Here is a 72,089-nt window from a genome sequence, read left to right on the forward strand (position 1 = left end):
CAGACTTCTGGTTGCCAAGAAAGAGGGAAGGAGGAGGAGGGGTAGACTAGGAGTTTGAGGTTAGCAAATCAAACCATTACATACCGAATGAATAAACAAGGTCTTACTGTATAGCAGAGGAAGTTATATTCAATATCCTGAGATAAGCCATAATAGAAAAGAATATAAAAATGAATATATATATATATATATATATATAACTGAGTCACTTTGCTATATAGAGAAAATCAATACAATATTGTAAACCAACTATAATTCAATAAAAATAAAAAAATGAATACTTACATAAATACAGTCTAATACATATCTCAGAAATTCACAGAAAGACAATTTAAAATAGCATTTGACAAGTAAAGCTACATTCTTCATTTTTCTATTAAAAGATATACTCTCCACTATGGTGCTTTTGCCATGAGTATTTCATTTTTAGCAGAAAAACTTCTGACTTTGAGGAGGAATGAATTCTGGTGTCAAGCTATAAGCTCTCCCAAGATGGTGAAGTGTGTTCATAGCATATATTTTTGTAGGACCCTCCTCAAGGCCCCCATAACCTCTTTATTCCTCAGGCTGTAGATGAGGGGGTTCAGGGCTGGGGTGACCATCGTGTAGAAGACAGAGATGATGTTGTCCTGCTTGGGGCTGTGCAGGGAACTGGGCAGAACATACATGAATGTGGCAGCTCCATAGAACATCCCGACCACAGTTAGGTGGGAAGAGCAGGTGACCAGGGCTTTCTGCCTCCCTTCATTTGAGGGCATGTGGAGCACAGTAAGTAGGATTAGTGTGTAGGAGGCAAGAATAGCAACAAGAGGTGGAATCAGGAAGGTCACACCAGTCACATACAACATGAGTTCATATCTAGAGGCATCTTCACAGGCCAACTTCAATAGAGGTGGAATCTCACAGAGTAGGTGGTTGATTTTCCGGGACCTGCAGAAAGGGAAGTGCATGGTATACAGGGTATGACATAACGCATTCAAGGAGGCCAGGACCCAGGGTGTGGCCATCATGAGCCAGTAGACCCTTGGCCTCATGAGGACCATGTAGTTCAGAGGATGACAAATGGCCACATACCTGTCATAGGCCATGAAGGCCAGTAGGAGGTCCTCTGCACCACCCACGGTCAGTGCCAGGAACATTTGAAGGGCACAGCCCCCAAAGGAGATGGTGTTTTCACTGAGCAGAAAATCTATGATGGCCTTAGGAGTGACAACAGATGTGAAGAGGAGGTCCATGAGAGAGAGCTGCCTGAGCAGGAGGTACATGGGCACGTGGAGCCGGGCATCCATTGTGATGACCAGGAGCAGCAGGCCATTGCTGGTGAGGGCCAGCATGTACAGGACTGAGATTGTGGCACAGAGCAGCCCAGGAAACCCACTGTTATTCAGAATCCCCAACAACATGAAGCCACTTCCCAGGGTGGAGTTCCAGTGCTCCATTCTTGTGTTGTTTCTTTAGTTGCCTAGAACCAAGTAGATTCTTGGTGAATTTTTGTTATGATGGCTCCATAGTTTTGTAACATCAGAGGCCCTGTAGGATGGCCAATCCAATGGTAACTGATTTTTCCTCTTGATCTCTCAATTTGTGACTCTTTATATCTTGCTAAAAAGAACCCATCTAGTTGGAGAATAAGCATCACAGTAATAGATAAACAGTAAGAGGTCACTAGATGAGAATATTATTCAGGATCTAAAACCTAAATATATATCTCCCCAGAAAGATCAAATCACCTCTCTCATAACAATAAAGCAATATTCTGACATCCATGCTTCTGATTTTTCTGGTACTTAGGTTTTAAGTATAATGTTTAATCAAATGATTTACATGCCCAGTCTGCTCTGCATAGGCCTATTTTGAAAATGTAATCTAAAACAGGTACAGAAATGTGATTTCAATAAAGCACCTCAATATACTTCCCCAAATAACTTATGTTGACTTTGCTGTAAGCATTCAAAACTGTAGTCACAGCCTCATTAGAAGAGATAAAGTATGTCCAACTTAGTTCACTGGACCAGGCTTTCGCTCTCTATGAGCCTAAGAGAGAAGGGATTATAGACTGTCTGCGACTAGAGATTGTTGAGTTTGAGGTACTGTCACTATTAGAGCTAAACCTTTAGGATCAATGCAAATAAAAAAGGGTTTGTTTTTTTTTTTAAATAGGTTATGATAAAACGTCAGCCTGAGATTACTGAGAAATATGATAAAAAATAAAGACCTACTCAAGAAATTCAGATTGTTTTGGGCAGAAGTGGTAAAAGATGTCAGAAGCAAAAGAGTTTGTGTTGTATGCTGTAATCGGGCTCAATAATCCTAGCTTTTCTCTCTTGCACCTTATCCAGATCCCCATTCTCCCTCCTGCAGGGCCAGGGTACCTACACACCACTGAGGAGCCACAAAGAGGAGGAAGATGAGTTCCTGTTCTGGCACCTGCTCTTGGGGTGTGGTACCCAATCTCAAGGAGAAAATCAAAGAGACAGGGATCTGAGGTTGACAGAAATCAGCCTCATGCATCTTAGGAATTGGGCAGATAAATCCAACTCTGAATATAGGAATCTGTAAGTGAAACATATTTCTCTGTCATTTCCCTCCACTGTGTCACAGATTTGGCATTTACTGGTTTCTATTAGTCCCTATAGGGTTTACAGGATTTTGATGGTAAAAAGGTGTTAGAGCATGTGATAGACCTATCAGGTGCTTTTTAAAGTTCCTTTGGAGGCATTTATTATAATCTAAGTGTAAATATATTTATCAGGAGCCAGAAAAAGTACATGGGGTCTGAAGACAGCTCCTGATGCTTTCACCAGGAAGTAGATACCCTGGCATGGGATGTAGCATAGAATCTTCTGTCAGTCCTCACTGATTCCTCTTCATGTTTAGAAAGCCAAGAATAGAGGGAGTTGGGGTGAGGTTTAGAGCCCAAGCACCAGAGATCCTAGAAGACAGAGTAGCTGAAGTTCTTAGGTCTGCACTGGGCTTCATCTTTTAAGAGGCTGTCCCCTGAAAGTGAGCCAATATTCTTACCTCAGGTGGTTGAGAAACCCAGCTGCTTGACCACACAGACTACCCAGGGGATTGAGGGTCACGGAAGATCCAATAGAAAAGGAGAAGGAAGGGGACTTCCCTGGTGGTCCAGTGGTCAAGACTCTGTACTACTACTGCAGGGAGCAAGGGTTCAAGCCCTGGTCTGGGAACCAAGATCCCACATGTTCTACAGTGCAGGCAAAGGAGTTGAATAAATAAAATAAAGTAAAATAAGTTTTTTATGAAGAGAAGGAAGATACGACCTTTCCAGCAGTATTCAATTTGTAAAATTTTGGCTAAGTTGGGTTAGAAGTCTAAGGAGTTTGACCAAGAGAAGTATAGGACTCCTGTTCCTTCAGTTCCTCTGCAGATGTGCTCTGGAAATGTGGCACTTACAGATAGAGAGCTAACTGAGTCCTTGGGCCTTGGAAGTTTCTATGGAACAAGAATACGGCTTACCTCTTCTCAAGCCTGTAGAGAATTAGGAGAAACTTCTAATTCAGAAGCTGTGTGCTTCTGTCACACAGCTCCTCAAGTAAGAGGCTCATTAGCTATGATGCATTTGTCAGACAAAGTTCATCGGTACTGATGCTACTCTTGCTGGGGTCTGGGAGAAAAATTGAAAGCAGTGGGAATCTGGAGGAAGTAGATATTAGAAGGGCTGCTCAGAGGAGACCCAGTAATGACTGATCTCACTGTCCCTGGGGCCAACACCGAGCCAGGGCCTGTCCTGGGGGAGGCTGCCCAGTTTCCTCATCTCATAACCCCACCCCCTCTATTCTACCCCTGTGTTTAGAGGGACGTAGCCTAACTTCTCAGCAGAAATGGTCTCCCCTAGAAAAGCTGGTTGTAGAAACAGGATGGTAATGAATCCCTTTGGGCCTGTTTCCTGGTCCTGTATCCCTGCACTCTTCTCTCACTAAATGAGCTTGGAGGCCCTGGGTTTCTATGTCACCTAAGGGAGGCACTGATGGCCTGTTTCCAAATTACGACAGAACTGAGCAGAAAGTAAAGGTCCCTTTCATGGTCAGCCAGCCCTCTACCCCAGATTTAAGGTGGGTTTTAGGGCATCTGTGAAATGTTGCTTCTCACCTCCATAGCCCTGGCCTCTCTCATCATCCTCTTAGAATGGACTAGTTAAATCAATATGACTGTGCTCTGTGAAGTCTGTAATTATCAGGTCTTCTCTTCATTGACCTTTGTGTGAAAGTCACTCAGTCGTGTCCAACTCTCTGTGACCCAGGCCTAGGGGAATTGCAATCCAAGCCAGAATTCTCCAGGCCAGAATATTAGAGAAGGTAGCTGTTCCCTTCTCCAGGGGATCTTCCCAACCCAGGATTCAAACCCAGGTCTCCTGCACTGCAGGCACATTCTTTACCATCTGAGCCACCTCTGGCGATCTGTTGTATCTTCTACATAAGTTTGTGTATTTGGTGTTATTATTGTCTGCCACCAGTAACATCTGAAGAGAAAGTACGAAAATCTGTGAATATTGGGCAGGAGCCACAAAAAGAAATAGAGACAGTACTGAAGTTGGAGAATGTTAGTGTTAATGAAAATCTTTCAAATGCTCTCAGAAAAAAATGACAGATTTCCCACGGACAAAGACAGATACAGACAGAAGATAGTGGAATTTTAACTTCCAGTAATCAGACAAGAAATAAACACCTTCAAAAGCAATGAGGGAACATAACTGCCCCCACTTAGAGTTCTCTCTATGCATAGATAAAGTATCACTAGAGAGTGAGAACAAACTACAAACAGAATCACAAGACTTTACCACCAAAGATGCCCAATAAAATAATTTCAGCAAGAAAAAGTGTGATGCCTAGGGATGTTTACAACACAGGAAGCAATAGTGAACACGGAAACTGACTCAAGAAATGTGTTGCTAATTCTAACTGACCAATAATAAATATATTTGTATTTCAAAATAGTACAATTGAAATTCTTGACAAAAATCAAGAGATGGCAGGGGAATTTTTCCATTGGTACTTAAATAAGGCTGTCAAAGGAGAATATTAAAAACTTCATATATATTTATCTCCAATTATTATTTCCCACATTTTTTCATTTTTATTAAGGAACAATTTTCATACAGGAAAGCTCACCATTTTTAGTACAGGTTTTGACAAATATATATAGTATATAACCACCATCAAAAATCAAGATAGAGAAGTTGTATTGACTCCCCAAATTCTCTGTTGCCCTTTGGTATTCATATCCCACCCTCACCCAAACTCTTGCTAACTCTCTGATTTGTTTACTGTTGTTCTTATTTTCATATTTTTCTGCATGTTATATGAATGGTTTCAGATATTTTGAGTCTAGCTCCTTTCACTTAACATAATATGTTTGAGATTCATCTAAATTCTGCTATTATTCTGTTACCACTTTTTGCTGAGCAGTGTTCAGTCATATGGGTGCATCATAATTTGTTTATCCATTCACCAGTTAAAGGACATTCGTGTTGTTTCCAGTTTCTGTTGTTTGTGGAAAAAGTCATTCTAAATATTCACATGTAGGTTTTTGAGTAAACATAAGTTGCTATCCACTTGGGTAAGTACCTTGTAGTGAGCTTGCTCACTTATGATAAGTGCATTAAGTTGATAAGGAACTGTTTTCCATTGTAACTAATCCATTTTCATTCCCAATTTTATTCTCATTTTTCATTCTGTTAAGCAATAAAATATAGAGTCTTTAAATTCTGATTAAAAGTGAAGAAAAGTGCTTACTTTGGCAGCACATATACTGAAATTGGAACAATACAGAAAAGATTAGTGTGGCCCCTGTGCCAGGATGACAAAAGATTCATGAAGTGTTCAAAATTTTTGTTCATTGCAATACTATTCACAACTGCCAAGACATGGAAGCAACCTACATGTCCACTGACAGATGAATGGATAAAGAAGGTGCAGTACTTATATACTAATACAGTGAAATATTAGCCATACAAAGGAATTTGAGTCAGTTCTAGTGAGATGGATGAACCTGGAGCCTGTTATACAGAGTGAAGTAAGTCAGAAAGAGAAAAACAAATGATGTATATGAACACAAATATGGTATCTAGAAAAATGGTACCGATGAACCTATTAATATTTGTAGGGCAGTAATAGAGATGCAGACATAGAGCACAGCGGGGGAAGGAGAGGGTAGGACGAGTTGAGAGAGTAGTATTGAAACATACATTACCACAGGTGAAATAGACAGCCAGTGGGAATTTGCTGTATGACCCAGGGAGTTCAGTCCAGTGTTCTGTGACAACCTAAAGGGATGGGATGGGGTGGCAGGTGGCAAGAGGGAAGGGACGTGTGTAAATCTATGGCTGAATCATGCTGATGTATGGCAGAAATCAACACAACATTGTAAAGCAATCATCCTGGTATTAGCATTTAAAGAAAAAAGAAGAGTTTGGGGTAATGAGCAGGGTCATTTAAGCAAGTAAACAAGGATGTGCAATTCAAGACAGAAAGTCATTTGGGGACACACACACATACACACACACACACAGAGTTGGAAACTGAAAATTAATGAGTTAAATCCTGACTATTTAGCAATTCTGGAAATATTCTTAAAATTATTAAAAGTCTTTCTGAGATATGTAGATTATAAAGATTTATTTTATCTTCTATGGAAAGTAGCTGTTAATCACTATGCCCTTTTAGGCTCATTGGTAATCGTTAGTAATAGTATTAAAATTCACATTTTATAAAATATATGAATAGTCATTTCTTTGTCAGACAGATGAGTCATACACCTCTGTCACTGTTTGACAAGCTCTACTCTAGTGCTGAGGGATTGAGTGGGGCAGCCTGATTACGGTGGCATGAATCATGAATGGTAGAAAAGCATCAGAAGCTATAGGTACAGTTAAGTCTTTCAAGACTATTTGCTCTGAGAAATGGAAGGGGGAGCCTCTTTAAGATGGGAGATACTGGAGCATGTGTTTAACCTGTAGTAAATGTTCTTGTAAGGAGGGAGATGATACAGAGGGAAGCAAGAAATTCCAAGACCAGTATCTTTGAGAAGTGAGAGAGCCTGGCTGAAGAGTACTATTGGAGGATCTGGCCACTGATGGCCTCTTTTTTATTTGACAGTGGAATATTAGTCATAAAAAAAGCAATTCTACCACTTGTATAGCAATGTTGATGGACCTAGAGAATGTGATGGGCTCTTCTGAAAGAAAAAACACTATGTGCAGATGGGCTGGTGAGTGTGGTATTGGAAGGTGAGGGAGTCCTATATGACGCCTTCTCTTTTCTCAGTGATGCAAAGTCATAAGCTAAGAGTCAAGGGCATTTTTTAAAAGAATAACAGATTTATTAGGGTAGGGCAATAGGATACTATGTCCCTGGAATTTAAGACTGAGTATTGCAAAAAGACATTATTTCCAAATCAGTGTGTGAGTTACATGCAATTGCAATTAATATAGGATTTTTTAGACATTTAGCAGATGACTCAAAAGTTCATCAGGAGGAATAAACAGATGATAAAACTTTAAGAAATATGAGGAAATACGAGAAAGGATACCCCTTACAAAACACAGAAACTAGAGAACATACCCAGAAATACTCCCTACTGCTCTACTTCTAAAAAGAGAGTTTATAGTCAACGGGTTGTAAATAATAGTGAGAAGATCCATGATAGGAGAAAGTTATTAAGGAAGCTAAAAGTAAAATCAGCTATTTAGAAACATATTAACTTAAAGTTTCACCATCCATCATGTACCAAAATAACTGCAGAGAAATTAAAGCTAATGTCACTTGTGAGATTATTAAAGAGATCTAAGAGAAATATGCAAATTTCTCTGAACAAACAATGGGAATTGTAATGGCACAATTACCTTAAAAATACAAAGGAAAATATGAATATATGAAACTACATAAATATTGTAGCACTTCTCTATCCAACAGACTCCACTACATATCTAATTTTAAACCTCAGTAATAAACTAAAAATAAATGTTGGAACATGAATAACTGTCAAATTGTTGGGGACCTTTGTCTATAAAGAGCTAAAATAAAGAGTTAAAATAAAACCAAGTAAGTAATATAAATGAAAACATCTGTTACATTTTCATTGATATGTTTAATAAGTTAGCAAATAGTTCATATAATGAGATAGCCCTAGAAAGAGTACAGTGAGGCAGGCACTCCCACATAATGCTAGCCAGTATGCAAACAGTTTCCAGCTTTCTCAGAAGCAGTCAGCTCTGGCTCTTTGTAAAGAATTAATTTTTTTTTTTTTTTGCCTATATCCAGTAATTTCACTTCTAAAAATTTGACCTACCATAGTAAGAAAATTTGGGGGAACAAAATTAAATGTAAGCAAATCCCTAAATACATTATATAGGATTCAAATGATGATACTACATAGTCATTTATATTGATCATTTATCAAGACTATTTACTAGTTATTCATATAACAGCTAGCACATATTAAGCACTATTTGCCAGGCTCTGGTCTAAGTGTGTAATTATCTTATTCAAGTCCCTACAAAACATCATGAGGTTATCATAAATCCTATTATTATCATCACTTTTCAGATGAGCAAACTGAGACACAAATGATTCAATTTAATGTTCACAGATGATAAAGTGACAGCAGAGATTACACTCGGCACTCTGACCCCCTCCCTCCCTCCCTCCTCCTCTTCTCTCCATCCCTACCCTATAGTGTTCCCTCTTCACATGAAGAAGCTTCACCAAATTTTAAATGACAATAAAGCAAGACCTTAACCAACATGTACAGAACTATTTGGTAAACTGCATGTGTGAATAACCCAAAAAAGTGAATGCCAAACTTGAGAGTCCCTTGGACTGCAAGGGGATCCAACCAGTCCATCCTAAAGGAAATCAGTCCTGACTATTCATTGGAAGGACTGATGCTGAAGCTGAAGCTCCAATACCTTGGCCACCTGATGAACTGACTCATTTGAAAAGACCCATGATGCTGGGTTTTATTGGTTTCTGTCTTTTAATTTTAAATTAAGTCACTATTAAATTTTCCCATTTGGATTTTTCCATTATCTCAACAAAAACTGTCCCTTGAAACTGAAGTAGATGCATAGACACAAACTGATTCTTCTTTCCAAATAATTATTTAAACAACAGCTACATAACAGACAAGAAGTCCAGTATATCTAAGAATCTTATTCAAACAAGAGAAGTCTTCCTCTGATTTTAAGAGGCTATTGGAGTTTGCTCAGACTAAATCTACTGCTATTGATGACTGATACATGATACTGACTGAAACTTAGTCCCCTAGCATGTCTATTTTGTAACTGTGTCAGGAGTGTGTCCGCAGCATGTATTTTGTAGGACCCTTCTCAAGGCCCCCATGACCTCTTTATTCCTCAGGCTGTAGATGAGGGGGTTCAGGGCTGGGGTGACCATCGTGTAGAAGACAGAGATGATGTTGTCTTGCTTGGGACTGTGGAGGAAACTGGGCAGAACATACATGAATGTGGCAGCTCCATAGAACATCCCGACCACTGTCAGGTGGGAAGAGCAGGTGACCAGAGCTTTCTGTCTCCCTTCATTTGAGGGCATGTGGAGCACAGTAAGTAGGATTACTGAATAGGAGACAAGTATAGCAACAAAAGAGGGAATCAGAAAGGTCACACCCATCACATACACCATGAGTTCATATCTGGAAGTATCTGCACAGGCCAACTTCAACAGAGGTGGAATCTCACAGAGCTGGTGGCTGATCTTCCGGGACATGCAGAAAGAGAAGTGCATGATATACAAAGTATGACCTAAAGCATTCAGGGATGCCAGGACCCAGGGTGTGACCACCATGAGCCAACAGACCCTTGGCCTCATGAGGACCATGTAGTTCAGAGGATGACAAATGGCCACATACCTGTCATAGGCCATGAAGGCCAGTAGGAGGTCCTCTGCACCACCGAGGGTCAGTACTAGGAACACCTGAAGGGCACAGCCCCCAAAGGAGATGGTGTTTTCACTGAGCAGAAAATCCACAATGGCCTTGGGAGTGACAACAGATGTGAAGAGGAGGTCCATGAGAGAGAGCTGCCTGAGCAGCAGGTACATGGGCACATGGAGCCCGGCATCCATTGTGATGGCCAGGAGCAGCAGACCATTGCTGGTGAGAGCCAGCGTGTACAGGACTGTGATTGTAGCACAGAGCAGCTCAGGAGACCCACTGTCGTTCAGAATCCCCATCAATATGAAGCCACTTCCCAGGGTGGAGTTCCAAGGCTCCATTGTGTTGTTTCTTTAGTTGCCTGGAAACAAATGGATCCTTGGTGAATTTTTGTTATGATAGTCTCATAGTTTTATACCATCAGAGTTCCCATAGGATGGCCAACATGAATCCAGTGGGATGATGCCTTTCCCACTGGTAACTGATTTTTTTCTCTTAATCTCTCAGTTTCTGACTTTTTAAATTGTATCTTGATAAACAAAGAGCCCATCTAATTGGAAAATAAACATCACTGTAAGAGCTAAACATTAAGAGATTACTACATGAGAATTATTCAGGACATCAAACCTGAACATGTATCTCCCTAGAAAGTCAAATCATCTCTTTCACAACAATAAAGAAATATTCTACTACACATGCTCCTGATTTTTTCTGGTACCTATGTTTTAAGTAGAATGTTTAATCAATAATTTATATACCCAGTCAGTGTTCTGCATAAGTCTTTTTTTTTAATTGATTTTCTGAAACAGGCAGGGAAATGTGATTTCAATAACGCACCTCAATATACTTCTCCACATAATTTGTGTTATTCATCCTACCTTCTCACTTTTGCTTAGACTCAGATCCTCATTCTCCCTTTGACAGCACTAGGGTATCCACACTGGATTGAATGGCCACACAGAAGGAGAAGAAAAGCTCTTGATCTGGAAATGGCTCTTGGAGTGTTGCACCCAATCTCAGGGAGAAAACAGAGAGCCAGGCACCTGAGAATGACAGGAATCTGTGTTGCTCAGCGTGGGAACTGGGTAGATAAGTCCACTTTTGAACACAGTGAAGCATATTTCTAAAAATCAATTTCCTCTATTGTGTCCTATATTTTGATGTTTCACTAATTGCCATCAATCTCTACAAGGTCCACAGAATTTTGATGGTAAAAGGTATTACAGCATATCACAGACATTTCATCTACTCTTAAATGTTCCTTTGGAGGCATTTATTGTAATGTAGGTGCCAACAGTTTTATCAAAGGTCAGCAAAGTCTATGGAGTTTAAAAACAGGTCCTGAGGCTTCCACCAGGAAGCAGATACCCTGGTCTGGGATATAACTTAGAATCTTACAGCAGGCTGTAAGATTCACTGATTCCTCCTCATGTTTAGAAACCCAAGAATATAGGAGTTTGGGATGGGGTACAGACCAAAGCACCATAGAACTTGGAAATCAGAGTAGCTGAAGTTCATATGTGTGCACTGGGCTCCATCTCTCAGCTCAGCATTCCTAGAAGCTGCACACTTTCCTGAAAGTGAGACAACACCCTTACTGTGGGAAGCCAGCTTCCTGACCACACGGTCTGTCCTGGAGATAGTCTGAGTGAAGGAAGTTCCAGTAGAAATGGAGAAGGAAGATAGGCACTTTCTAGCAATATTCAGTTAGTTTTTTGCTAAGTCGAGTTAGAAGTCTGAGGTATCTGACCAAAGTAGGTGTCAGGCTTATTCTGTTCCTTCAATTCTTCTGGAGGTCTTCTCTGGAAATGCAAAAATGCAGAAAGAACATCAATACAGTCCTTGGATAGCTTCTATGAAACAAGAAGATAGCTTTCCTGTTCTCACACCTGTGGAGAATTATAAGAAGCTGCTTCTGTCACACAGTTCCCCAAGTAGGAGGCCCATCCAGCTCTGCAGCATTTGTCTGACTGGGTTGGTGGGTACCAATGCTCAGACTTTCATTTACTCTTGCTGGGGAATGGGAGAAAAATGAAAGCAGTGGGAATCTGGAGGAAGTAGATATTAATTAGAACGGCTGCTCATAGAAGACACTGCAATGACTGACCTCAATGTCTCTGGAGCCAACACTAAGCTAAGGCCTCTCTTGGGGGAGGCTGCTTGGTTTCCTCACCCATGACCCCACTTCTCTACTCTATTCTACCCCTGTGTGCAGAAGGACTTAGCCTCTCAGCTGAAATGACCTCCCCTGGAGGTTGGTCCAGGACACAGGGTGGGAATCAACCCCTTCGGACCTGTTTCCTGGCCTTGTATCCCTACACTCTTCTCTCATTAAATGAGCTTGGAGGCCCAGGGTTTCTATGTCACCTAAGGGAGGCACTGATGGTGCATTTCCAAACTACTGACTGAATTGAGCAGGAAGCAAAGGTCACTTTCATGGTCATCAGTCCTCTGCCACAAATTTAAGGTGGGTTTTGGGGCATCTATAGCATCTTGCTTCCCATCTCCACTCCTCTGGCCTCTTGACAAAAGATTAATCTCCAAAACAGACAATCAGTTCAGGCAGCTCAATATCAGAAAAACAAACAACCCACTCAAAAAGTGGGCAGATGACCTAAACAGACATTTCTCCAAAGAAGCCATTTATTATGGCTAATAAATACATGAAAAAAAAAAATTCAACATCACTTATTATTAGAGAAATGCAAACCAAAACTACAATGAGGTTATCAACTCACACCAGTCAGAATGGTAATCATCAAAAAATCTACAAAAAATAAATGCTAGAGAGGGTGTGGAGAAAAAGTAACCCTCTTGCACTGTTGGTGGGAATATAAATTGATTCAGCTGAAGGAGGAAACAGACAGAGCTGGACTCCATCTTAGGCCAGGCTGCGAACATTAGGCTACACACATGGTCACCCTCCCAATGGACTCTGAACTTTGTGCCCGGTGTCTACAGAAATGACATACCAATGGAAAACCAGACCCCTGGATAAAAGAGCCTCAGGACTTGTACTTGGACTCTCCGTTGCCTAAAAGAATATGCTAATTATCTCTGTAACAGAACAAAGTGGTAAATTCCATTATGTTTATCGGGATATGACCACAGGCCTATTGATAAATATCCACTGTTTATCTAGTCTTGTGACACATGAATCATGGGTTAACTTTGATTGTATCTGCCTTTAACCTTGTCCAGACTAGTTTCAAGGAATCTGGGGAGGTGGGTTTGAGCAAGTACACTTAGGGTATATAATAAGGTTTTCACAAAAACTGGTCAGGGTCCTTGGCTAAGAGGAGAATCTGCCTTGGGCCCGCCCGTGTAATAAACTGCAGTCCACTATCTGCATTGTCCTTCTGAGTGAGTTTGTTTCCCAGACCGCGTGGCTTCAAGAGTTGTCCACCACCAACTCTCCCGGAGTTTACTCAAGTCCATTGAGTCCAAGATGCCATCTAACCATCTCATCCCACCTCTGTCGTCCCCTTCTCCTCCTACATTAAATCTTTCCCAGCATCAGGGTCTTTTCAAATGAGTCAGTTCTTCGCATCAGGTGTCCAAAGTTATTGGAGTTACAGCTTCAGCATCAGTCCTTCCAATGAATATTCAGGACTGATTTCCTTTAGGATGGACTGGTTGGATCTCCTTGCAATCCAAGGGACTCTCAAGAGTCTTCTCCAACACCACAGTTCAAAAGCATCAATTCTTCGGTTCTCAGCTTTCTTTATAATCCAACTCTCACATCCATACATGACTACTGGAAAAAACCATAGATTTGACTAGACAGATCTTTCCTGGCAAGTAATGACTCTGCATTTTAATATGCTGTCTAGATTGGTCATAACTTTTCTTCCAAGGAGTAAGCATCTTTTAATTTTATGGCTGCAGTCACCATTTGCAGTGATTTTGGAGTGCAAAAAAATAGTCTCTCACTGTTTCCACAGTTTCCCCATCTATTTGCCATGAAGTGATGGGACCAGATGCCACAATCTTAGTTTTCTGAATGCTGAGTTTTAAGCAAACTTTTTCACTCTCCTCTTCTACTTTCATCAAGAGGCTCTTTAGTTCCTCTTTGCTTTGTGCCATAAAGTTGCTGTTATCCGCATATATGAAGTTATTGGTATTTCTCCCAGCAGTCTTGATTCCAGCTTGTGCTTCCTCCAGCCCAGCATTTCTCATGATCTACTCTGCATAGTAGTTAAATAAGCAGGATGACAATATACAGCCTTGACGTACTTCCTTTCCTGATTTGGAACCAGTCTGTTATTACATGTCCAGTTCTAACTGTTGCTTCCTGACCTGCATACGGATTTCGCAGGAGGCAGGTCAGGTGGTCTGGTATTCCCATCTCTTTCAGAATTTTCCACAGTTTATTGTGATCCACACAAAGACTTTTACACAGTCAATAAAGTAGAAGTAGATATTTTTCTGGAACTCTCTTGCTTTTTCCATGATCCAGCAGATGTTGGCAATTTGATCTCTGGTTCCTCTGCCTTTTCTAAAACCAGCTTGAACATCTGGAAGTGCACAGTTCATGTACTGTTGAAGCCTGGCTTGGAGAATTTTGAGCATTACTTTGCTAGCATATGAGATAAGTGCAATTGTGCAGTAGTTTGAGCATTCTATGGCATTGCCTTTCTTTGGGATTGGAATGAAAACTGACCTTTTCAGTCCTTTGGCCACTGCTGAGTTTTCCAAATTTGCTGGCATATTGACTGCAGCACTTTCACAGCATCATCTTTTAGGATATGAAAGACCTCAACTGGAATTCCATCACCTCCACTAGCTTTGTTCATAGTGATGCTTCCTAAGGCCCACTTGACTTTTCATTCCAAGAAGTCTGGCTCTAGGTGAGTGATCACAGCATTGTGATTATCTGGGTCATGAAGAACTTTTTTATATAGTTCTTCTGTGTATTCTTGCCACCTGTTCTTAATATCTTTTGCTTCTGCTTCTGTTGCTGCTGCTGCTGCTAAGTCGCTTCAGTCGTGTCCGACCCTGTGTGACCCCATAGATGGCAGCCCACCAGGCTCCCCCGTCCCTGGGATTCTCCAGGCAAGAACACTGGAGTGGGTTGCCATTTCCTTCTCCAATGCATGAAAGTGAAAAGGGAAAGTGAAGTTGCTTGGTCGTGTCTGATTCTTAGAGACCCCATGGACTGCAGCCTACCAAGTTCCTGCATCCATGGGATTTTCCAGGCAAGAGTACTGGAGTGGGGTGCCATTGCCTTCTCCATCTGCTTCTGTAAGGTCCATACCATTTCTGTCCTTTATTGTGCCCATCTTGGCATGAAATGTTCTCTTGGTATTGTTGTAGCCATGCCTTCTGGGAAACAAACTCACTTAGAAGGACAATGCAGATAGTGGAGTGCAGTTTATTATACCAGCGGGCCCAAGGCAGAGTGTCCTCTTAGCCAAGGACCCTGACCAGTTTTTGTGAAAACCTTATATACCCTAAGTGTACGTGCTCAAACCCACGTCCCCAAATTCTCTGAAACTAGTCTGAACAAAGGAAAAGAAAGGTTCAATCAAAGTTAACCTGTGATTCGTATGCCTTAACCCAGGTAGTTAACAGTGGGCAATTATCAATAGGCCTGTGGTCATACTCTGATAAGCATAATAGAATTTATGATTCTATTCGGTTACATAGATAATTAGGGTATTATTTTAGGCGACAGAGAGTCTAGGTACCAGCCCTGGGGCTCTTCAACCTGGGGGCTCTGATTTTCCAGTTTGTATGTCGTTTCCATAGATACAGGGCATATAGCTTTAATTCCACAGTCCGGCTCAAAATGGAGGCCTGCTTTCAAGATGGAATCTGTTCTGTCTGTTTCCTCCTTCAGTATCTCTGATTTGCTTGAAGAGATCTCTAGTCTTTCTCATTCTATTGTACCCTCTATTTCTTTTCATTGATCACTGAGGAAGGCTTTCGTATCCCTCCTTGCTATTCTTTGGAACTCTGCATTCAAATGGGTATATCTTTCCTTTTCTCCTTTGCCTTTCTCTTTTTCTTCTTTTCACAGCTATTTGTAAGTCCTCCCCAGACTGCCATTTTGCTTTTTCACATTTCTTTTCCATGGGGATGGTCTTGATCCCTGTCTCCTGTACCATGTCACGAACCTCCGTCCATAGTTCATCAGGCACTCTATCTATCAGATCTAGTCCCTTAAATCTATTTCTCGCTTCCACTGTATAATCATAAGGGATTTGATTTAGGTCATACCTGAATGGTCTAGTGGTTTTCCTTACTTTCTTCAATTTAAGTCTGAATTTGGCAATAAGGAGTTCATGATCTGAGCACAGTCAGCTCCTGGTCTTGTTTTTGCTGACTGTATAGAGCTTCTCCATCTTTGGCTGCAAACAATATAATCAATCTGATTTCGTTTTTGACCATCTGGTGATGGCTATGTGTAGAGCTTTCTCTTGTGTTGTTGGAAGAGGGTGTTTGCTATGACCAGTGCATTCTCTTGGCAAAACTCTATTAGCCTTTGCCCTGCTTCATTCCATATTCCAAGGCCAAACTTGCCTGTTACTCCAGGTGTTTTTTGACTTCCTACTTTTGCATTCCAGTCCCCTATAATGAAAAAGACATCCTTTTTGGGTGTTAGTTCTAAAAGGTCTTGTAGGTCTTCATAGAACCGTTCAACTTCTGTTTCTTCAGCGTTACTGGTTGGGGCATGGACTTGGATTACTGTGATATTGAATGGTTTGCCTTGGAAACGAACAGAGATCATTCTGTCGTTTTTGAGATTGCATCCAAGTACTGCATTTCGGACTCTTTTTTTGACCATAATGGTTACTCCATTTCTTCTAAGGGATTCCTGCCAGCAGTAGTAGATATAATGGCCATCTGATTTAAATTCATCCATTCCAGTCCATTTTAGTTCACTGATTCCTAGAATGTCAACATTCACTCTTGCCATCTCCTGTTTGACTACTTCCAATTTGCCTTGATTCATGGATCCTTGATTCATGGACCCTTCCAGGTTCCTTGCAATATTGCTTTTTACAGCATCGGACCTTGCTTCCATCACCAGTCACATCCACAACTGGGTATTGTTTTTGCTTTGGCTCCATCCTTCATTCTTTCTGGAGTTATTTCTCCACTGATCTCCAGTAGCATATTTGGCACCTACTGACCTGGGGAGTTCCTCTTTCAGTATCCTATCCTTTTGCCTTTTCATACTGTTCATGGGGTTCTCAAGGCAAGAATACTGAAGTGGTTGGCCATTCCCTTCTCCAGTGGACCACATTCTGTCCGATCTCTGCACCATGACCGGCCTGTCTTGGGTGGCCCCATAGGGCATGGCTTAGTGTTGAGTTAGACAAGACTGTGGTCCATGTGATTAGATTGACTAGTTTTCTTTGATTATGGTTTCAATGTGTCTGCCCTCTGATGCCCTCTCGCAATACCTACCATCTTACTTGGTTTCTCTTACCTTGGACGTGGGGTATCTCTTCACAGCTGCTCCAGCAAAGTGCAGCCGCTGCTCCTTACCTTGAACAAGGGGTATCTCCTCACTGCCGCCCCTTCTGACCTTGAACATGGAGTAGCTCCTCCATGTTCTGAGGGGGAAACTGGGTCTTATTCTGATGGGCAGGGCCAGGCTCACTAAATCTTTAATCCAATTTTCTATTGATGGGTGAGGTTGTTTTCCTTCCCTGTTATTTACCCGGGGCCAAACTGTAGTGGAGGCAGTGAAGATAATGGTGACCTCCTTCAAAAGGTCCCATACACGCTCTGCTACACTCCATGCCCCCAACTCTGCAGCAGGCCACTGCTGACCCATGCCTCTGCTAGACACTCCTGGGAACCCATGGGCAAGTCTGGGTCAGTCTCTTGTGTGGTCACTGCTCCTTTCTCCTGGGTCCTGGTGCCCACAGAGTTCTGTCTGTTCCCTCCAAAAGTCTGTTTCCCCGGTCCTGTGTAAGTTCTGGTGGCTCTATGCTGGGGTTAATGGCAACCTCCTCCAAGAGTGCTTATGTCATACCCAGGTCTGTGGCACCCAAAGCCCCTGCCCCTGTGGCAGGCCACTGCTAGCCTGTACCTCCACAGGAGACATTCCAACACAGTTCTGTCTCAGTCTCTGTGGGATCTCTGGGTCCTGGTGTTCACAAGATTTATTTGAGCCCTCTGAGCATCTCTGTCACGTATGGGGTTTGATTCTAAATGTGTTTTTGCCCCTCTTACCGTCTTGCTGGGGCTACTCCTTTGCCTTTGGACATGGGATATCTTTTCTCAGCCGCCGCTCCAGTGCTGTGCTGTATAATCACTTCCACTGTATCATAAGGGCTTCCCTGATAGCTCAGTTGGTAAAGAATCCGCCTGCAATGCACGAACCTCGATTCAATTGCTGGGTCGAGAAGACCCACTGGAGAAGGGATAGGCTACCCACTCCAATATTCTTGGGCTTCCCTTGTGGCTCAGCTGGTAAAGAATCTCCTTGACATGCGGGAGACCTGGCTTCAATCCCTGGGTTAGGAAGATCCCCTGGAGAAGGGAAAGGCTACCCAGTCCAGTATTCTGGCCTCAAGAATTCTATCGATTGTACAGTCCATGGGGTCACAAAGAGTTGGACACAACCAGTCCCATCACTTCATGACAAATAGATGGGAAAACAATGGAAACAGTGACAGACTTTATTTTGGGGGGCTCCAAAATCACTGCAGATGGTGACTGCAGCCATGAAATTAAAAGATGCTTACTCCTTGGAAGAAAAGTTATAACCAACCTAGACAGTATATTAAGAAGCAGAGACATTACTTTACCAACAAAGGTCCATCTAGTCAAAGCTGTGGTTTTACCAGTAGTCATGTATGGATGTGAGAGTTGGGTTATTAAGAAAGCTGAGAGCTGAAGAATTGATGTTTTTGAACTGTGGTGTTGGAGAAGACTCTTGAGAGTCCCTTGGAAAGCAAGGAGATCCAATCAGTCCCTCCTAAAGAAATTAGTCCTGAATATTCATTGGAAGGACTGATGCTGAAGCTGAAACTCCAATACTTTCGCCATCTGATGCAAAGAACTGACTCATTGGAAAAAATCCTGATTCTGGGAAAGATTTAAGGTGGGAGAAGGGGATGACAGAGGGTGAGATGGTTGGATGGCATCACCAACTCAATGGACGTGAGTTTGAGCAAGCTCCAGGAGTTGGTGATGGACAGGAAGCCTGGTGTGCTGCAGTCCATGGGTTGCAAAGGTCAGACACGACTGAGCAACTGAACTGAACTGACTGAACATTAAATCCCTTTTCAAAGCAGATAGGATATAAATAAAAAATTTTAAATTCACAGAAAAAAATCAAGACGACAGGGGACTTTTTTCTATTGGTACTTAAAGAAGGCTGTACAAGAAGAATATTAAAAATTTTATTCAATTATTTCTTACTTTTTAAATTTTTATTAAGGCACAAATTTTTACCCAATAAAATCTGCCTCTTTTTGTATACAGTTCTGCAATTTTTGGCAAATGTATATAATAGCATATGTAAAAAGGGAAAGTGAAAGTGTTAGTCTGTCAGTCTTGTCCAACTCTTTAAGACCCTTTGGACTGTACCTCACCAGGCTCCTCTGTCCATGGGATTCTCCAGCCAAGAATACTCGAGTGGGTTGGCATGTGCTCCTCTAGGGGTTGTCCTGAGACAGGAATCAATCCCACATCTCTTGAGTCTTCTGCAGTGCAGGTGGTTTCTTTACCTGCTGAGCCATCAGAGAAGCCCATAATAGAATATAACCACCACCAAAACCAAGATATAAAAGTTGCCTCAATGCTGCAAATTCTCTGGTGCCTTTTGATAATCATCCCATGCTCATCCAAGCCCTTGGGAACTCTCTGATGTATTTAGAGTCTCTCCTATTTTTTCCCTACATGTCATATGAATGGTATCGGATACTTTGAGTATTGCTTCTGTCACTTAGCATAATATGTTTTAGATTCATTCAAATTCTGCCATCTATTAATAGTCTGTTCTCATTTTTTTGCTGAGTAACATCCAGTTGTGTGGCTTTATCATAGTTTCTTTATCCATTCACCAGTTAAAGGACATTTTTGTTGTTTCTGGTTATTGTTGTTAGTGGAAAAAGCCATTATAAACATTCATGTATAGGTTTTTGAGTGACTATAAACTGTTATTCACTTGGGTAAGTCCCTTGTAGTAAACTTGCTCTGTTGTGTGTTAAGTATGTGTTTAATTTGATTAAAAACTGTCCATCTGTTTTCTGTAGTGACTGAACAATTTTATTCTCATTTTGCATTTTTAAGCTATAAAATATGGGTTTTTAAATTAAAAATGAAGCGCATGTTGCCTGAAGTTTTAAATTTCATATCTCCCTAATTAGTATTTAAAGATAAAATGAAGAGTTTTGGAGAATGAGCAGGATTATTCATGCAAGTAAAAAGAAGGTGCAATTCAAGAGAGAAAGTCATACAGGGACACACACATACACTTAGGCCTGAAGACGGAGAACCTTAATGATAGTTAAGTCCTGTCTAGTTAGCATTCTGGAACTATTTACAATTATTTAATTTTTTTCTGAGATATGTGGACTATAAAGATCTACTGTATCTCCTATGGAATATAGATTTTAATCTCTAAGCCCTTTGAGGCTCATTGGTAATCACAGGTAACGATTCTAAAATTCCCATTTTACACTTTTATAAAATATATACTATTATTTCTTTGTCAGAACAGATGAGACATATACCTCCGTCACTCTTGACACGCACGACTACAATGAGGTAGGGAGGGGAGGTGCTGTTGGCTGTGGAGGGAGCCTGATTACAGTGATATGAGTTGTGAATGGTAGAGGAGGACCAGAAGGTGTAGGTACGGTGAAGTCTTTTAAGATGATTTGCTCTGAGGAATGGGGTAGTACTAGACCAGTACTAGAGACACCCTCTACCACTATACTTACAAGAAGAAAATACATAGTCAAGCAATTATAAATAATAGTAATAATAAATGCAAAATAGGTAAAGATTATTAGGAATGCTAACAGGAAAATCAGCTATTTAGAAAACAACTAACTTAAAGTTTCACTATCCATAATGTATTTAAATAATATCAGAGAGATTAAAGTTTATTAAGCACATCTAAAGATTTATGGCAATATTATCTGAATTAAAAATGGAAATTGTAAGGGTACTATCACCTATAAAATACAAAGGAAAAAATGAATCCGTGACATTTTGTAAATGTTGTAACACTTCTCTATCCAACATATCCTACTACATATGTAATAAACTGAAAATAAGTGTTGCCACGTATATAACTGCCAAATTGTCTAGGACCTTCCTTGACTTCCCTGGTGGCTTAGACGGTAAAGCGTCTGCCTACAATGCAGGAGATCCGGGTTCGATCCCTGGGTCGCGAAGATCCCTTGGAGAAAGAAATGGCAATCCACTATGCCTGGAAAATCCCATGGACAGAGGAGCCTGGTAGGCTACAGTCCATGGGGTCGCAGAGTCCGACACGACTGAGTGACTTCACTTTGTCTATATAGGGCTACAGAAAAATCATTAGAATAAAACAAAATAAATACTATAAGTGAAAACACCTGTTACTTTTTGTTTATGTGCTTAATAAATTATCAAAGGGAGTTTATATAAGACAGGATGGAAAGAGTACAATGAGGCAGAGACTCTCACAAAATGCTAGCCGGCATGCAAAAGGTCTCTAACTTTCTCATAAACAGTTAGCTCTTTAAAATAAGAATTTCAAATAGTTTCTTTGCTTATATTCCATTTTTTACCCTTCAAGAATTTGACCTCACTTAAAATATACCCTTACGTAGAAAATTTGAAGGGAAAAAATTAAATGTAAGGAAATCCCTAAATACATTATAGAGGATTCATATGATGCTATTATGTAGTCATTTGAAATGAAGTTTTATCAAGACTATTTATTAGATATTCATATAACAGTTAGCATGGTTTAAGAACTATTTGCGAGGCACAGGTCTAAGTGCATTATCATCTTATTCAAGTCACCCTAAAACACGAGATCATCATGAGTCTTATTATTATCACTGCTTTTCAGAGGAACAAAATGAAAAATGAATGGTTTAATTTCTGTTCAAAGATACACAGGTATACATGGTGAGCAGAGATTAAACTCAGAACTCTGGCCACCTACCTCCCTAAGCCCCCCAGCCCTACACTATAATGTCCTCTCTCCAAAGGAAGAAACTTCACCAAATTTCAAGCAAAAAAAAAGCAAAACTTTGGCCAAAATGTACATAGCTATTCAGTAAACTGCATATAGATAAGCAAAAATGAATAGAAAACCTTATAGGTTTTCTCTTTCTCAATTTCTGAATTTTCTGTTTATATAATGAACTTGGACTAGTTCCATAGATTATTAGCTTTTATATTATCATTGATCTTAATACACCAAGTAATTTAAGACAGCTTCTGAAAAGAAAATATTTCTGAGTTTTAAAAAAGCACTACCTCCCCAAATAATTTCAATTAGGTGAGCCAGGAAAGTTCACAGTTTTTGTTATAAATATTTCCACACAGGTAAATCAAATGATACAAATAAAGCATATCTAAATTAGCATAAGGTAAATTATAATGATAGCTTTCCTTTCCTGTGGACACAAACAAAGAAATATACTCACCATACAATTGTTATGATTTTTTTAAATTTTAATTTAATTTTTAAACTTTACAATATTGTATTAGTTTTGCCAAATATCAAAATGAATCCGCCACAGGTATACCTGTGTTACCCATCCTGACCCTCCTCCCTCCTCCCTCCCCATACCCTCCCTCTGGGTCGTCCCAGTGCACCAGCCCCAAGCATCCAGTATCGTGCATCGAACCTGGACTGGCGACTCATTTCATACATGATATTATACATGTTTCAATGCTATTCTCCCAAATCTCCCCACCCTCTCCATCTCCCACAGAGTCCATAAGACTGATCTATACATCAGTGTCTCTTTTGCTGTCTCGTACACAGGGTTATTGTTTCCATCTTTCTAAATTCCATATATATGCGTTAGTACACTGTATTCGTGTTTTTCTTTCTGGCTTACTTCACTCTGTATAATAGGTTCCAGTTTCATCCATCTCATTAGAACTGATTCAAATGCATTCTTTTTAATGGCTGAGTAATACTCCATTGTGTATATGTACCACAGCTTTCTTATCCATTCAGCTGCTGATGGACATCTAGGTTGCTTCCATGTCCTGGCTATTATAAACAGTGCTGCGATGAACATTGGGGTACACGTGTCTCTTTCCCTTCTGGTTTCCTCAGTGTGTATGCCCAGCAGTGGGATTGCTGGATCATAAGGCAGTTCTATTTCCAGTATTTTAAGGAATCTCCACCCTGTTCTCCATAGTGGCTGTACTAGTTTGCATTCCCACCAACAGTGTAAGAGAGTTCCCTTTTCTCCACACCCTCTCCAGCATTTATTGCTTGTAGACTTACGGATTGCAGCCATTCTGATTGGCATGAAATGGTACCACATAGTGGTTTTGATTTGCATTTCTCTGATAATGAGTGATGTTGAGCATCTTTTCATGTGTTTGTTAGCCATCTGTATGTCTTCTTTGGAGAAATGTCTATTTAGTTCTTTGGCCCATTTTTTGATTGGGTCATTTATTTTTCTGTAGCTGAGCTGTAGGAGTTGCTTGTATATTTTTGAGATTAGTTGTTTGTCAGTTGCTTCATTTGCTATTATTTTCTCCCATTCTGAAGGCTGCCTTTTCACCTTTCTAATAGTTTCCTTTGTTGTGCAGAAGCTTTTAAGTTTAATTAGGTTCCATTTGTTTATTTTTGCTTTTATTTCCAATATTCTGGGAGGTGGGTCATAGAGGATCCTGCTGTGATGTATGTCAGAGAGTGTTTTGCCTATGTTCTCCTCTAGGAGTTTTATAGTTTCTGGTCTTACGTTTAGATCGTTAATCCATTTTGAGTTTATTTTTGTGTATGGTGTTAGAAAGTGTTCTAGTTTCATTCTTTTACAAGTGGTTGACCAGTTTTCCCAGCACCACTTGTTAAAGAGATTGTCTTTAATCCATTGTATATTCTTGCCTCCTTTGTCAAAGATAAGGTGTTCATATGAGCATGGATTTATCTCTGGGCTTTCTATTTTATTCCATTGATCAATATTTCTGTCTTTGTGCCAGTACCATACTGTCTTGATGACTGTGGCTTTGTAGTAGAGCCTGAAGTCAGGTAGGTTGATTCCTCCAGTTCCATTCTTCTTTCTCAAGATCGCTTTGGCTATTCGAGGTTTTTTGTATTTCCATACAAATTGTGAAATTATTTGTTCTAGCTCTGTGAAGAATACCGTTGGTAGCTTGATAGGGATTGCATTGAATCTATAAATTGCTTTGGGTAGTATACTCATTTTCACCATATTGATTCTTCCAATCCATGAACATGGTATATTTCTCCATCTATTAGTGTCCTCTTTGATTTCTTTCACCAGTGTTTTATAGTTTTCTATATATAAGTCTTTAGTTTCTTTAGGTAGATATATTCCTAAGTATTTTATTCTTTCCGTTGCAATGGTTAATGGAATTGTTTCCTTAATTTCTCTTTCAGTTTTCTCATTATTAGTGTATAGGAATGCAAGGGATTTCTGTGTGTTGATTTTATATCCTGCAACTTTACTATAATCATTGATTAGTTCTAGTAATATCTGGTGGAGTCTTTAGGGTTTTCTATGTAGAGGATCATGTCATCTGTAAACAGTGAGAGTTTTACTTCTTCTTTTCCCATTTGGATTCCTTTTATCTCTTTTTGTGCTCTGATTGCTGTGGCCAAAACTTCCAAAACTATGTTGAATAGTAACGGTGAAAGTGGGCACCCTTGTCTTGTTCCTGAGGAACAAGACTTTAGAGGAAATGCTTTCAGTTTTTCACCATTGAGGATAATGTTTGCTGTGGGTTTGTCGTATATAGCTTTTATTATGTTGAGGTAAGTTCCTTTTATTCCTGCTTTCTGGAGAGTTTTTATCATAAATGGATGTTGAATTTTGTCAAAGGCTTTCTCTGCATCTATTGAGATAATCATATGGTTTTTATTTTTCAATTTGTTAATATGGTGTATTACATTGATTGATTTGCAGATATTGAAGAATCCTTGCATCCCTGAGATAAAGCCCACTTGGTCATGGTGTATGATCTTTTTAAGGTGTTGTTGGATTCTGATTGCTAGAATTTTGTTAAGAATTTTTGCATCTATGTTCATCAGTGATATTGGCCTGTAGTTTTCTTTTTTTGTGGGATCTTTGTCAGGTTTTGGTATTAAGGTGATGGTGGCCTCATAGAATGAGTTTGGAAGTTTACCTTCCTCTGCAATTTTCTGGAAGACTTTGAGTAGGATAGATGTTAGCTCTTCTCTAAACTTTTGGTAGAATTCAACTGTGAAGCCATCTGGACCTGGGCTTTTGTTTGCTGGAAGATTTCTGATTACAGTTTCAATTTCTGTGCTTGTGATGGGTCTGTTAAGATTTCCTATTTCTTCCTGGTCCAGTTTTGGAAAGTTTTGGAAAGTTGTACTTTTCTAAACGTAAAACCAGAAACTATAAAACTCCTAGAGGAGAACATAGGCAAAACACTCTCCGACATACACCACAGCAGGATCCTCTATGACGCACCTCCCAGAATATTGGAAATAAAAACAAAGATAAACAAATGGGACCTAATTAAACTTCAAAGCTTTTGCACAACAAAGGAAACTATAAGCGAGGTGAAAAGACAGCCTCCAGAATGGGAGAAAATAATAGCAAATGAAGCAACTGACAAACAACTAATCTCAAAAGTACACAAGCAACACCTACACCTCAATTCCAGAAAAATAAATGACCAAATCAAACAATGGGCCAAAGAACTAAATAAACATTTCTCTAAAGAAGACATACAGATGGCTAACAAACACATGAAAAGATGCTCAACATCACTCATTATCAGAGAAATGCAAATCAAAACCATTATGAGGTACCATTTCACAACAGTCAGAATGGCTGCTATCCAAAAGTCTAGAGAAAAGGGAAGAAAAGGGAACCCTCTTACACTGTTGGTAGGAATGCAAACTAGTACAGCCACTATGGAGAACAGTGTGGAAATTTCTTAAAAAACTGGTAATAGAATTGCCTTATGATCCAGCAATCCCACTGCTGGGCATACACACCAAGGAAACCAGAATTGAAAGAGACACGTGTACTCCAATGTTCATCACAGCACTGTTTATAATAGCCAGGACATAGAAGCAACCTAGATGTCCATCATCAGATGAATGGATAAGAAAGCTGTGGTACATATACACAATGGAGTATTTCTCAGCCATTAAAAAGAATACATTTGAACCAGTTCTTATGAGGTGGATGAAACTGGAGCCTATTATACAGAGTGAAGTAAGCCAGAAAGAAAAACACCAATACAGTATACTAATGCATATATATATGGAATTTAGAAAGATGGTAACAGTAATCCTGTATACAAGACAGCAAAAAAGACACTGTTTTATAGAACAGTCTTTTGGACTCTGTGGGACAGGGAGAGGGTGGGATGATTTGGGACAATGGCATTGAAACATGTGTAATATCATATATGAAACAAGTCGCCAGTCCAGGTTCGATGCACGATACTGGATGCTTGGGGCTGGTGCACTTGGACGACCCAGAGGGATGGTATGGGGAGGGAGGAGAGAGGAGGGTTCAGGATGGGGAACACATGTATACCTGTGGTGGATTCATTTTGATATATGGCAAAACCAACACAATATTGTAAAGTTAAAAAAAAAAAACTCAAGAAAAATACACAACACATGACTCTCACTGCTATTATATTTCCAATGCTCACTTGAAACCTGGGAACTTCCACATTCTGTTTTATTCATTTCTGTACTTTAATTTTCATTTTGTGGTATAAAAATGGCCCATTAGCTTTTCCCACTCTCTCAACATAAGTATTTGTACAAATGTAGTCACAAATTGATTACTCTTTCCAACTAATTGTTTTAACAACCATCTACCTAATAAACAAGAAGCCCAATATGTCTTATGAGGCTACTTCTCTCTACAATTGTCTAAGAATCCAGTCAAATGAGAGCAGCTCTCCTCTGATGTAAGAGGTTATTGGAGTTTGATAAGACTTCTATAAGCTACCATTATCACAGCCACATGATACTTAGTTCCTACCACCTCCACTTGGCAACTCTGTCAGGAGTGTGTCCACAGCATATATCTACCCAGGATTCTTCTTAAGGCCCCCATGACCTCTTTATTCCTCAGGCTGTAGATAAGGGGGTTCAGGGCTGGGGTGACAATCGTGTAGAAGACAGAGACGATGTTGTCTTGCTTGGGACTGTGGAGGGAACTGGGCAGAACATACATGAATGTGGCAGCTCCATAGAACATCCCGACCACTGTCAGGTGGGAAGAGCAGGTGACCAGAGCTTTCTGCCTCCCTTCATTTGAGGGCATGTGGAGCACAGTAAGTAGGATTAGTGTGTAGGAGGCAAGGATAGCAACAAGAGGAGGAATCAAGAAGGTCACACCCATCACATACACCGTGAGTTCATATATGGAAGTATCTGCACAGGCCAACTTCAACAGAGGTGGAATCTCACAGAGCAGGTGGCTGATCTCATGGGCTTTGCAAAAGGGATAGTGCATGGTGTACACAGTATATACAATGGCACTAAGGGATGCCAAAATCCAGGATGTGGCCACCATGAGCCAGCAGACCCTTGGCCTCATGAGGACCATGTAGTTCAGAGGATGACAAATGGCCACATACCTGTCATAGGCCATGAAGGCCAGTAGGAGGTCCTCTGCACCACCCAGGGTCAGTGCCAGAAACATCTGAAGGGCACAGCCCACAAAGGAGATGGTGTTTTCACTGAGCAGAAAATCCATGAAGGCCTTGGGAGTGACAACAGACGTGAAGAGGAGGTCCATGAGAGAGAGCTGCCCGAGCAGGAGGTACATGGGCACATGGAGTCGGGCATCCGTTGTGATGGCCAGGAGCAGAAGGCAATTGCTGGTGAGGGCCAGCATGTACAGGACTGTGACTGTAGCACAGAGCAGCTCAGGAGACAAACTGTCATTCAGAATCCCTATCAATATGAAGCCACTTTCCAGAGTGGAGTTCCAGTGCTCCATTCTGTGTTGTTTATTTAGTTGCCTAGAACCAAGTAGATTCTAGGTGAATTTTTGTTAAGATGGTTGCAACATTTTGTAACATCAGAGGCCCCACAGAATGACCAATATGAGTCCAATATGGTGATTCCTTTCCCACTGGTAGCTAATTTTATTTCTTGATCTCTGTTTCTGAATCTTTTAAGTATCTTGAAAAGAACCATCTGAATGGAGAACAAGCATCACATTAACAGCTAAATATTCAAAGATCACTAGATAAGAATATTATTCAGGATATCAAACCTGAATATGTATCTCCCCAGAAATTCAAATACCTTTCTCATTGCAATATATCATTATTCAGGTATGCATGCTCTTAATAATTCTTATACCTATGCTTTAGGTATAATGTTTGACTGATGATTTAAGTACCCAGTCACTGTTCTGTGTACCTATTTTGAATATGAAATACTAAAACAAGAGCATCGGTGTGATATCAATAATGTACCTCATTATTTTTTTCCATACACCGTATGTCCACATTGATTTGCAGCCCCCAAAGCTATAAACAGCCTTATTAGAAGAGCTAAAGTATGCATCTTAGTTCACTGGACCAGCCCTACAGTCTCCATGTGCCAAAGAGGGGAGATAATTTAGATTGTCTGAGACTATGGAATAGTGTGCTTGAGGTGATGTCACTTTCAGAACTTAACCTTTAAAATCAAGGCAAACATAGCTGTTTATTTTATGACATATTATAATAAATGTGACCCTGGGATTACTCAGAAATATGAAAAACATAAGGAACTGATGAGGAAGCTCAGATTGTTTGGGGGAGAAATAGGGAAAATTGTAGGAGAAAAAAGAGCATGTGTTGTATTTGTAACAAGCTCATTAACCTTAGCTTCCCTCTCTTTCACCATTTTGAGTCCCCAAACTACAGAGCCAGGGTATCCAGACTGCATTGAGCACCCCCAGGGGGAGGAAAAAGAGCTCCTGTTCTGAAAGCTGCCATGGGAGTCTGGGACTCATTCTCAGAGAGAAGCTTTCTAGAACAGGGACATGAGATTGACAGAAATCAGTCTCACGCATCATGGAAACTGGGCAGATAAATCCAGATTTGAACATATCTTAAAAAGTCTGTAAGTGAAGCATATTTCTAAAACTCACTTTCCTCTATTATGTCAAATATTTTGACATTTCCCTAGTTTCCATTGACTTCTACAAAGTCCACAGAATTTTAATAGTAAAGAGGTACTAAAGCATGTCACAAAACTATCATCTGATCTTAAATGGTCCTTCAGAGGCATATATTATAACATAGCTACAAGTATTTTTATCAGATGCCAGCAAAGCCTATGAGGTCTAAAGACAGATCTTAATGCTACCACCAGGAAGCAGATACCCTGGTCTGGGATGTAGCATAGCATTTTCCATCAGGCCTCACTGATTCCTCCTCATATTTAGAAAACAAAGAATAGAGGAGTTTGTGATGAGGTATAGAGCCCAAGCACCAGAGAACCTGGAGAACAGAGTAGCTGAAGTTCTTGGGATCTGCACTGGGCTCCATTTCTCAAGTCAAAATTCCTCAAGACTGCCCTCTTCCCTGAAAGTGAGACAATACTCTTACCTGAGGTGGTTAAATGCCAGCTGCCTGACAACATGGACAACCCTGGGGATTGTTTGAGGGTCAAAGAAGATGCAGTAGAATACAAGAAGGAAGATGGGACTTTTTCAGCCATATCCAATAGGTTTGATTTTGCTAAGCGATGTTAAAAGTCTGAGGGGTCTGACCAAGGTCGATTAGGACTCCTTCCGTTCCTTCAGTTCCTCTACAGGTCTGCTCTGGAAATGCAATACTTGCTGACAGAGCCAACTGAATCCTTCTGACTTGGAGAGCTTCTACAGAACAAGAGTATAGCTGTCCTGTTTTTACACCTGTGGAAAAGTAAAAGAAACTGCTTCTGTCACACAGCTCCTCAAGTAAAAGTTTCATCTATCTATTGTGCATTAGTCAGACAGAGTTCATGGGTACTGACGCTCAGACTTTTATTTACTCTTGCTGGGGTCTGGGAGGAAAAATGAAAGCAGTGGGAATCGGGAGGAAGTAGATATTAGAAGGGCTGCTCAAAGGAGACCGTGCAATGACTGATCTCACTGTCCCCAGGGCCAACACGGAGCCAGGGCCTGTCCTGGGGGAGGCTGCCCAGTTTCCTCATCCCATGATCCCACTCCCTCTGTTCTACCCCTGTGTTTAGAGGGACTTAGCCTAGCCTCTCAGCTGAAATGGCCTTCCCTGGAAAGGCTGGTCCAGGAAACAGGATGGTAATGAGTCCCTTTGGGCCTGTTTCCTGGCCCTGTTTCCTTGTACTCTTCTCTCACTAAATGAGCTTGGAGGCCCTGGGTTTCTACGTCACCTAAGGAAGACACTGATGGCCCATTTCCAAATTACCGACTGAAATGAACAGGAAGAAAAGACCCTTTCGTGGTCAATCAGTCCTCTGCCCCAGATTTAAGGTGGGTTTTGAGGCATCTGTGGGACGTTGCTTCCCACCTCCACCCCCCTGGCCTCACTTATCATCTTCTTAGCCTGGACTATTTAATTCAACATGACTGTGCTCTGTGGAGTCTGTAATTACCCAGTCTTCCCTCCGTGACCTTTGGCAATCTGTCTTGTCCTGTACATACGTATGTGTGTTGGTGTTATATTGTGTGCCACAGGTGACATTTGAAGAGAAAGTGTGCGACTTTGTAAACATTGAGCAGGCAATAAAAAAAGTTATCCAGACAGTACTGAATATGGAGAATATCAGTGTTAATGAAAATCTTTAAAATTCTCTCAAAGAAGCAAGACAGATTTCCCACTGATAAAGACAGAAGGTAGTGGACTTTTCACTGGAGTCATAGGACAAAAGAGAAATATCTTCAAAAGTGCTGAGGGAACATAACTGCCCGCACCGAGAGTTCTCTGCATGGATAAAAGCATCAGTAGGGAGTGAAAAAAAATTTACAAACAAAAGTATAAGGCTTTACCACCAAAGATGCTTGAATATAATAATTTCATCAAGAAGGAAGGTGATGCCTAGGGATGTATATATATTACAGGGAACAATGATGAACACAGTAATTGGCTCAACAAATGATCTGGCAAGTTTAATTGACAGAATAAATACAATTGTATTTCAAAACTATAACACTAAACTCTTGACAAAAAACAATATGGCAGGGGACTTTTTCTACTGGTACTTAAAGAAGGTCGTAGAAGCAGGATATTAAAAGCTTCATATCCTTTTATTTACAATTATCTTTTCCTATATTTTTTTCAGTTTTACTAAGGTATAGTTTTCATACAGTTAAATTCACCTTTTGTAGTATATAGTGCTGCAAGTTTTCATAAATGTATATTTGTTGTTCAGTCACTAAGTTGTGTCTGACTCTTTTGCGACACCATAGACTGCAGCTTGCCAGGTTTCTTTGTCCAGGGGACTTCCCAAGCAAGAATACTGGAGTGGGTTGCCGTTTCCTTTTCCAAGGGCTTTTCCTGACCCAGGGATCAACCCATATCTCCTGCACTGGCAGATTCTTTGCCACTGAGGCACCAAGGAAGCCCATATATAGTATACAGCCACCACCAAAATCAAGATATAGAAGTTGTATCAACCTCCCAAATTCTCTGGTGTCCTTTGGTAATTATATCCTGCCCTCCACAAGTCCCCTGCCAACTCTGATCTGTTTACCATTGCTACTATTTTTCTTTCTTGCCTTTTCATCATGTCATATGAATGGTATCATACACTTTGAGTATAACTCCTTTCACTTAGTATAATATATTTGAGATTCATCCAAATTCTGCTGATTATTAGAAGCCTGTTCACACTTATTGCTGAGTAGTGTCCATTTGTAAGGATGTATCATAGCTTGCTTTTCTATTCATCAAAGACATGTGTGTGTTCTTTCTGATTTGTGTTGTTTGTGTAAAAAGCCATTACAAACATTCAGGTGCAGATTTTCAAGTGAACATAAACTGTTACTCACTTGGGTAAGTATCTTTCAGTGAGCTTGCTCAGTTTTCTGGTAAGTGTTTTTGTTTTTTTTTTTAATTTAATTTTATTTTTAAACTTTACAATATTGTATTGGTTTTGCCAAATATAGAAATGAATTCGCCACAGGTATACATGTGTTCCCCATCCTGAACCCTCCTCCCTCCTTCCTCCCCATACCATCCCTCTGGGTCGTTCCAGTGCACCAGCCCCAAGCATCCAGTATCATGCATCGAACCTTGACTGGCAACTCGTTTCATATATGATATTATACGTATTTCAATGTCATTCTCCCAAATCTTCCCACCCTCTCCATCTCCCACAGAGTCCAAAAGACTGTTCTATACATCAGTGTCTCTTTTGCTGTCTTGTATACAGGGTTATTGTTACTGTCTTTCTAAATTCCATATATATGTGTTAGTATACTGTATTGGTGTTTTTCTTTCTGGCTTACTTCACTCTGTATAATACGCTCCAGTTTCATCCACCTCATTAGTACTGGTTCAAATGTATTCTTTTTAATGGCTGAGTAATACTCCATTGTGTATATGTACCACAGCTTTCTTATCCATTCATCTGATGATGGATATCTACGTTGCTTCCATATCCTGGCTATTATAAACAGTGCTGTGATGAACATTGGGGTACACGTGTCTCTTTCAATTCTGGTTTCCTCGGTGTGTATGCCCAGCAGTGGAATTGCTGGATCATAAGGCAATTCTATTTCCAGTTTTTTAAGGAATCTCCACACTGTTCTCCATAGTGGCTGTACTAGTTTGCATTCCCACCAACAGTGTAAGAGAGTTCCCCGTTCTCCACACCCTCTCCAACATTTATTGCTTGTAGACTTTTGGATTGCAGCCATTCTGGTGTGAAATGGTACCTCATAGTGGTTTTGATTTGCATTTCTCTGATAATGAGTGATGTTGAGCATCTTTTCATGTGTTTGTTAGCCATCTGTATGTCTTCTTTGGAGAAATGTCTATTTAGTTCTTTGGCCCATTTTTTGATTGGGTCATTTATTTTTCTGTAGCTGAGCTGTAGGAGTTGCTTATATATTTTTGAGATAAGTTGTTTGTCAGTTGCTTCATTTGCTATTATTTTCTCCTATTCTGAAGGCTGTCTTTTCACCTTGCTTATCGTTTCCTTTGTTGTGCAGAAGCTTTGAAGTTTAATTAGGTCCCATTTGTTTATTTTTGCTTTTATTTCCAATATTCTGGGAGGTGGGTCATAGAGGATCCTGCTGTGATGTATGTCGGAGAGTGTTTTGCCTATGTTCTCCTCTAGGAGTTTTATAGTTTCTGGTCTTACGTTTAGATCTTTAATCCATTTTGAGTTTATTTTTGTGTATGGTGTTAGAAAGTGGTCTAGTTTCATTCTTTTACAAGTGGTTGGCCAGATTTCCGAGCACCACTTGTTAAAGAGATTGTCTTTAATCCACTGTATATTCTTGCCTCCTTTGTCAAAGATAAGGTATCCATATGTGTGAGGATTTATCTCTGGGCTTTCTATTTTGTTCCATTGATCTATATTTCTGTCTTTGTGCCAGTACCATACTGTCTTGATGACTGTGGCTTTGTAGTAGAGCCTGAAGTCAGGTAGGTTGATTCCTCCAGTTCCATTCTTCTTTCTCAAGATCGCTTTGGCTATTCGAGGTTTTTTGTATTTCCATACAAATTGTGAAATTATTTGTTCTAGCTCTGTGAAGAATACCGTTGGTAGCTTGATAGGGATTGCATTGAATCTATAAATTGCTTTGGGTAGTATACTCATTTTCACCATATTGATTCTTCCAATCCATGAACATGGTATATTTCTCCATCTATTAGTGTCCTCTTTGAATTCTTTCACCAGTGTTTTATAGTTTTCTATATATAAGTCTTTAGTTTCTTTAGGTAGATATATTCCTAAGTATTTTATTCTTTCTGTTGCAATGGTGAATGGAATTGTTTCCTTAATTTCTCTTTCAGTTTTCTCATTTCTAGTGTATAGGAATGCAAGGGATTTCTGTGTGTTGATTTTATATCTTGAAACTTTACTATAATCATTGATTAGTTCTAGTAATTTTCTGGTGGAGTCTTTAGGGTTTTCTATGTAGAGGATCATGTCATCTGTAAACAGTGAGAGTTTTACTTCTTCTTTTCCCATTTGGATTCCTTTTATTTCTTTTTGTGCTCTGATTGCTGTGGCCAAAACTTCCAAAACTATGTTGAATAGTAATGGTGAAAGTGGGCACCCTTGTCTTGTTCCTGACTTTAGAGGAAATGCTTTCAATTTTTCACCATTGAGGATAATGTTTGCTGTGGGTTTGTCATATATAGCTTTTATTATGTTGAGGTAAGTTCCTTCTATTCCTGCTTTCTGGAGAGTTTTTTATCATAAATGGATGTTGAATTTTGTCAAAGGCTTTCTCTGCATCTATTGAGATAATCATATGGTTTTTATTTTTCAATTTGTTAATATGGTGTATTACATTGATTGATTTGCAGATATTGAAGAATCCTTGCATCCTTGGGATAAAGCCCACTTGGTCACGGTGCATGATCTTTTTAGTGTCTTGTTGGATTCTGATTGCTAGAATTTTGTTAAGGATTTTGGCATCTATGTTCATCAGTGATATTGGCCTGTAGTTTTCTTTTTTTGTGGGATCTTTGTCAGGTTTTGGTATTAGGGTGATGGTGGCCTCATAGAATGAGTTTGGAAGTTTACCTTCCTCTGCAATTTTCTGGAAGACTTTGAGTAGGATAGGTGTTATCTCGTCTCTAAATTTTTAGTAGAATTCAGCTGTGAAGCCGTCTGGACCTGGGCTTTTGTTTGCTGGAAAATTTTTTATTACAGTTTCAATTTCCGTGCTTGTGATGGGTCTGTTAAGATTTTCTATTTCTTCCTGGTCCAGTTTTGGAAAGTTGTACTTTTCTAAGAATTTGTCCATTTCTTCCACGTTGTCCATTTTTTTGGCATATAATTGTTGGTAGGAGTCTCTTATGATCCTTTGTATTTCTGTGTTGTCTGTTGTGATCTCTCCATTTTCATTTCTAATTTTATTGATTTGATTTTTCTCCCTTTGTTTCTTGATGAGTCTGGCTAATGGTTTGTCAATTTTATTTATCCTTTCAAAGAACCAGCTTTTGGTTTTGTTGATTTTTGCTATGGTCTCTTTTGTTTCTTTTGCATTTATTTCTGCCCTAATTTTTAAGATTTCTTTCCTTCTACTAACCCTGGGGTTCTTCATTTCTTCCTTTTCTAGTTGCTTTAGGTGTAGAGTTAGGTTATTTATTTGACTTTTTTCTTGTTTCTTGAGGTATGCCTGTATTGCTAAGAACTTTCCCCTTAGGACTGCTTTTACAGGGTCCCACAGGTTTTGGGTTGTTGTGTTTTCATTTTCATTCGTTTCTATGCAAATTTTGATTTCTTTTTTGATTTCTTCTGTGATTTGTTGGTTATTCAGCAACGTGTTGTTCAGCCTCCATATGTTGGAATTTTTAATAGTTTTTCTCCTGTAATGGAAATCTAATCTTACTGCATTGTGGTCAAAAAAGATGCTTGGAATGATTTCATTTTTTTTTTAATTTACCAAGGCTAGATTTATGGCCCTGGATGTGATCTATCCTGGAGAAGCTTCCATGTGCACTTGAGAAAAAGGTGAAATTCATTGTTTTGGGATGAAATGTCCTATAGATATCAATTAGGTCTAACTGGTCTATTGTATCATTTAAAGTTTGTGTTTCCTTGTTAATTTTCTGTTTAGTTGATCTATCCATAGGTGTGAGTCAGGTATTAAAGTCTCCCACTATTATTGTGTTATTGTTAATTTCTGCTTTCATACTTGTTAGCATTTGTCTTACATATTGTGGACCTCCCGTGTTGGGTGCATATATATTTATAATTGTTATATCCTCTTCTTGGATTGATCCTTTGATCATTATGTAGTGACCGTCTTTGTCTCTTTTTACAGCCTTTGTTTTAAAGTCTATTTTATCTGATATGAGTATTGTGACTCCTGCTTTCTTTTGGTCCCAATTTGCATGGAAAATCTTTTTCCAGCCCTTCACTTTCAGTTGTATGTGTCCCCTGTTTTGAGGTGGGTCTCTTGTAGACAACATATGTAGGGGTCTTGTTTTTGTATCCATTCAGCCAGTCTTTGTCTTTTGGTTGGGGCATTCAACCCATTTACATTTAAGGTAATTACTGGTAAGTATGATCCCATTGCCATTTACTTTATTGTTTTGGGTTCAAATTTATATACCCTTTTTGTGTTTCCTGTCTAGAGAATATCCTTTATTATTTGTTGGAGAGCTGGTTTGGTGGTGCTGAAATCTCTCAGCTTTTACTTGTCTGAGAAGCTTTTGATTTCTTCTTCATATTTGAATGAGATCCTTGCTGGGTACAATAATCTGGGCTGTAGGTTATTTTCTTTCACCACTTTAAGTATGTCTTGCCATTCCCTCCTGGCTTGAAGAGTTTCTATTGAAAGATCAGCTGTTATCCTTATGGGAATTCCCTTGTGTGTTATTTGTTGGTTTTCCCTTGCTGCTTTTAATATTTGTTCTTTGTGTTTGATCTTTGTTAATTTGATTAATATGTGTCTTGGGGTGTTTATCCTGTTTGGGACTCTCTGGGTTTCTTGGACTTGAGTGATTATTTCCTTCCCCATTTTAGGGAAGTTTTCAACTATCATCTCCTCAAGTATTTTCTCATGGTCTTTCTTTTTGTCTTCTTCTTCTGGGACTCCTATGATTCGAATGTTGTAGCGTTTAATATTGTCTTGGAGGTCTCTGAGATTGTCCTCATTTCTTTTAATTCGTTTTTCTTTTTTCCTCTCTGATTCATTTATTTCTACCATTCTATCTTCTAATTCACTAATCTTATCTTCTGCCTCTGTTATTCTACTCTTTGTTGCCTCCAGAGTGTTTTTTATTTCATTTATTGCATTATTCATTATATATTGACTCTTTTTTATTTCTTCTAGATCCTTGTTAAATCTTTCTTGTATCTTCTCAATCCTTGTCTCCAGGCTATTTATCTGTGATTCCATTTTGATTTCAAGATTTTGGATCAATTTCACTATCATTATTAGGAATTCTTTATCAGGTAGATTCCCTATCTCTTCCTCTTTTGTTTGGTTTGGTGGGCATTTATCCTGTTCCTTTATCTGCTGGGTGTTCCTCTGTCTCTTCATCTTGTTTAAATTGCTGAGTTTGGGGTGTCCTTTCTGTATTCTGGCAGTTTGTGGAGTTCTCTTTATTGTGGCGTTTCCTCGCTGTGTGTGGGTTTGTACAGGTGGCTTGTCAAGGTTTCTTGGTTAGGGAAGCTTGTGTCGGTGTTCTAGTGGGTGGAGCTGTATTTCTTCTGTCTGGAGTGCAATGAAGTGTCCAGTAATGAGTTATGAGATGTTTATGGTTTTGGGGTGACTTTGGGCAGCCTGTATCTTGGAGCTCAGGGCTGTGTTCCTGTGTTGCTGGAGAATTTGTTTGGGATGTCTTGCCCTGGAACTTGTTGGCCCTTGTGTGGTGCTTGGTTTCAATGTAGGTATGGAGGCGTTTGATGAGCTCCTGTCAATTAATGTTCCCTGGAGTCAGGAGTTCCCTGGAGTCAGGGTTTGGACTTAAGCCTCCTGCTTCCAGTTATCAGTCTTATATTTACAGTAATTTCAAAACTTCTCCTTCTATACAACACCATTGATAAAACATCTATATGAAAGATGAAAAGTTTCTCCACCATGAGGGTCACCCAGAGAGGTTCACAGCGTTACATGGAGAAGAGAAGAGGGAGGAGGGATTTAGAGGTGACCCGAATGAGATGAGGTGGAATCAATAGAGGAGAGAGTGGGCTAGCCAGTAGTCACTTCCTTATGTGCACTCCACAACTGGACTGCTCAGAGATGTTCATGGAGTTATACAGAGAAGAGAAGAAGGAGGAAGGAGACAGAGGTGGCCAGGAGGATAAAAGTGGGGAATGAAAAGGAGGGAGACAGATCCAGCCAGTAGTCAGTTCCCTAAGTATTCTCCACCGTCTGGAACACACAGAAATTCACAGAGTTGGATAGAGTAGAGAGGGGTTAGGGAGGAGACACAGGTGATCTGGTGGAGAAAAAGGAGAGTCCAAAGGGAGAGAGAGCAGTCAAGCCAGTAATCTCGCTCCCTAGTGAAAAATGGGTACTGAAGATTGGGTTCTTAAAAGTACAAAATTGGTAACAAATACATAAAAGCAAAAATTAAAAATCTAGAGTAGAGTTTGGATTTTCAAAAATACAATGTTAAGGAAAAGAAGAAGGAAAAGAAAGAGAGAGAGAGAGAAAAAAAAAAAGTCACAAAAATTATAAAGAAAATATAGGTACAAAATTGATAACAAATACCAAAAGCATAAATTAAAAATCTAGAGTAGGGTTTGGAATTTCAGATATACATGTTATATAAAAGAAGAAGAGAAAGAAAGAGAGTGAAAAAGAAAAGTCACAAAAATTATTTTAAAAAATATATAGGTATAAAATTGATAACAAATACCAAAAAGCTGAAATTAAAAATCTGGAGTAGAGACTGGAATTTCAAAAATACAATGTTAAAGAAAAGCAGGAAAAAAAAAAAAAAACAAGGTCACAAAAATTATAAAAAATATATATATGAAGTTTGCTTTAAAAAAATAGGATCTTTTTATTTTTTTGCAAAGTAATAGTAGGTTATAAAAGTGAAAATTAAAGGAATAATAGAAGACTTAAAATTTTTTTAAAATTAAAAGAAAGAAAGAAAGAAAGAATGATCGTAAACATAGTAAAACTATATCTAGGACTTTCTCTGGTTTTGTTGTGGGTATTGTGGGTTCAGTTCATTTTCGGCTAGTTCCTTGGTCCGACTTATATTTCTCAAGATCTATAGGCCCCTTCCTATGAAGTCGGTACTAACCACAGGGTTTTAATCTATTGCCTATAGCTTCCAAGGCAGTTCCCTCTGTTATAGCTTCTTCTGTTTGCCAGTCTCTTCAGTGTCTGGTTTCTGCCCTGACACAAAGGGGACGGTGGTGGACACGTTTTTTTTTTTTTTTAGGCTCACTTGTTCAGTTGCCCTGTGGGGAGGGAGGGACGCTGCAAACAAATAACACTGGCGTGTGCTCGCAGTGCCTCAGCTACACTGGGTCTGCCCCCACTCACGGCGCATGTAGCCTCCCTGCCCACACTGCTCAGGCTATAGGTTGCTCTGCTGGGAACCATCCATGGCCGGCCCTGGGCTGCCTGCACCTCCCAGGTCCAAGCCACTCAGGTTCAGGCATTCAGGTAGTCCTCAGAGGCGCAGATTCGGTTGGGCCTGTGTTTTGTGCCCTCCCAGGTCCGAGCAGCTCAGGTGATGAGGTGCTTGGCAAGCGCGATTGCTGCAACTTATCGCCTCCCCGCCACTCAGTTATCTAGGTGTACAACCAGCGCACCTTCTCAGGCGGATGTTGACCGTCCAGACTCCCAAGAAGTTTTAGTTAGCAAAGAAGCCTGCTTATAGTTTTATAGATAATGTCTCTCTGGGGCTGCAATTGCCCCCTTCCGGCTCTGGCTATCTGTCACCAGAGGGGGATGGTCTGCAACTGGCTATCTCTGTTCAGTCTTTTGTTCCATTCCTGGCCTGGCGGTGTCTTAGGTTAGGGCTGGCTTTTCGAGTGGTAGATATACCACAGTCTGGTTTGCTAGCCCAAATTATTTCGCTCAGATAGCACTCAGGGTATTCAGGCCAGATGCTTACTCTAAGCGATGCAGCCCGCGCCGCCCCTCCCTGCCCAGCCCCTGCTTGCTAGTGGCGGGTGCAGGCGTCTGCGCTGCTTCTCCGCTGGGGGAGTTACCGTAGGGCTCGCAATCTGCGAGTTTTAATTGTTTATTTATTTTTCCTCCCTGTTATGTTGCCCTCTGTGCTTCCAAGGCTTGGCACAGATTCGGCAGTGAGAAGGTTTCCTGGTGTTTGGAAACTTCTCTCTTTTTAAGACTCCCTTCCCAGGATGGAACTCCATCCCTCCGTCTTTTGTCTCTTTTTTTTTGTCTTTTATATTTTTTCCTACCTCCTTTCGAAGACTTGGGTTGCTTTTCTGGGTGCCTGATGTCCTCTGCTGGCATTCAGAAGTTGTTTTGTGGAATTTACTCTGCGTTTAAATGTTCTTTTGATGAATTTGCGGGGGAGAAAGTGTTCTCCCTGTCCTACTCCTCTGCCATCTTAGCTCCTCCCCCCGGTAAGTATATTTTTAAGGAATTATCTTCCATAGTGACTGAACCATTTTCATTTGCAATTTTATTTTCATTTTGCATTCTATTAAATTGAAAAATATAGACTCTTTAAGTTGTTATTCAAAATGAGGGAATTATTTCCTCAACCCTTAAACCTCATATCTTTCCAATAAGCATTTTAGAAAGTAAAAAAGGAGTTTTGGGAAATGAGCAGAATTTCTTATGCCTGTAAGGAGTGAAATTCCAGAGAGAAAATCAAGTAGGAACACACACACTGAGTATAAGACTAAAAACATTAATGGAATTCAGTATAGTTAGCAGTGTTGGAAGTTCCTACAAATTGTTCAAAAATTTTCTGAGACATGTAGATTATAAATATTTGTTGTATCTTCAATGCAATTTATTTTTTAATCTCTAAAACCTTTTTATGGTCATTGGTTATCATGGGTAATTAAAGTTCACATTTACCATTTTATAAAATATACAAACTATATTTTCTTTGTTGGATGATGAATCACAAACCTGTCTTTACTGACAAGCACAACTGCAGTGCTCCAGGTGTGGCGTGGAAGAGGACCTGATTAGAGCGGCACGTGTCCTGAATCGTAGGAAAGGGCCTGAAGCTATGCATACAGTTAGGCCCTAAAAACATAGTTTATGGTAAGATGATTTGCTCTGAGAAATGGAGTAGGAACTGGAGAGGAGAATATGACTTCAAAGAAGAATTCTTTAAGATGGCGGTTACTGGAGCAAGTGTGTAAACTGTAGCAAATATTTCTGTAAAGAGATGTTGCAGAGCAGAAGCAGATAATTCTAATACCTATTTCTTTGAGTAGTAAGAGAACTTGGTTCAAGAGAACTTAGTGTAGTGTTTGGTAAATTTTAACAATGAAAAATAACTCAGCCATTTAAAAAGAGTGAAATTCTGTCATTTGTAGCAACATGGATTGTCCTGGAGAATATGATGGGCTCTTCCAAAGATAAGTGTGCAGCTATGTGCAGCTACGCTAGTCAAGCTGGTAGTGGAAGATGACGAAGTTCTGTATAACTACTCCCCTTTTCCTTGCAATGTAGGATGCAAGTCATAAGCAAAGAGTCAAGGTGTGCAATAGTATTTTTAGGGAATAACAAACAAATTATATTGGGTGAGGCAAGGGGATACTACATTCCTGGGAGTTAAGGATGAATACTGCAAAAAGATAGCATTTCCAAATCAATGTATGAGTTAAATACAATTGCAACAATATAGCAGTGGGTTTTTTGGACAGTTAGCAGATGATTCAAGAATTCATCAGGAAGAATAAACCGATGATAAAACCTCAGAAAATTTTGGTGAGGAAAAATGGAAACAGAGACTTTTTATTGACCAATGGAACTAAAGAACAGGAGCATAAACATTCTCTACTGCTAGACTTACAAGACAGCATATAGTCAAGCAATTATAAATACAGTAATAGTAATAATAAACACATACTATGGAAAGGTGATTAAGAATACTAATAAGAAAATCAGCTATTTAGAAACACAATTAACTTAAAGCTCACCATTCATCATATACCTAAACTGCAGATTAAAAAGTCAAATGTCACTTATGAAATTATTAAGCAAGTCTAAAAGAAATTTGAAAATATTTTCTGAACAAAGAATGGGAAATGTAAGGAACTACAAACAGCTACAAAAAAAAAAAAAAAAAAAAACCCTCATTAGATGAAGCAAAATAAGTAATATAAATGAAAACACCTGTTAAATTTTCATTGATATGTTTAATAAATAAGCAAAGCAAGTTCAAATGATAAGACAGCTCCATAAAGTGTACAATAAACAGGCACTTCCAGCTCAACATTATGACAGAATGGAAAGGGTTTCTAAACTACTTGTTAGTAATCTGGCTCTTTATAACAAGAATTTAAAAGTAGTTTCTTTGCTTACACCCCACTACTTCGACTTCTACAATTTGACCTAATGTAAAATATACCCTTATGTAGGAAAATTTGGTCGGAGAAGGCAATGGCACCCCACTCCAGTACTCTTGCCTGGAAAATCCCATGGATGGAGGAGCCTGGTAGGCTGCAGTCCATGGGTTCGCTAAGAGTCGGACACAACTGAGCGACATCACTTTTACTTTTCACTTTCCTGCATTGGAGAAGGAAATGGCAACCCATTCCAGTGTTCTTGCCTGGAGAATCCCAGGGACGGGGGAGCCTGGTGGGCTGCCGTCTATGGGGTCGCACAGAGTCGGACACGACTGAAGTGACTTAGCAGGAAAATTTGGAGAGACAAAATTAAGTGTAAGGAAATCCCTAAATACATTATAGCAGACTCATATGATAACATTATGTAGTCATTTGAAATGAAGTTTTATTAAGAATATTTACTAGTTATTCATGTAATAGTTAGCATGGTTTATGGAGAAGGCAATGGCACCCCACTCCAGTACTCTTGCCTGGAAAATCCCATGGACAGAGGAGCCTGGTAGGCTGCAGTCCATGGGGATGCGAAGAGTCGGACACAACTGAGCGACTTCACTTTCACTTTTTGGATACAACTGAGCTACTTCACTTTCACTTTTCACTTTCCTGCATTGGAGAAGGAAATGGCAACCCACACCAGTATTCTTGCCTGGAGAATCCCAGGGATGGCGGAGCCTGGTGGGCTGCCATCTATGGGGTGGCACAGAGTCGGGCTGAAGTGACTTAGCAGCAGCAGCAGCAGCATGGTTTAAGGACTTTGCCAGGCTCTGGTCGAAGTGCCTTATCATCTTATTCAAGACTCCCTAAAACATCATGAAATCATCATGAGTTCTATTAATATCACTGCTTTTCAGAAGACCAAACTGAGAAACAAACGGTTTAATTTACTGTTCAAAGATGCACAGATCATAAAAGGAATCAATACTCTCTCCCTCCCTGCTACTGTCTCTCTTTACCCCTGCACTATAATGTTCCTTCTTCACAGAAGGAAGTTCACAAAATTTTAAACAACAACAAAGAAATAACAGAACTTTAACCAAAATGTACATAACTATTCAGTAAAATACATATATGAAAAAACAAAAAAGAGAAAACTTAATAAGTGATTTTGGCTTCTTTATCAAGTTTCAAGTTTTCTGTTTTTATGATGAACGTGGACTAGTTCCATAGATTATTATATTTATATGATCATTTATCTTAATAGATTAAGCAATCTAAGATAGTTTTTATAAAGAAAGAAAGTTTTTCTGAGTTTTAACAAAGTTCAGTTCAGTTCAGTCACTCAGTCATGTCCGACTGTTTGCGACCCCATGAATTGCAGCACGCCAGGCGTCCCTGTCCATCACCAACTCCCGGAGTTCACCCAGACTCACGTCCATCGAGTCAGTGATGCCATCCAGTCATTTCATCCTCTGTCGTCCCTTTCTCCTCCTGCCCCCAGTCCCTCCCAGCATCAGAGTCTTTTCCAACGAATCATCACTTCGCATGAGGTGGCCAAAGTACTGGAGTTTCAGCTTTAGCATCATTCCTTCCAAAGAAATCCCAGGGCTGATCTCCTTCAGAATGGACTGGTTGGATCTCCTTGCAGTCCAAGGGACTGTCAAGAGTCTTCTCCAACACCACAGTTCAAAAGTATCAATTCTTCAGTGCTCAACCTTCTTCATAGTTCAACTCTCACATCCATACATGACCACAGGAAAAACCATAGCCTTGACTAGATGGATCTTTGTTGGCAAAGTAATGTCTCTGCTTTTGAATATGCTATCTAGGTTGGTCATAACTTTCCTTCCAAGGAGGAAGTGTCTTTTAATGTCGTGGCTGCATTCACCATCTGCAGTGATTTTGGAGTCCAAAGAAATAAAGTCTGACACTGTTTCCACTGTTTCCCCATCTATTTCCCATGAAGTGATGGGACAGGATGCCATGACCTTCGTTTTCTGAATGTTGAGCTTTAAGCCAACTTTTTCACTCTCCTCTTTCACTTCCATCAAGAGGCTTTTGAGTTCCTTTTCACTTTCTGCCATAAGGGTGGTGTCAACTGCATATCTGAGGTTATTGATATTTCTCCCACCAATCTTGATTCCAGCTTGTGTTTCTTCCAGTCCAGCGTTTCTCATGATGTACTCTGCATAGAAGTTAAATAGGCAGGGTGACAATATACAGCCTTGACGTACTCCTTTTCCTATTTGGAACCAGTCTGTTGTTCCATGTCCAGTTCTAACTGTTGCTTCCTGACCTGCATACAGATTTCTCAAGAGGCAGGTCAGGTGGCCTTGTATTCCCATCTCTTTCAGAATTTTCCACAGTTTATTGTGATCCACACAGTCAAAGGCTTTGGCATAGTCAATAAAGCAGAAATAGATGTTTTTCTGGAACTCTCTTGTTTTTTCCATTATCCAGCAGATCTTGGTAATTTGATCTCTGGTTCCTCTGCCTTTTCTAAAACCAGCTTGAACATCAGGAAGTTCCCGGTTCATGTATTGCTGAAGATTGGCTTGGAGAATTTTGAGCATTACTTTACTAGCATGTGAGATGAGTGCAATTGTGCAGTAGTTTGAGCATTCTTTGGCATTGCCTTTCTTTGGAATTGGAATGAAAACTGACCTTTTCCAGTCCTGTGGCCACTGCTGAGTTTTCCAAATTTGCTGGCATATTGAGTGCAGCACTTTCACAGCATCGTCTTTCAGGATTTGAAATAGCTCAACTGGAATTCCTTCAACTACACTTTGTTCGTAGTGATGCTTTCTAAGTCCCACTTGACTTCACATTCTAGGATGACTGGCTCTAGGTCAGTGATCACACCATCGTGATTATCTGGGTCATGAAGATCTTTTTTATACAGTTCTTCTGTGTATTCTTGCCACCTCTTCTTAATATCTTCTGCTTCTGTTAGGTCCATGCCATTTCTGTCCTTTATCGAGCCCATCTTTGCATGAAATGATCCTTTGGTATATCTAATTTTCTTGAAGAGATCTCTAGTCTTTCCCATTCTGTTGTTTTCCTCTATTTCTTTGCATTGATCGCTGAGGAAGGCTTTCTTATCTCTTCTTGCTATTCTTTGGAACTCTGCATTCAGATGCTTATATCTTTCCTTTTCTCCTTTGCTTTTCACTTCTCTTCTTTTCATAGCTATTTGTAAGGCCTCCCCAGACAGCCATTTTGCTTTTTTGCATTTTTTTTCCATGGGGATGGTCTTGATCCCTGTCTCCTGTACAATGTCACGAACCTCAGTCCATAGTTCATCAGACACTCTATCTATTAGATCTAGGCCCTGAAATCTATTTTTCACTTCTACTGTATAATAATAAGGGATTTGATTTAGGTCATACCTGAATGTTCTAGTGGTTTTCCCTACTTTCTTCAATTTCAGTCTGAATTTGGCAATAAGGAGTTCATGATCTGAGCCACAGTTAGCTCCTTGTCTTGTTTTTGTTGACTGTACAGGGCTTCTCCATCTTTGGCTGGAAAGAATATAATCAATCTGATTTCGGTGTTGACCATCTGGTGGTGTCCATGTGTAGAGTCTTCTCTTGTGTTGTTGGAAGAGGGTGTTTGTTATGACCAGTGAATTTTCTTGGCAAAACTCTATTAGTCTTTGCCCTGCTTCATTCCGTATTCCAAAGCCAAATTTGCCTGTTACTCCAGGTGTTTCTTGACTTCCTACTTTTGTATTCCAGTCCCCTATAATGAAAAGGACATCTTTTTTGGGTGTTAGTTCTAAAAGGTCTTGTAGTTCTTCAAAGAACCATTCAACTTCAGCTTCTTCAGCGTTACTGGTTGGGGCATAGACTTGGATTACTGTGATATTGAATGGTTGGCCTTGGAAATGAACAGAGATCATTCTGTTGTTTTTGTGTTTGCATCCAAGTACTGCATTTAGGACTCTTTTGTTGACCATGTTGGCTACTCCATTTCTTCTAAGGGATTCCTGCCGGCAGTTGTAGATATAATGGTCATCTGAGTTAAATTCACCCATTCCAGTCCATTTCAGTTCGCTGATTCCTAGAATGTCAACATTCACTCTTGTCATCTCTTGTTTGACCACTTCCAATTTGCCTTGATTCATGGACCTGACATTCCAGGTTCCTATGCAATATTGCTCTTTACAGCATCGGACCTTGCTGCTATCACCAGTCACATCCACAACTGGGCATTGTTTTTGCTTTGGCCCCATCCCTTCATTCTTTCTGGAGTTATTTCTCTACTGATCTCCAGTAGCATATCGGGTACCTACTGACCTGGGGAGTTCCTCTTTCCATATCCTATCATTTTGCCTTTTCATACTGTTCATGGGGTTCTCAAGGCAAGAATACTGAAGTGGTTGGCCATTCCCTTCTCCAGTGGGCCACATTCTGTCAGACCTCTTCACTATGACCCGCCTGTCTTGGGTTGCCCCACGGGCATGGCTTAATTTCATTGAGTTAAACAAGGCTGTGGTCCTAGTGTGATTAGATTGACTAGTTTTCTGTGAGTATGGTTTCAGTGTGTCTGCCCTCTGATGCCCTCTTGCAACACCTACCATCTTACTTGGGTTTTTTTTTACCTTGGGCGTGGGGTATCTCTTCACGGCTGCTCCAGCAAAGCGCAGCAGCTGATCCTTACCTTGGACGAGGGGTATCTCCTCACCGCCGCCCTTCCTGACCTTCAACGTGGGATAGCTCCTCTAGGCCCTCCTGCGCCCGGGCAGCCACCGCTCCTTGGACGTGGGGTTGTTCCTCCCGGCCGCCACCCCTGGCCTTGGGTGTTAATCTCAACTATGTGACCCAAGGTGTTTTTGGAGCTTCTCAACTGAACAGATTTTAGTTTCCAGTTTTTGTTTTAAATCTTCCCAAACTGATACATTGAATGATAAAATAAAGCATATCCGCAATGGCACCCCATTCCAGTACTTTTGCCTAGAAAATCCCATGGACGAAGGAGCCTGGTAGGCTGCAGTTCATGGGGTCGCTAGAGTCGGACACGACTGAACGAATTGACTTTCACTTTTCACTTTCCCGCACTGGAGAAGGAAATGGCAACCCACTCCAGTGTTCTTGCCTGGAGAATCCCGGGTAGGGGAAGCCTGGTTGGCTGCCGTCTATGGGGTCGCACAGAGTCGGACACGACTGAAGCGATGCAGCAGCAGCAGCAAACTAATAGATATGCTTCCCAGATGGCTGAGATGGTAAAGAATTTGCCTGCCAACATGGGAGACCTGGGTTCAATCCCTGGGTCGGGAAGATCTGCTGAAGAAGGGAATGGCAACCCACTCCAGTATTCTTGCTTGGAGAATTCCATGGACAGAGAAACCTGGAGGGCTACAGTCCATGGGATCGCAAAGAGACAGACACAACTGAGCGACTAAATTTCGTTCTAAGCTAATAGAAAGTGAATTATGTTTGGTAGTCTTCCTTTCCTGTGGACATAGACATATACTTATACTTACCATGCAATTATTTTGATGTTTCAAAACAGGTCTGTATGTATGTAAAGTATATATATATTTTTAAATCAGGCAAATACACATCACATGACTCTCAGTGCTATTGTATCTCCAGTCCTCACTTGAAATCTGAGAATTTCCACATTCTATTTTATTCATTTCTATAATTTTAATTTCAGGCAGTATAAAATGTCCCATTTAGCTTTTTTTTTTTTAATCTCAACATAAGGGCTTCCCTGGTGGCTCTGACGGTATAGAATCCGCCTGCAATGTGGGAGACTCAGGTTCGATCCCTGGGTCAGGAAGTTCCCCAGGAGAAGGGAATGGCAACCCACTCCAGTATTCTTGCCTGATGAATCCCACTGATAGAGGAGCCTGGTGGGCTACAGTCCATGTGATTGCAAAGAGTTGTACATGACAGAGTGACTAACAATTTCGCTTTAACACTTTCAACATAAGTATTTGTACAAATATAGTCACAAATCGATTATTCATTCCAACTAATTGCTTGAACAACCATCTACCTAACAAGACAAGAAGCCCAAGATATCTTCTGAAGATATTTCTTTCTACAACCAAGAATCCAGTTCAAATGAAAGCAGTCCTCCTCTGACTTTAAGAAGCTGTTGGAGTTTGCTCAGCCTGTTATTAGCTATATCATTATCACTTCTATATGATACTGAAATTGAAACTTAGTCTATCACATCTGCAGCCATGAAATTAAAAGATGCTTGCTCTTTGGAAAAAAAGCTAAGACAAACCTAGACAACATTTTAAAAGGAGAGACATTACTTTGCCCACAAGTTCTGTCTAGTCAATTTATGGATCTTCCAGTAGTCATGTATGGATGTGAGAGTTGAACCATTAATAAGGCTGAGCACTGAAGAATTGATGCTTTTGAACTGTGGTGTTGGAGAAGACTCCTGAGAGTCCCTTGGATTGCAAGGAGATCCAACCAGTCCATCCTAAAGGAAATAAGTCCTGAATATTCATTGGAAGAACTTATCTTGAAGTTGAACCTCCAGTTCTTTGGCCACCTGATATGAAGAGCCAACTCATTAGAAAAGACCCTGATGCTGGGAAAGATTGAAGGCAGGAGGAGAAGGGGATGACAGAGGACAAGATGGTTGGATGGCATCACCTACTCAAACGACGAGTTTGAGCAAGCTCCAGGAGAAATGGTGAAGGACAGGGAAGCCTGGAGTGCTGCAGTCCATGGGGTCACAAAAAGTCAGACATCAGTGAGTGACTGAACAACAACTACCAAATCTACTTAGTAACTGTATCAGGAGGTGTGTCTATAGTATGTATTTTCCCAGGACCCTCCTCAAAGCCCCCATAACCTCTTTATTCCTCAGGCTGTAGATGAGGGGGTTCAGGGCTGGGGTGACCATCGTGTAGAAGACAGAGATGATGTTGTCTTGCTTGGGGCTGTGGAGGGAACTGGGCAGAACATACATGAATGTGGCAGGTCCATAGAACATCCCGACCACAGTCAAGTGGGAAGAACAGGTGACCAGTGCTTTCCACCTCCCTTCCTTTGAGGGCATGTGGAGCACAGTAAGTAAGATTAGTGTATAGGAGGAAACAATAGCAGAAAGGGGGAGCAAGACGAAAGTCACAACTGTCACATATACCATGAGTTCATATCTGGAAGTATCTGCACAGACCAACTTCAATAGAGGTGGGATCTCACAGAGCAGGTGGCTGATCTCCTGGGACATGCAGAAAGGGAAGTGCATGGTGTACAAGGTATGTCCTAGAGCACTCAGGGAAGCCAGGACCCACGATGTGGCCACCATGAGCCAGCAGACCCTCGGCCTCATGAGGACCATGTAGTTCAGAGGATGACAAATGGCCACATACCTGTCATAGGCCATGAAGGCCAGTAGGAGGTCCTCTGCACCACCCAGGGTCAGTGCCAGAAACATCTGAAGGGCACAGCCCACAAAGGAGATGGTGTTTTCACTGAGAAGAAAATCCATGAAGGCCTTGGGAGTGACAACAGACGTGAAGAAGAGGTCCATGAGAGAGAGCTGCCCGAGCAGGAGGTACATGGGCACATGGAGCCGGGCATCCATTGTGATGGCCAGGAGCAGAAGGCAATTGGTGGCGAGGGCCAGCATGTACAGGACTGTGATTGCAGCACAGAGCAGCTCAGGAGACAAACTGTCATTCAGAATCCCCATCAATATGAAGCCACTTCCCAGGGTGAAGTTCCAGTGCTCCATTCTGTGTTGTTTCTTTAGTTATGTAGAACCAGATGGTCTTGATGAAAGCCTTTCTAAGGGAGATTACCCTAGTTTTGCATTGTCTCACCTCACTATGGAATTACCAATAAGAATTCCATGAGATGATATCTTTTCCTCTTGGTAGCTAGGTTTGCCTTCTGTCTTCTGAATTTATGAATATTTTCATTAAATTATTATAAAGTATCATATAAGTTAGAAATAAGCATGTTGGTTATAGCCTGTCATCTTTAAATAAGATAACCAAGAGAATGAACCCAAGCAAATATCTTTGTAAATAGATAAAATCATAGCTATCTTCCCAACAAAAAAAATACCTGCACATTGGCTTTTAATTCAGTTGCTTTTCTGCTTTAAATTTCCTTGGGATTCCAATTCTGTTTTTTCTGCTCCCCTAGACATGACATCTGGCTTTATTTTCCAGTCTCATTGTTCTGAACAGTTTTCTCAACAGGGAACCTCTTGGCTCTTGGACCACTTGGTCTCTTGTGTTCTTGAACTGTCCTCACATCCTTGATGAGCATACTGCTACTTTACGGAAGGGAAGAGGAATTCTGTGCATGACTGAATCACTGGGATAGTATAGATTTTGGAGGTACATATTCAGGAACAGTACAAAAAATGTTTGCCTATTTTCAGGTAATGATAAGATGTTTGCTCAGGAGGAATGAGGATAGAAACGAAGGTGATGCATGAGACTTGAAAAGATATGGCAAGGTATTTGTGTTTAGGATACATGATAGAAGGGGTGAGTTATAAAAGAGGGGGATTTATAGAAAAGGCCCAAAGCCATCCCATCACTTGAAAGTCAAATTAAGATCTTGAATTAAAAAAAAGAGATCCTCTATCTCATAGTATTAGCTGTATGAGGAAAGATGCTGTTTCTGCTGAGCCCTGAATCTATGTGGAAGTTTGAGCAGGAGAACAAGTGGTGTGTGGAACTGTGCTACTTCACTTCCTCTACATGGATGCAGACCTTTCATAGTTGGATGGAGGACTCAGGAGGCACTCTGGAAAAGAAGAGAATAATCCACCAAATGTTTCATCTTTCCTTTGCATCATCTGCTCTTACCCCTCTGTCTTCAGTTTATGTCACCAACGTTGTCAACTTAGGGTTGGGACCTTTCAGTAGTTGGATGATAAAATCCTAAACTCGGAAGGCTTTTCCAACTGATCTAGTTCCTTTCATTCACTCCATAAATATTCACTAAGCTCTTACAATATACCAGGCACTATATTTGATGCTAGGGAAATTGCACGGATGTGAAATGCCCATTACATAAACACCTACACACATCTACTGGCAATGAAATACGAAGGAAAGTATAACATACTACGAGTCTATCTAAGTGAAGTATCAGGGAAGGAAACTTTATATAATCACTTATATGTCACTTATGCAAGCTACAGGCTGCAGATGAATATAAGGAGCTAAGGGAAAAGGGGTCAGAGTGCAATAACAGAGAGAGGAGACAGCACTATAAAGGTCAGAACATTGAAGCAGTACAAATGCAAGTATCCTCCTTGCACTTACGCCACAGTGAAGTCTAGGCAAGAAGTCAACTAGAAAATCATCTTCTTGTAAAACTGTTTCATCATTCTTTAGGGGCTGAGATCTTTCTCTGGTCTCACAAAACCATGTATATACATTGAAACTGAGAAATAGTGACTGGAAGAACTTCTTTGCCCATTGGCAGTGACAAAAACACAAATTCAAAGACAATTCTTAGTACTGTTCCTAGTATATATATGACTTGAAATACTTTCCTTGAATTAAAAAGATGAATGGATACATTAATAAAGGGAAGAAAATAATTAACTGGTTATATTTATCCAGATTTATGCTCCAGGAATTTGGACAGGACTTAAAAGAAAAAGCAGGACTTAAGTGGTGATACTTAGGACTCAAGATCTTTTCTATCTGCCTTCCTCCCTTTGATTCAGAGCCCTGCTCTCCCTCCTTCCATCCTCTAGTTTGTCTCCACTAAGGTCATCTGAAGATAAATGCCAGAGAACATAAATGCCTACACAGGATGAGCCCCCTTTCTGGAAAACTGCTGATGATGGGTGAATACCTCAGACCAAGGGAAGAGAATAGAAACCGAGACTAACAGAGGGGCATTGTTGTACTTTATAGGAAATGGTCAGACAAAGCCAATGAAGAAGATGGAGTCAAAAATTTGGAATCACATCTTTATGTTATTACTCTGTATCACTGTTAGCATACTTTAAAATATTCACTGACTTCAATTAGCTTTTTCTGTAGCATTGGACTTTAATATCAAGCAGGCATATATGGAACAGGCACTTCAACTGATTTTAGATTATCCTCTTTTGAGATCCCAGTCTTTTATGGGTACACATCAGACCATCTGAGGCCAGGATAATCTAGGTCTAGAGATAATATTGAGACTTTTACCAGGATGCCAGCATCAGGAAGTATAGGAACCCAGGTCTTGCCAGTGGAACAGATCAATTGTGGGTATATGTAAGGGTACCTAAAGTATAGAATAGAATGGATGAGTTATAATGGCTGAGGGACTGAGAATCTAAGAGGCAGAGCAGTGAGGTCTTGACCATATATCTCAAGACTTCCAGATTCCACTTAATTTTCTTGAAACAAAGAAAGAGCCCTTACCTCAGATGGGGAGGGGTTCAGCTGCCTGAGTACATCTTCTGCCCTGTGATTCATTTGAGGGATGAAGATGTTCACAAAGATGAAGAAAGAGGTGATAGTTCTTCTGGCAGGGGAGGATGTAGGCATGTGTACAGCTGTGACTGAAATCAGAGGTCAAAGACACCTCCAGTCACATTGCCCAGTCCTCTCTGGAGGTGGAAATGGATGCCAATGAGCAGATGAGAACCTAGGCAGGATCCTGGGGAAGCAAGGAGCTAAATCTCTACACACAAGCGAAATTCTCCCTGTGAGAAAGCTTTCAGAGCCTTGGCATCATTCTAACTGAATTCTTGAGTCCAGGTACTCAGACTTTCAGGTATTCCTATCTTACTAGGAGCCACGAAAAAAGATGAGAAGGGATTGGACTAAAAAGGTATAAAAGGAGCTGCCCAATGGAGATTCTACACCAGCCTCACTGTCCCAGGGGTGACAGTGAGCTGGGGCCCTGTCCTGGGGGAGGCATCCTGGTCTCATCCCTTCAGCTAACATGACCTCCCCTGAAAATGCTGCTCCCGGAAACAAAATTTTAATGAATCTCTCAGGCATGTCTCCTGGCCTCCAACTCCAGCAAAGTTTGCCCACTAAATGAGCTCTGAGGCCTGAGGGCTATGCTGCCCTCACATGGATTTACCGAGGCCATTTCCAAAATCCTACTAAATAGACAGTATCAGTGAATGACCTAAGAAGCAAGGGCCCCTGGTTAGCTTTCTTTCCAAATTACAAAGTGTATCTTGTGGGTTCTGTAAATGCTGCCACTCCCCGTCTCCCAATTTGTGCCTCTAGCCTGGGCCATTATCAGCCAGAGAGAAATGAATTTTGCAGTGCTTCTGTTCATATCAGGCCTTCCTTCCTTGAGCTTTAATTAGCATCAAAGCAATGATTCATTGGACCTTTCTATACTTTTATGTTTTTTGTTTCTCCCTTTTTCTTTCATTAATTCATGAGCACACATGTGTGCATGTTTCTGCGCTCAGTTCAAGTGGACTCAGCCTCTTCTAAGATAATGAATGGTACAGCACCTGCCTCTATCCATCACTGCTTCAGTTCAGGCCATTCCCTCACCCAATCTTTTGCCAGGTCCTCCTCATTCTTTAGTCTCTCTTTAATCACTTATTTTTCCAGAAAATTTGGAAACTGCTGCTGAAGTTATAACTTTTTTCTTTCAATTTTAAGCAAATGAAAAATACATTTTTTATGTTCTGATTATAAAAAGAATATGCTCAAGAAAATTATTGCAGAAGTAAAATGAAAGAAATAAAATACAAGATTTTTTGTTTTTCTCATAAAAAGAACATACCCAAAAGAAAGTTTTACACATATGAAATGTAAAAGCACACTATTCACAATTTAAAAAAAACCAAACAAACTGGAAACAAGCTTTATGTCCATCAACAGTGGAATAGATAAATATTCACACAAAAGAATATCATGCAGCAATCAAAGGAACCAGAAGAACATACAACAAAACAAATAATTCAGCAACTTAATATTAAGTGAAAAAAAGAACCCTAAAGATTATGTATCATGGTACTTCATTTATAAGGTTAAAAACTCAGATAAATTTTTTTTTAATTGGCGGATAATTGTTTTACAATGTTGTGTTGGTTTCTGCTGTGCAACAACGGGAATTAGTCATAATTATACATATATGAGCCTCCCTTCCTGCTCTCATTCCACCCCTCTAGGTCATCACTGAGCACCAGGCTGGGCTCCCTGTGTTATGCAGTGGCTTCCCACTAGTTATCTATTTCCCACATGATAGTAGATATGTGTCAATACTACTTTCTTAATTAGTCCCACCCTTTCCTTCCCCCATCGTGTCCACAAGTCTGTTTGTATGTCTGTCCGTGTTTTTGCGATCCAAATAGGGATTTTTTAAAAATAAAAAGTACGGAACACTTTTATAAGGAATAGGAATAACTTTTATAAGGTTAAAATTCAGATAAAATATTTTTAGAGGAATACTTGTGGATTCAGTAAAACTGTATAAAATAGAGCAAAAGAAATGATGGATATAGGATCTGGAATAACCAGTTACTACACTAAGGGAATCAGAGAGAAGGATAATGTATTGAATAATTATTCATATTAATACTTACTTAATTTTCTGAATTATACTATTATTAATTATTTGGGACTTAGTCATATTATATTAGAACTAGGAATTGAAATATCATATAATTTAATCCCATATTGATTTTATAAGTGAGGATTCTTATTGCCAACAACAAATGATAAAAAATGAATAACAAAACCACTGCCTGCAGGCACCTATCCAATATCTTTTCTGCTTTGACGAGCAGCCTTTCAGTTCTAATTCTTTTGACTATCCTTTTGCATTTGTCACTGCTGAGTACCTCTCATTTCTTAAATCTTTTCCTTCTTATATTTATGACACATCACTATGGCCAGATTCCCTTTACAGATCTTGGATTTTTATTAATTTTGTCATTCCATCTTTCAAGTTGGTTTTAATCAGGATGTTTCCAAATGAATAAATATAATTTCAGAGCTAGAAGTCCCATAAACACAAATCAAGCAATAATGGAGATAGAGAGTAACGAAAGCATGTTGTTTGAGACTGTGTGTTTCGTGAAGGCCCCTAGAGAGCTGACGGTTCTGTTGAGAATGAACTGTCAATGTTGGGTACAACTTAAGTGCACCAAGGCTGATTAGCAGAACATTTCAGATGCAAGGAATATCCAGTGCTAATGATTAGAGGTCGAACGCACTTTTCATTTTTGAGGAAGAAAAGGAAAGTCACTGTGGCTAGAATATAATGAATGTAGACCTCCCAGACATTTTAATAAAAAAGCTCAGTGTGAGTTAATTAAGAAAATTACAGAGATTAAAACATTAGTTAGATAATATGATCAATAAGATTTCTTTAGACCTTGAAATAAAAAAAAATTTTTTTTTTTTAATTGTGATCCTGTGTTCATGCAGCTTTTCTTGTGGCTCAGCTGGTAAAGAATCCGCCCGCAATGCAGGAGGCCCAGGTTTTACCCCTGGGTTGGGAAGATCCCCTGGAGAAGGCAACAGCTACCCACCCCAGTATTCTGGCCTGGAGAATTCCTTGGACTGTATAGTCCATGGGGTTGCAAAGAATTGGACATGATTGAGTGACTTTCACCTACTTAAAGCTCATGCAAATTGCCAAGTTTAGTTTTCCATTTAATCATTGTCTTTCTCCTAAAAGGAAGGCATGACCATGCACAGTTTTCCACAGTGGCTGCACCAATTTACATTCCCATCAACAGTGTAGGAGGATTCCTTTTTCTCCACACCACCTCCAGGATTTGTTATTTGTAGACTTTTTAATAATGGCCATCTTGACCAGTGTGAAGTGACTTCTCATAGTTTTGATTTGCATTTCTCAAATAACTAGCAATGTTGGGTATCTTTTCAGGTGCCAATTGGCCAACTGACTGGTGGCACTAGTGGTAAAGAATCCACCTGCCAGTGCAGGAAATACAAGAGACACAGGTTCAATCCCCGGGTCAAGAAGATCCCCTGGAGTAGGAAATGGCAACCTGCTCCAGTATTCTCGCTTGGAAAATTCCATGCCTGGTGGGCTACAGTCCATAGGCCTGTGCTCAGTTGGACACGACTGAACACACACACACAGTGAGAGTGACTGTCTTCTTTGGGGGAATATCTGTTTAGGTCTTCTGCTGATTTTTTGATTTTTGTTGTTGTTGTTGTTGTTGTTATTGAGTTGGTTGAGCCGTTTGTGTGTTTTGGAAATTAAGCTCTTGGTTCCATCATTTGCAAATATTTTTCCCAGTCCATAGGTTTTCATGTTGTTCATGGTTTCCTCTGCTGTGCAAAAGTTTGTAAAATATTCCTTCTTTATTTAGCTTTTGAAAGAGTTACCTCTTAAAAGAGTTATATTTGTGTTATCTTGTGAATTTCAAGTTCTTTTAAGAAAGGCATTAAGTTACTCATATTTTGAGGTTCTGGGCACAGTGTTTTCATAGGGTAGGCATTCAGTGAATATTTGTAGAGAAGAAAATTATCTGAGGTAAACAAGGCAAGGAAAGAAAAGAATGAAGCTAGTAGAGCTATTGTTGTCTACCACAGTGTTCAAAGTACTTTTTAAAAATGTCAAAAATCATTGCCTCTGAAAGTTGACTATCTTCCAGCCAGTCTACTCAGAGCTCCCTTCACATCCTTGTTCCTCAGGCTGTAAATTATGGGGTTCAACATTGAAGTCATAACTGAATAGAACAGAGAAATGACCTTATCTCTTTCATTCATTGTCTTGGAATTGGGTCTCATGTAGGCAAATATTCCAGAGCCATAGTAGAGAACCACAACAGTGAGATGGGAGCTACAGGTAGAGAACACCTTGAGCCTCCCCTCGCCTGACTGCATCCGAATCACAGTGGAGATAATACGCCAATAAGAGACCAGGATGAGAGAGACAGGAGCTAGGAGAACAATCACACCCATTGAAAAGAGGGCCATTTCAGCATTGTAGGTGTCTGCAGAAGCCAGCTTCAGGAGTGCAGGAGGTTCACAAAAATAGTGATTAATTATGTTCTGTCCCTGGTAGGGGAGACAGAGTGTAAATGCACTGTCCACGGAACACACAAATGCCCCACTGATCCAGGACACTATGGCCAACTGGACACAAACCCTCTGGGTCATGAGAGTAGAATAGTGTAGGGGCCTGCAGACTGCCACATAACGGTCATAGGACATCATCGCCAGAAGAGCACACTCTGTACACCCTGCTAGGAGGAAGACAACTATCTGTAGTGAGCACCCAGCAAAAGAAATGGTTTTCTTTTTTACAAGGAAGTGGGCCAACATCTGGGGAACGATGCTTGTAGAGAAACAAAGATCAACAAAGGACAAGTTTTTGAGGAAAAAGTACATGGGAGTGTGAAGTCGAGGGTCAGTTTGGATAAGGATTATTATGAGCAGATTTCCAAAAACAGAGAGAAGGTAAATGATCAGGAAAACACAGAACAGCAAGATTTGGATCTTTGGATCCTGTGAAAGTCCCAGCAAGGTAAATTCAAGCACAAAAGTTTGGTTTCCTTCTCCCATTGATGTTTGTCCCTGTTTACCTGTCATCAGAAGGAGAGTAGATGCATTCTGAATGTTTGATTTCACAAGCTTTATAAACAAGTGCAATGTTAACAAGTGTACCTTGGGGACTATCTGCTTCCAGCTGCTTCCTGCAGTGTGCCAGTTAGCATTAGAATGCATATTGTCATTTCCACCAATTTATATAGCTTTTTAAGCCCAGTTTTCCTTGCTTGATCCACTTGGTAGTCTGAGTATCACAGTCTATACATTTTCCTGAGAACTCCCGACAAGGTAATTTACATATTGCTAAATTACTGTGAAATATGTTACAGATATTGCCTTTGTTTTGATTTCATTTTTTCACCTCAAGAAATATTTTGTACTTGCGAGACTCAGCAGTCTAAGAATGAGGTGAATTTGTTTAGTCAATAAAAACCGCTCACTTTTTATATTTCAAAATTAAAAAATAGGGGTCAATGTCAAATTTGACCATAATACTCCCAAAACATGGCTTGGGAGTTCAAACAGATAAATCATTGTTATTAGTTCTTGCATTTTTCCATTGTGTTTTTATAAAGAGGCTTAAGCAGCAATCCAAACAGGACAAGGAAGAAAAGAGGAAGTTATAACCATGGACTATAATCCTGACCTTTGTACAAATATTTCATATGATAAGGAGGAAAAGTAGTATGAAAAATTGTAAAATTCAGAAATGTTCTATAGGAGATTTTAGCACCCAGGGCCTTGTTCCAGTAAATGAAGCCAGGACCAAGCAAGAACTTGAACTTCTGAACTGAATATTGCACAGCCCTGTCACACAATTTCAGCTCATCTTGGACCTCAGGTTTAGCCATGGTAACAGTTCTGACTTCCCTGGCACTACAGACAATTTACTTCAGGGATCCCCTGCCTATCTTTCAGCATTCTTCCCACAGTGCTGGAAGCATGGGCAAGTTAATGTCCCAGAGGCAACCTTTAACCAATGGGCAATGGGGATTGATGAATAAATGCACCAGACATTTCTGGGAGGCAGCCTGTATGCTTCTTAGAAGTTGAGCTCTATATAGTTAAGCCCCCATTGTTTATTACTCCTACTTTCACTATTATTTCCCCTAAAGAGCTTTTTTTTAGAGTTTTTTTCCCTAATCACCATCCCTCATAAAATCATCCCTGAGGTCAGATTTCAAATAAACTGTCTGTACCCAAGCTCTTTTCTCAGGCTCTGCTTTCAAGGACTTAAATTAGGAGAGAAAGTACAGAATCTGATACGGAATCCTAATAGAGACAACACGCATAGGCTGCCTTCTGCAGCCAGGGAGTCCCAGCTGTGCCTGCCGATAATAAATAACACTTCTTGGGTGCTAGCAGGGCCAACATGCATTAAGGTCAGTTTGAGGCTGGTGCCACTGGTGACCATACAGTTACCATAAATTTACCTTTAACACTCAGATTATTGGATTAGACTTGCAATTTAGAAGGTTTTGTGAGAGATATAGGAGCCTAACTATTGTGTCAAGGATCTTGTATGCTGGGTACTAGAACATACTTTTGAGTTGTGGTGCTAGAGAAGATTCTTGAGAGTCCCTTGGACTGCAAGATCAAACCAGTCAATCCTGAAGGAAATTAACCCTGAATATTCATTGGAAGGACTGATACTGAAGCTGAAGTTCCAATAGTTTTGCCACCAGATGCAAAGAGCTGATTCACTGGAAAAGACCCTGATGCTGGGAAAGATTGAGAGCAAGAGGAGAAGGTGGTGATAGAGGATGAGATGGTTGGATGGCATCACTGACTTAATGGATATGAGTTTGAGCAAACTCCAGGAGACAGTGAAGGACAAGGAAGCCTGGTGTGCTGAGTCCATGGGGTCACAAAAAGTAGGCCATGACTTAGTGACTGAACAACAGCAGAGCATGCTACTACTAACATTACTAATAATGATGAAAAAAACCCAATGGTAACATAGATTTAAATTACTGAAAATCCATTTTAGGGCTGGCTTCAGGTGAGGTTCTAGCCAAATCCTCAGCATGTTTCCTTATAGTCTTCCACATAGTCCTCATCCTAGCAACTATGAGGAATGCATGATTTCTTGCTCTCATCTAATCATAAAAGTAAAGTTTCTTTGCAACAGCTTTCTCATCAAAGGTACTGAGATAAAGTCTGATGTGGAATAGAGTCAGATTCCCTGCAAAAATATGTATCCACAAAAGAAATCAGGAAATTTTGAGCAAAGAAAACAGGATATGAAACAAGATAACCAACAAATAACCAATTCACTTGTATATTTTCCATTTTATTTTATAATACATGCCAGACTCTAATGCAAAAAATATGATAAGTAGAACACAAACAGTGACAAAAAATAATGGAAAAGAAAGTACAAAGAATTTCTTTTTGGTCTTGGAACGAGGAAAAAACATAATTATGATACCAAATCCATTAGCCATGAAGAAATAGGCATCTGATCACATTTGTTGCCTTATTTATTCAACAGGTAATTATCGAGTGTCACTTTCTAAAATCAAATTCCTCAAGAAATCAACATTACTTTTAAAGAATCATCAATAAACGCAAGAAGCTTCTTTTCTGTCTTTTGGAAGTGTCAAAACAATTTGAATTTCTTTTCTTATATTTGATTTTGGTTTTGCCTTCATTTATCATAGCCAAATTCATTGAAACATCCTTTATATTAAAATGCACACACACACACACACACAAACAGCCTTTCTTTGGTCTTACTGTCCTTTCTAGCCATTGCCTAATTTTTCTCTTCATTTTGCTGTGAAACTTTCTAATCATTCTCTTTCAGCCAAATATATTCATGACTGAAAGTTCCCATTCATTTACCCTTTTTAATTATTTTCATATAATACCTACTCCTGTGATTCTACTGAAAAACTACTATTCCAAACTCTCCCATAATTTGATGCACACCTAATATGACCCTTTTGGGTGCATTCTTCACTTCTCTGTTTTGGGCACTGTTTGGCACTCTTCCTCCTTGGAACTCTTGCCCATTGGGTTCTGTTAAATCTAAATATAATTTCCTGAATCTGAAGTCTGTATTAATTTGATGTTGTCTCATATATATTTCAGCTGTTAGGTTAAGTTGGAGAAAAAGCAGAACAAATGCCAAAGTTTCTTATTACAGCCAGAGCCTCCACAAATCTTGGTCTCTTTTCTCTACTTTTTCCTTGTGTCTTTCCAATACTCCCATCATAGCTAGGGAAATATTATTCCCCCTGCCCTCACCCAACTAAGGTCAACTTCACCACTCAGGATTTTCTCTCTGACTGTATCACAGAGCAATTAAAATGTCAACATAAACAGGTTCAGCTGCTCACCTCTTCACATCCCTATATCCATGTACTAACCCACCCTTTCCTCTCAGCAGAAGAGGTGTCTTAGCTATAATAAGGGGATTCCCTTGTGCTTGTAACATCAAATATTCCTTCTCTGGCTATTTTTCCAACTTAACCTCTTCTTTTTTCCTTTTACTTTCCCCATCTTTTGTGCTACTGATTTCTCCTTCTAACAAAGGAATTTTATCTCCTTACTCTCCTCTCTAAGCTTCTCAAGATAATATTTTTAATCTCTCCAATATATCTATTTTGCACAATTCAGAGAGACCTTTCAATTCTCAAGTATATTAATTGTGCTTTTGATTATCTTATGTGATCCCTCAGTCATGTGTACAACTATGGATACTCTTAAAGCCATATTCTCCCTTGCCTTCTCTTAGACCTTTTTTCTCCCAATGATATCTCCTTTTCTTTTCCTTATCATACTTTTCTTTTGCCCATCATTTAGTATTGGCATTTTCCTCTTTTCTTCACTTTCTGAGCCTATACACTCTCTGCAATATCTCACCTACTCTTCTGACTTCAGCTATCATTTAACTGTTGATGGATTCTAAATCTCTATAAGCAACTGAGTCATTTTCTTTCAAAGTTCTGATTTACATATGAAACTTCCTACTGAACCTCACTGACAATTTCCTTTTATATATAATAGAAATAATAATAACAATAGTAATTACTATAATTATGATGTTACAGTGATGGAATAAATCTTGTGGACAGACAACTTGATTTGGATCTGAGCTCTATAGATCATATTGAGCAAGTTATTTATGCCACATAAGCTTTAGTTTCTGTATCTATAAGATAAGGATATTAGTATCTATTACAAAAATTAAATTATTTATAAAAACACAGTTATTGTTTGGTGTACATTATGGTTTAATTATCTAGAATAATAGTAAATATTCATGACTTAATGCACACATATGGACCAATTACTTCACATGCATTTTCTTGTTTAACTTTTAATTTAAGATAGCCAGACTTGAAACTATGATCTTTTTTCCCCGTAAACACTCCTTTCTTTCCCTTATATTGGCACAACTACTGAGACAGATTTTCAGATTGAAAATTGGAATCATTTTCTCTTAATTTTTTTCCTTTTTTTTCTTTTCCATCAAGTGGAAAATTTAAATAGTCACTTATTTTATCTCAGGAGATCTCAAATCTCCCTCCTCCTCCCAAATGCTAGTATCACCAATCTATTTTCTGACCTCATAGTGTCTACTTATTATACCTCTCTGACTTCTCTGCCTCCTGTATTGCTCTTTCAACTAATAGAGCTATCTTCAGAAAATGCTAATTGGATCATTTTCAACTCCCCATTAAACCAATTCAATAATTCTTCATTGTTTATAGACTTAAATCCAATGTATAATCAGGTTCTAGAGCATCTCTGCTTGACTGGGAGATGTCTGCAAGAGACAACTGGGTCATCTATCCTTGCTCGCTAACTCTTATCCATGACGTCCATACCTAAAGGTACATGAACCTGTGCCTTTGCCTGCACCCTTTCCTCTATGGAACTTCACTTCTTGCTTGATCAAGGAGATAAACTCCTCGTCATTCTCCATTATCCTCCTCAACAGCTTCACCCAAGCTTCCATGCACTCCATTAAGCTGAGTTGCTATTTTCCATTTCTCTGCTTCTCTAGGTTTTATCCTAACAACTATTAATACATCTTTTCTATCACATAATATATACTTGCTTTCAAGTCACTCTGATTTTTTCTGTTTTGAAGAGAAATACCATCAGCTATTTTATCCCCACTGCTTGACACAGATAAATTTTTCAATAAATATCTGTTGGATAAATCAATATGTGCATGTTTAACCCATGTGCATATTATCACATATACAAATTTACATATATTTACACTCATATACCTAAACATGAATACTCACAAAACTAGGAACAACAAAATGAATTAATATCTATTAGCAATATCTATTAGCATTTGGTACCCACAGAAATGATCAGCAAGAAAAATAAGGCATGCTCACCTGGGCTTGGGAGTAGGTAAAGTTGCAAAAACAATAGATTTTTTTCTTCCTTCCTTGAGTTCAAGAAGAAGCAAAGATTATAAATTGGACAAACCCTTTACTTTCCATATGAGTTGTGACAAAGATGATAGAGCAAGGTTTTTGGTCTTGTGGTAGCAAAAGTCCTCAAGTAGCTGTTGTATTCATCTCCAGATCCAAGAACTTACAAAATTAAAATAAAAAAACAGGTTTCCTGTAACTTTATACCTGTGATAGTACGAAAAGTACGAGGGGATGAGAACACAGAGTCAGCCAAGGACAGGGGGTATGTGGCAGGCTCCAGCTGTTGGAGGATAAGGTCAGTGTGGGAGATTATCATCCTACAGATTTCAAGGCAAAATCCTAATTTTTTTTTTTTCAGTGTAGAATCTGATTCATACAGGCATGTTGAAAGGATTTCTATGCTGTGTTTTATGTAAGAAGAGTTAAAGAGAAGCCCTCCACAAAAAGAAGAAAAAGAGAAAGAGACAAAGGAAGAAAGGAAGTGAGGAAGGAAGGGAAGGAGAGAGAAAGGTAGGTGGCACTGAAGAGAAAAAGCCAAGTCTCTCCAAACCGCAAAAATGCCTAAAGAGAGGCAGCCTCCTTGACACATTCTGTAGTCTCACCTGCTGGGCTGAGCATGAAGCAATGAAGTCAGTGGAGAGGGCATCAAGGGCTGAATATAGGACAGTGAAATCTGCTGTTTGAAGACCAAAATCCCATTTGGCATTTCTCACTGGATTTTTATTTCCCCACCCTAAATCTTTGCCAACCACTAGTCTCAAAGACCTGAACCTAAATTCTCTAAGGGCTTGAACAGTAGCATTTCCTGGGAGGAAGTCATTAAAATTAAGGTCCTGAGAGCTGAAGTAAACAATGCATTCCCATGAGTCTGACTTTGTAAGATATTCTGAAGCCACTGATATTATGTTTGTAGTCACAGATTGGAATCTTTGTGTCTCCCCTGATTTCAAATTCTATTTAACAGAGACCAAACTTTAAATGGACATGTAGAATACAACATAAGTACATGTGTTATTTAACCTAGTACTTCCATTCCTAGATACCCAACAGAAATTAAAGCCTTTGCTTACACAAAAGCTTGTAACTGTTCTTATCAGCTTTATTCAAGCTAGTCAAAAGCTTGGAAAAAACCAACTGTGTATCAATAGATGAATGCAAAAATAAACTGGTGTATCCTTATGGAGCACCCATTTAACAGAATAGTACTCAGCAGAAAATAGAAAATAATACAGTATTGATAATTGCAACATCATGGTTGAATCTCAAAAACATTGTGCTGAACAAATGAACCTAGACTGGCTTAAAGTGAAAGAATCGGGGGAAAAAAATTGTAAAATTTTTGAAGCAATCAGAGGCCAGAGGTCACAAGACCACAAAATAGTCAAAAATAAAAGTTGAGATCTCCAAGAAAAGATTAACCAAGCTGATTGCCAGTGGCAGAGCCACTATCATTTCATGTGCACATGAAAAGAATGTGTATTAGATGGACTATTCTTTCTATATCTATTAAGTTCATTAAGTTAAATGTGTTATTTAAGGCCAATATTTATTTACTGATTTTCATAAATCAGTATGAATAATTTGTACATTGATGTTAGTTGGGTACTAAAGTTTCTACTATTATTGTATTACTGTCAATTCCTTCCTTTATGTCTGTTCATTTTTGCTTATATATTTAGGTGCTCCTAATATAATTCCTATGTTGGGTTTACAATATATCCTCTTGGATCTTCTCTTTATGACAATAAAATGACTTCCATTTAAGTTGTTGCTGCCTTTGTTTTAAAGTCTATTTTGTTTCATGTGAGTATTGTAATACCAGCTTTCTGTTTCCATTTGCATGAAATATCTTTATCCCCATGACTTTACTTTCAGTCTTTGTATGTATATGTGAGAAGAGTCTCTCATAGGTAGAACATAGATGGGTCTGTATTTTTTATGCATTAATTCATCCTATGTCTTTTGATTGGAGCATTTCACTGTTTCACATTTAAAGTGGTTATTGATATGTATGTACTTTATTTCCATTTTGTTAACTTTTCTGGTTGTTTTTGTAGTTCTTCACTAGTTTTTCTTCTCTTGGTCTCTTCTTTGTGGTTTGGTTTTTTTTTTCTTAGTGTTTTGTGTGGGTTCCTTTGCCTTTATTTTTGGTGTATCTGTTGTAGGTTTGTGATTGGTGATTGCTATTAGGTTCATGAATATAAGTTATTGTTGTTCACTCACTAAGTCATACCCAACTCTTGGCAACCCCACAGTCTGCAGCATACCAGGCTCCCCTGTCCTTCACTATCTCCTGGAGTTTGCTCAGATTCATGTTCATTGAGTCGGTGATGCTTATCTAACCATCTCATCCTCTGCTGCCCCTTCTCCTTTTGCCTTTAATCTTCCCCAGCATCAGGGTCTTTGCCAGTGAGTCACCTCTTCATATCAGGTGGCCAAAGTACTGGAGCTTCAGTTTCAAGCATCAGTCCCTCCAATCAATATTCAGGGTTGATTTCGTTTAGGATTGATTGGTTGGATCTCCTTGCAGTCTATGAAATGTTGTCCGCAAACTGATGTCCCAACTTTTCACTATGTTGTCTAGGCTTGTCCTAGCTTTTGTTCCAAGGAGCAAGCATCTTTTAATTTCATGGCTGCAGTCACCGTGAATATATATATATATATATATATATATATATATATATATATATATATATCAGTTTATTTTAAGCTGATAATCACTTAACTTTGAATGCATTCTAAAAGCACTACATTTTTATTCTTCCTAATGTTACATGTTTTTTTTTTTTAATTTTATTTTTAAACTTTACATAATTGTATTAGTTTTGCCAAATATCAAAATGAATCCGCCACAGGCATACATGTGTTCCCCATCCTGAACCCTCCTCCCTCCTCCCTCCCCACACCATCCCTCTGGGTCGTCCCAGTGCTCCAGCCCCAAGCATCCAGTATCGCGCATCGAACGTGGACTGGCCACTCGTTTCTTACATGATATTCTACATGTTTCAATGTCACTCTCCCAAATCTTCCCACCCTCTCCCTCTCCCACAGAGTCCATAAGACTGTTCTATACATCAGTGTCTCTTTTGCTGTCTCGTACACCAGGTTATTCTTACCATCTTTCTAAATTCCATATATATGCGTTAGTATACTGTATTTCTGTTTTTCCTTCTGGCTTACTTCACTCTGTATAATAGGCTCCAGTTTCATCCACCTCATTGGAACTGATTCAAATGTATTCTTTTTAATGGCTGAGTAATACTCCATTGTGTATATGTACCACAGCTTTCTTATCCATTCATCTGCTGATGGACATCTAGGTTGCTTCCATGTCCTGGCTATTATAAACAGTGCTGCGATGAACATTGGGGTACACGTGTCTCTTTCCCTTCTGGTTTCCTCAGTGTGTATGCCCAGCAGTGGGATTGCTGGATCATAAGGCAGTTCCATTTCCAGTTTTTTAAGGAATCTCCACACTGTTCTCCATAGTGGCTGTACTAGTTTGCATTCCCACCAACAGTGTAAGAGGGTTCCCTTTTCTCCACACCCTCTCCAGCACTTATTATTTGTAGACTTTTGGATCGCAGCCATTCTGACTGGTGTGAAATGGTATCTCAGGTGGTTTTGATTTGCATTTCTCTGATAATGAGTGATGTTGAGCATCTTTTCATGTGTTTATTAGCCATCTGTATGTCTTCTTTGGAGAAATGTCTATTTAGTTCTTTGGCCCATTTTTTGATTGGGTCATTTATTTTTCTGGAGTTGAGCTGTAGGAGTTGCTTGTATATTTTTGAGATTAGTTGTTTGTCAGTTGCTTCATTTGCTATTATTTTCTCCCATTCTGAAGGCTGTCTTTTCACCTTGCTAATAGTTTCCTTTGATGTGCAGAAGCTTTTAAGGTTAATTAGGTCCCATTTGTTTATTTTTGCTTTTATTTCCAATATTCTGGGAGGTGGGTCATAGAGGATCCTGCTGTGATGTATGTCAGAGAGTGTTTTGCCTATGTTCTCCTCTAGGAGTTTTATAGTTTCTGGTCTTACATTTAGATCTTTAATCCATTTTGAGTTTATTTTTGTGTATGGTGTTAGAAAGTGGTCTAGTTTCATTCTTTTACACATGGTTGACCAGATTTCCCAGCACCACTTGTTAAAGAGATTGTCTTTAATCCATTGTATATTCTTGCCTCCTTTGTCAAAGATAAGGTATCCATATGTGCGTGGATTTATCTCTGGGCTTTCTATTTTATTCCATTGATCCATATATCTGTCTTTGTGCCAGTACCATACTGTCTTGATGACTGTGGCTTTGTAGTAGAGCCTGAAGTCAGGTAGGTTGATTCCTCCAGTTCCATTCTTCTTTCTCAAGATCGCTTTGGCTATTCGAGGTTTTTTGTTTTTCCATACAAATTGTGAAATTATTTGTTCCAGCTCTGTGAAGAATACTGTTGGTAGCTTGATAGGGATTGTGTTGAATCTATAAATTGCTTTGGGTAGTATACTCATTTTCACTATATTGATTCTTCCAATCCATGAACATGGTATATTTCTCCATCTATTAGTGTCCTCTTTGATTTCTTTCACCAGTGTTTTATAGTTTTTTATATATAGGTCTTTAGTTTCTTTAGGTAGATATATTCCTAAGTATTTTATTCTTTCCGTTGCAATGGTTAATGGAATTGTTTCCTTAATTTCTCTCTCTGTTTTCTCATTATTAGTGTATAGGAATGCAAGGGATTTCTGTGTGTTGATTTTATATCCTGCAACTTTACTATAGTCATTGATTATTTCTAGTAATTTTCTGGTGGAATCTTTAGGGTTTTCTATGTAGAGGATCATGTCATCTGCAAATAGTGAGAGTTTTACTTCTTCTTTTCCAATTTGGATTCCTTTTATTTCTTTTTCTGCTCTGATTGCTGTGGCCAAAACTTCCAAAACTATGTTGAATAGTAATGGTGAAAGTGGGCACCCTTGTCTTGTTCCTGACTTTAGAGGAAATGCTTTCAATTTTTCACCATTGAGGATAATGTTTGCTGTGGGTTTGTCATATATAGCTTTTATTATGTTGAGGTATGTTCCTTCTATTCCTGCTTTCTGGAGAGTTTTTATCATAAATGGATGTTGAATTTTGTCAAAGGCTTTCTCTGCATCTATTGAGATAATCATATGGTTTTTATTTTTCAATTTGTTAATGTGGTGTATTACATTGATTGATTTGCGGATATTGAAGAATCCTTGCATCTCTGGGATAAAGCCCACTTGATCATGGTGTATGATCTTTTTAATGTGTTGTTGGATTCTGATTGCTAGAATTTTGTTAAGGATTTTTGCATCTATGTTCATCAGTGATATTGGCCTGTAGTTTTCTTTTTTTGTGGCATCTTTGTCAGGTTTTGGTATTAGGGTGATGGTGGCCTCATAGAATGAGTTTGGAAGTTTACCTTCCTCTGCAATTTTTTGGAAGAGTTTGAGCAGGATAGGTGTCAGCTCGTCTCTAAAATTTTGGTAGAATTCAGCTGTGAAGCCATCTGGACCGGGGCTTTTGTTTGCTGGAAGATTTTTGATTACAGTTTCAATTTCCATGCTTGTGATGGGTCTGTTAAGATTTTCTATTTCTTCCTGGTCTAGTTTTGGAAAGTTGTACTTTTCTAAGAATTTGTCCATTTCTTCCAAGTTGTCCATTTTATTGGCATATAATTGTTGATAGTAGTCTCTTATGATCCTTTGTATTTCTGTGTTGTCTGTTGTGATCTCTCCATTTTCGTTTCTAATTTTGTTGATTTGATTTTTCTCCCTTTGTTTCTTGATGAGTCTGGCTAATGGTTTGTCAATTTTATTTATCCTTTCAAAGAACCAGCTTTTGGTTTTGTTGATTTTTGCTATGGTCTCTTTTGTTTCTTTTGCATTTATTTCTGCTCTAATTTTTAAGATTTCTTTCCTTCTACTAACCCTAGGGTTCTTCATTTCTTCCTTTTCTAGTTGCTTTAGGTGTAGAGTTAGGTTATTTATTTGACTTTTTTCTTGTTTCTTGAGGTGTGCCTGTATTGCTATGAACTTTCCCCTTAGGACTGCTTTTACCGTGTCCCACAGGTTTTGGGTTGTTGTGTTTTCATTTTCATTCGTTTCTATGCAAATTTTGATTTCTTTTTTGATTTCTTCTGTGATTTGTTGGTTATTCAGCAGCGTGTTGTTCAGCCTCCATATGTTGGAATTTTTAATAGTTTTTCTCCTGTAATTGAGATCTAATCTTACTGCATTGTGGTCTGAAAAAATGCTTGGGATGATTTCTATTTTTTTGAATTTACCAAGGCTAGCTTTATGGCCCAGGATGTGATCTATCCTGGAGAAGGTTCCATGTGCGCTTGAGAAAAAGGTGAAATTCATTGTTTTGGGATGAAATGTCCTATAGATATCAATTAGGTCTAACTGGTCTATTGTATCGTTTAAAGTTTGTGTTTCCTTGTTAATTTTCTGTTTAGTTGATCTATCCATAGGTGTGAGTGGGGTATTAAAGTCTCCCACTATTATTGTGTTATTGTTAATTTCTCCTTTCATACTTGTTAGCATTTGTCTTACGTACTGTGGTGCTCCCGTGTTGGGTGCATATATATTTATAATTGTTATATCTTCTTCTTGGATTGATCCTTTGATCATTATGTAGTGACCTTCTTTGTCTCTTTTCACAGCCTTTGTTTTAAAGTCTATTTTATCTGATATGAGTATTGCTACTCCTGCTTTCTTTTGGTCCCTATTTGCATGGAAAATCTTTTTCCAGCCCTTCACTTTCAGTCTGTATGTGTCCCCTGTTTTGAGGTGGGTCTCCTGTAGACAACATATGTAGGGGTCTTGTTTTTGTATCCATTCAGCCAGTCTTTGTCTTTTGGTTGGGGCATTCAACCCATTTACGTTTAAGGTAATTACTGATAAGTATGATCCCGTTGCCATTTACTTTATTGTTTTGGGTTCGAGTTTATACACCGTTTTTGTGTTTCTTGTCTAGAGAATATCCTTTAGTATTTGTTGGAGAGCTGGTTTGGTGGTGCAGAATTCTCTCAGCTTTTGCTTGTCTGAAAAGCTTTTGATTTCTCCTTCATACTTGAATGAGATCCTTGCTGGGTACAATAATCTGGGCTGTAGGTTATTTTCTTTCATCATTTTAAGTATGTCTTGCCATTCCCTCCTGGCTTGAAGAGTTTCTATTGAAAGATCAGCTGTTATCCTTATGGGAATTCCCTTGTGTGTTATTTGTTGTTTTTCCCTTGCTGCTTTTAATATTTGTTCTTTGTGTTTGATCTTTGTTAATTTGATTAATATGTGTCTTGGGGTGTTTCGCCTTGGGTTTATCCTGTTTGGGACTCTCTGGGATTCTTGGACTTGGGTGATTATTTCCTTCCCCATTTTAGGGAAGTTTTCAACTATTATCTCCTCAAGTATTTTCTCATGGTCTTTCTTTTTGTCTTCTTCTTCTGGAACCCCTATTATTCGAATGTTGTAGCGTTTAATATTGTCCTGGAGGTCTCTGAGATTGTCCTCATTTCTTTTAATTCGTTTTTCTTTTATCCTCTCTGATTCATTTATTTCTACCATTCTATCTTCTAATTCACTAATCCTATCTTCTGCCTCTGTTATTCTACTATTTGTTGCCTCCAGAGTGTTTTTAATTTCATTTACTGCATTATTCATTATATATTGACTCTTTTTTATTTCTTCTAGATCCTTGTTAAACCTTTCTAGCATCTTCTCAATCCTTGTCTCCAGGCTATTTATCTGTGATTCCATTTTAGTTTCAAGATTTTGGATCAATTTCACTATCATTATTCGGAATTCTTTATCAGGTAGATTCCCTATCTCTTCCTCTTTTGTTTGGTTTGGTGGGCATTTATCCTGTTCCTTTATCTGCTGAGTATTCCTCTGTCTCTTCATCTTGTTTAAATTGCTGAGTTTGGGGTGTCCTTTCTGTATTCTGGCAGTTTGTGGAGTTCTCTTTATTGTGGCGTTTCCTCACTGTGTGTGGGTTTGTACAGGTGGCTTGTCAAGGTTTCCTGGTTAGGGAAGCTTGTGTCGGTGTTCTGGTGGGTGGAGCTGTATTTCTTCTCTCTGGAGTGCAATGAAATGTCCAGTAGTGAGTTATGAGATGTCTATAGTTTTGGGGTGACTTTGGGCAGCCTGTATCTTGAAGCTCAGGGCTGTGTTCCTTTGTTGCTGGAGAATTTGCTTGGTATGTCTTGCCCTGGGACTTATTGGCCCTTGTGTGGTGCTTGGTTTCAGTGTCGGTATGGAGGCATTTGATGAGCTCCTGTCAATTAATGTTCCTTGGAGTCAGGAGTTCCCTGGAGTCAGGGTTTGGACTTAAGTCTCCTGCTTCCGGTTATCGGTCTTATTTTTACAGTAGTTTCAAAACTTCTCCTTCTATACAGCACCATTGATAAAACGTCTACATTAAAGATGAAAAGTTTCTCTACGATGAGGGTCACTCAGAGAGGTTCACAGGGTTACATGGAGAAGAGAAGAGGGAGGAGGGAGTTAGAGGTGACCCAAATGAGATGAGGTGAATCAATAATGGAGAGAGTAGGGTACCCAGTAGTCACTTCCTTATGTGCACTCCACAACTAGACCACTCAGAGATGTTCACGGAGTCATACAGAGAAGAGAAGAAGGAGGAAGGTGACAGAGGTGGCCAGAAGGATAAAAGGGGGGAATGAAAAGGAGGGAGACAGATCCAGCCAGTAATCAGTTCCCTAAGTGTTCTCCACCGTCTGGAACACACAGAAATTCACAGAGTTGGGTAGAGTAGAGGGGTTAGGGAGGAGACACAGGCGACCTGGTGGAGAAAAAGGAGAGTCTAAAGGGAGAGACAGCAGTCAAGCCAGTATTCTTGCTCCCTAGTGAAAAATGGGTCCTGAAGATTGGGTTCTTAAAGGTACAAAATTTGTAACAAATACATAAAAGCAAGAATTAAAAATCTAGAGTAGAGTTTGGAATTTCAAAAATACGATGTTAAAGAAAAGAAGAAGGAAAAGAAAGAGAGAAAAAACGAACAAACAAAAACAAACAAGGTCGTGAAAATTGTAAAGAAAGTA

General features: G+C 39.5%; 4 protein-coding genes, 1 non-coding gene and 1 pseudogene across 5 annotated transcripts; 1 reads left to right on the forward strand and 5 right to left on the reverse strand.

The window, feature by feature from the left end:
- Window positions 1-406: 406 nt before the first annotated feature.
- LOC139187154 (olfactory receptor 2AG1-like) lies at window positions 407-1,724 on the reverse strand. The gene has a single exon (XM_070803158.1). The coding sequence runs from the start codon at window positions 1,437-1,439 to the stop codon at window positions 507-509; it is 933 nt and encodes a 310-aa protein (XP_070659259.1). The 5' UTR covers window positions 1,440-1,724; the 3' UTR covers window positions 407-506.
- Window positions 1,725-5,748: 4,024 nt separating this feature from the next.
- On the forward strand, window positions 5,749-5,854 carry LOC139176197 (U6 spliceosomal RNA). The gene has a single exon (XR_011560652.1). It is a non-coding gene; the product is annotated as a U6 spliceosomal RNA (small nuclear RNA).
- A 3,455-nt stretch (window positions 5,855-9,309) lies between these two features.
- Window positions 9,310-10,253, reverse strand: LOC139187219 (olfactory receptor 2AG1-like; annotated as a pseudogene).
- Window positions 10,254-27,089: 16,836 nt separating this feature from the next.
- On the reverse strand, window positions 27,090-28,034 carry LOC139187220 (olfactory receptor 2AG1-like). Its single transcript, XM_070803229.1, has one exon. The coding sequence runs from the start codon at window positions 28,032-28,034 to the stop codon at window positions 27,090-27,092; it is 945 nt and encodes a 314-aa protein (XP_070659330.1).
- Window positions 28,035-48,934: 20,900 nt separating this feature from the next.
- Window positions 48,935-49,867, reverse strand: LOC139187155 (olfactory receptor 2AG2-like). Its single transcript, XM_070803159.1, has one exon. The coding sequence runs from the start codon at window positions 49,865-49,867 to the stop codon at window positions 48,935-48,937; it is 933 nt and encodes a 310-aa protein (XP_070659260.1).
- A 6,829-nt stretch (window positions 49,868-56,696) lies between these two features.
- On the reverse strand, window positions 56,697-57,638 carry LOC139187156 (olfactory receptor 2D3-like). The gene has a single exon (XM_070803160.1). The coding sequence runs from the start codon at window positions 57,618-57,620 to the stop codon at window positions 56,697-56,699; it is 924 nt and encodes a 307-aa protein (XP_070659261.1). The 5' UTR covers window positions 57,621-57,638.
- Window positions 57,639-72,089: the final 14,451 nt, after the last annotated feature.

The sequence above is a fragment of the Bos indicus genome, chromosome 15, assembly GCF_029378745.1.
Source record: "Bos indicus isolate NIAB-ARS_2022 breed Sahiwal x Tharparkar chromosome 15, NIAB-ARS_B.indTharparkar_mat_pri_1.0, whole genome shotgun sequence".
In the NCBI taxonomy this organism is placed as follows: Eukaryota; Metazoa; Chordata; class Mammalia; order Artiodactyla; family Bovidae; genus Bos; species Bos indicus.

Excerpts from the sequence above, each read along its gene's own strand:
- LOC139187154 (XM_070803158.1), bottom strand. The coding sequence starts at position 1,439 with ATGGAGCACTGGAACTCCACCCTGGGAAGTGGCTTCATGTTGTTGGGG.
- LOC139187220 (XM_070803229.1), bottom strand. The coding sequence starts at position 28,034 with ATGGAGCACTGGAACTCCACTCTGGAAAGTGGCTTCATATTGATAGGG.
- LOC139187155 (XM_070803159.1), bottom strand. The coding sequence starts at position 49,867 with ATGGAGCACTGGAACTTCACCCTGGGAAGTGGCTTCATATTGATGGGG.
- LOC139187156 (XM_070803160.1), bottom strand. The coding sequence starts at position 57,620 with ATGGGAGAAGGAAACCAAACTTTTGTGCTTGAATTTACCTTGCTGGGA.